Raw genomic sequence first — 72,089 nt, forward strand, 5'->3', positions numbered from 1 at the left:
TAAGAGCCCTGTTCTGGGGTAGGTGCTCCGCATGTGGCGGTTCCCTGTAAGGCTAACCCCGTGCGATCTATATCTTCCGCTAGTTCGTTCCCCTACTGGCAAACTGCGTCTTCCTTGGGCAGAGCCCCTCAGTCTCCATGTTGTAGTAACTCCTCCCCCATTGGGCAGGATCTACCTTGAAGGCTCTCCACATGGTTGGAAAGACCATGTGATGTATTCTTCCATTTAAATATCCCCCCTCTCTTGGGGCGAGGTGTGGTCTCCGCGGTGTCCTCCCCTTGGAAGGGACACCCCCCGACTAGACCTGGCGGCCCAGTCAGATAATCCCCCTTCTTTTTTAGGGAGTGGAAAAAGAGAAGGGGAAAGAGGCCACGACTGCGTTAAGCCTGTCTCTATCTCTGGGTAGTCGACTTGTCCCCAAAAAGGGCCGTTCGACACTCATAACTGTGTTGGGGGAGGTTACGTGTCGACCTGGTGCGCTGGCTATGAGGCACACAGCAAGTCTGCCCACCACACACCGCCAGTTCACATAACACAGTTCAGCCTTGTGGCGTTTTGTATAGGGACCCCTAGTGTCACTACATCGACACCAACGTCGAGTGAGTGACAGACAGGGAACGTCATGGTTGCTGGTGTAACCTCCGTTCCCTGATGGAGGGAACGAGACGTTGGTCCCTCCTGCCACAACGCTGAACTACCCACTGAAATGGCCGGACCTTATATCGGCTCCTCAGCGTAAAACCTGAATGAGTGGTTGCATACCAGCTCCTTTTATACCCGTATGTTCGGGGGAGTGGCATGCAAATACCACTCGCCAATTTTCATTGGCCTTTTATCAAAGACCAGAGGTGTCTCGGGCTCCCAAGAGTGACCCCTAGTGTCACTACATCGACACCAATGTCTCGTTCCCTCCATCAGGGAACGGAGGTTACACCAGTAACCATGACGTTATTAAAAAAACTAACTGAAATCAAATAAAAATTCTCAAAAATAAATTATCGTTTTCCTGCGGTGTGACTTCAGAGAAATTTCATCTATAAATATTTTCAGGTCCTACTGTGGCAAAGGCTGGCATACTGGGGTAACAGGTGCAATACTATGGCAAAGGCACTAGCGTGTTAGCATTAGCCCATTTAAACATTACAAATTACACATAATCTAATGCAAATATCTTAATTTCAGTCACCATCGAGTTGTTATAACAGCTTCTTTTACTGATTTCATGTGGATTCCATTCATAAAATCAAGCAGAAAGCATCATATTTCTAGAATTTGCAGCCTGAGTCCAGTGCCAGATCCTGAACTGTTCAATAAACCTATACAAATACCAGCAATTGTTTGGAAAATATTGACATACCATACATTTTCATTATCATCTATATATTCATGATACCTTTCATCAGACTAAACATAATTGTTTTGCTTTACACAGAGTTTATACGTATAGATCTGAATAATGTGGTCTCTGATGTGATGCACTTTTTTCTTCATGTCCATATTTGGATCATTTCTGCGCTACAGCGGCTTCTAGCTTCGTGGTTGAATGAATAACATACTATATTTAACAGACGACCATGGATTTCAAGATTATACAAGACACGCATCATATCGTATGCAGTAAATGTAAACATATAAATTATACATTTAACTTTTGTACTTTTTGGTTCTTTGAGACTTTGTTGAATCTCAAACCATTAGGTTATTGTTATTATGCACAAGTATGCTGAGTCTAAGTAAACTGTGCAAATATTCAACTGTTTCGTTTTGCTTTAAGTGTATTGTGTAAGTTTGCCAAACTTAATTTCAAATGTCTTGCTTTGGTCTACACTCTGGAAGTGTTCTGTTAACTCTCAAAACTATAATTACTAAAACTAAAACTAAAATATATTAAAAAGAAATAGAAATGTGTTTACAAAATAAAAACTAAACTAAAACTAATAAAATCATTTATGAAACTAACTGAAACTAAACTGAAATTTATAGCAAATTTGAAAACGATATAAAATAAAAACTGATTTGAAAACCACATTTACATGATAACTGAAATCATCAGAGGAGATCATCAGAAGCCGGTAAGAATGCCAGTAAAAGGTGTTTACATGCAACACGAAATCAGGTTAATGGGCAAAAATCGACAGTACCTGTAGCAATCGGCTTATGCTTAAACCGTTTATGGCCTTACTTTGATAAAAGGAATCAGTTAAATTAGTTTACATGACAACACAAGTTGACGGATTACTAAGCATAATCAGTGTAAAGGCCAAAGTACAATTTGGTATCCATTCCGGATCAGATCGCGCACAGTATGCATGACGCAAATTTAGTCATTAACACAGTCTGCACGGACCGTCTGCATGAGGCCCAGTTTTTCTCAACACGCAGAAAGTCCTCGTCTGTGCTCATCATCAGCACATATGCACCTGCAGCTGACCGTACTAAAAGAGTATTTCAAAGCAGTCATAGTGCGCATGCATCAAACTCGTTCGTATGCGCTCGTGGTCAAAAGGGTATAATTTGAAAGGCTGAGCGCTCAAATGTGTGCATCTCTGCAAGGTTATTATAGTTTTGCATTTTCCTTCATTGTTGGATTTTTTGAATAATCTGATTTGTGGTAGTAAATAGCAAATTGGTGTGCATGTAAATCACTTAGTCTGTGTCTATGTTTATATGCACAGTTATAATCGATCTAAAGTGGGTTTTTGCATAGTCGAGCTACAGTGTCATATGTATGTGCAAGTAAACATGGTACAATGCATGATTGAATATTTGAAGGGAGGACGTCAGCGGATGTTTTCTACTTTTGAAAAAGGTGTTCAACATGTCTAGTTCTGTCAGTCCCTTTTTTGCTAAAATTGGACTGTCTTCTGGAAAATATTATTTCAGTAGAAGTAAAGATTTTACATGACATTATAAAAAGAGAAATTATTGTTTCAGTCCTCCAGTGTAAATTAGTACAGTGCAATTAGGTACTGACTTTGAAAAATTATTTATTATATTTGCTTTGTTGTAAAATGTTTCAGAAGATGTAGCAGCTGAGGAAGATCAGTTTGAGGAGGACATTGCAGGTTGGTTCTTCAATTTTGTATGTTTATAGAAAAGATAGAGAAAATGGAGATCACTTTCATTAATGACAAGTCTGTGAAGAAATTAACTTTGTGTGAAATTGAGTATAGAACTTTTTATTGATCTGTTTGTCTATTTTTATTTCATTCTTTCTTAATTACTTGATTAACAGAGGAACAATTTGAAGAAGAGCCCACAGGTAATCAAAGTTTTGCACTGAAATTTCTTGTCATAATTGTGACTTAACTAACCAAAATCCTACAGCAGTTTAAGTGTATTCAGCATCTATAATTTTGTGTTACAGAAACATAAAACACTGGGCAGTGTGTCCACTGGGCAGGATACAGAGAGGATCAGCACCACATGGCATTCCACTGAAAGTGAGCAACTGCCAATTCCCACCATGGGTTTAAAAAAATGAGAACGCAACTTGTACCCTTTTATTTTTCCAAATTTTTCCTGTTTTTATTTTTGTTTTTTTGTTTACTGATCACACAGTCTTTTGGGTAGGAGTACAATTTTTGGAATGTTTTGTCAACTTTTGTTTGGTTGTTTGATTTTCCCCTTTTTTCTGTTTCCTCGTACATAGATGTGAAGTAGCCTTTTTTGAATGATCATGGATGATAGTTTGGTTCTAGTTTCCTATCATGTGTACACTTTCCTGTTGCTTTGTAGCTCTGAGAGCTTCATATTTTATTCAGCATGTAATTAATCAGTGTCTCTCTCTTTTTAAATCATTTGTCGGAATAATATAAAACATACTTTTTGCTTTAATGTGAAGGTACTATGCAAAGCTGCACTGATATTTCGCTATGATTTCACCCTTAAGTTTAGTACTACCAATATGTATTGAGTCTATATTTCCAATGATGCATATCAAGGACAAGTTTATGCTGGCAGGTTAACCAAGATAATTATGTGATCTGTATGTGGAGTGAATGGGTGTGCATGTGCATGTTTTTTGTGTGTTTGTCTTATTGCATGTTCATGTTTAACTTTATTGCGAAACAATCTTTTGTGCCACATTGTCATGTTATTTCCTCAATTGTGTGGCTTTTTTTTTTTTTTTTAGCTTACTTTCAACAATTTAGTACCTCTGTTAATGTTCTCAATACTGTAACTATTTGTTTTGCTTGGTGAGAGCAGAGAGCTTGTTTTTGCATTTTTTCATATACAGGAAAGGATTTTAAAATACAAAATCATAGGTTTACTCCCCTCCATTTAGTCTTTTTTTATTGACAGTTTTTCCTTTGTCAGTAAGTTGTGTTCTATCATGTGAACTTTTGAATGTGATTCTGCTCTTTGACTTAGAAATACAGCTAAGGTAAGCCAAGACAATAAACGTCAGCGCTTCGAAGGCTCATGATTTGACAAGCTCTCTGTTCCAGTAAGACACTCCAGCTGCTGTGCAGTATTGTATGATGCCTGTGTGGCAGGGAACCTGAGTTTAGTGAAATAGTGTTTGAGAAGTGTCATCTAATGTAATAACTGTTTAATAATGCTTACATAAATAGTGCTTCAAATATGAAGCAACCTATTTTACAAAATGTTTTATTTTTATATCAAGGGATAGACTTGTGCTTTTTGTGGGATATCATTAGTCAGTACATGCTAATTAATTTGTCTGATGTCATGCACTGCTATTGACACAAACAGAAAAGACACCCTTTTGTTGGCTGGATTCAAAAGGGAATATGACTAAGGGTATCTTGTCATTGTAATATCTTATCAAGACCAAATTAGTTTGTATTTACTATTAATGGTTCTGTCATCATTGTTGTCATGATTATTACAACACAATGTAGCTCTCACCCTTGATACAGAGTAAATGGCTATAAATTGAAAACAGGTTGGATCTTTTGAAGGAAACTCAATTCTGGCTCCTGAATTATTTCACTGTGGATTAATTTTTTTTTTTCCTCATTGTGGTGTTATATGTACACTGTGGTTTTGCGGGCCTGCCAGAATAAATTTTGTTTATGTGATAAGCTTTAGGAAATGCTGCACATCTCTTCAAAACAATGGTTTCTCAACCCACAAGTGGCTGCAATATAGTTTTTAGTGTTTCCTTTTCTACAACACTACAGGGTGTTTTTAACCCTTAACATTTTTGAAGTCAATGTGAATTTTTTTAGTGGTATTAATTTTACATAATTGTTTTTTTTTTTTTTTTTTTTTTTTGTTTTTTAAGGTTTTGACAGTTTATAGTCAAATTAAATTAATTTTACAAAAGTGTTAACCTCTCAAAGCCATACGTAAAGGTTGGATTTAGCAGCCTTAGTAAGGACCGGACTTCAAGGGACAGACACCTTACAACCAGCAATAAAACGATTTGTAAAGAGGTCATTTTTTATTGTAGTTCAAGTAAACAGAATTTTACTCAAGGCTTTTTATTCAGAGGTTTACATGAAATCCTGCTGTATAGGCTAACTTGTTTTTAAGTTATTGAAATATTGCAATTTTAGGGAGTTTTGGGTGACTTCACAAATCTGCAAACAACTGTAAATGTTCTGTTTGAGTGCTGCAATAAAGGTTGGGGACAACAAAACCACCTATTTTCTCCTTATTTTCTCTTTATTCTTCAAGCTGTCCCATTATCAGCCACATAATAAAATAAATATTTTAGGGTAACTACCTTTTTTCTTTGCTTGTGTTCCTATCTAAATTACAGGGACTTCCCTTTAATGCAGATTGAAGGCTCAGATATAAGCGTGATTTGATAGTTGTTTTAATGATCTGGCTTGGACCCTGAACCCAGGCAAAAACTTTACTACAGAGATCAAAGAGAAAGAGTGTAGAAGATGAGAACTTGCTGAAAATGTGTTTTAGGGCATCTACTACAAACACATGCTTTAGGACACCAATGACTCTGGATGTTGCCTTTCCTCAGCATTGCAGTCGGGTTGTATGTTCCACAGCATCAGAAACAAAATCAGAATATTCAAGAACAGATCCCTCTAAAAAGCAGCACAAATATTGAAAGATTAATCACACATTTACTGACAAGCATACAGTACTGCCAACCAACATCTGATTCCCCTACACGCACCACAGTATAATTTACTATCATCTTTGTACTATCATATCTGTCATGCTACTCTTGTATGCTTTCAATAGTAACAATAATCCCCAAAATTGGACAATTTCTGTACATGCTGTACGATTTCTTTAGTGTATCAATACAATATAATGTACAATGCACTATGCAATATGTTAGTCCTGTAATCTGCTCATATATTTCCAAAGGCATTGTAAATGATATGGTACAACATACTGTCAGTTTTTACAGTACAGTACATCATTATGTACAGTGTATTTTATTGTAAACCATATATATAGTACAGTAAGATCAAATGTCTGTAGGAATTCAGATGTAGCAAAAAAAAAGTGTTGAAACCAGTTGTCATAAAAAAATAAAATAATAATAATTACATTATCAGTGCCGTTGCTGTAACTCAGAAAGCAAATGCTGTAGAGTGACCTCGGTTTAATGAATAAATCTCACATTTCAATGGTGAATACACAGTCAGTTATGGCCAGTTCAAAGGGTTAGGCTGTCAGGGTCGTGATGCTTATACTGATGCGCATCAGTAACTTTAGAAAACAAACAAACACTGTATTTGAAGAATGTAGGCTAGGTGCTAAACCATAGAAGCGCATGTTATTATATGGCAAGCTGTTTTGACATTTATTCTCTAAAACTTACTAGTATATATTTTTATGTTACTAGTACTTATTTTTTAGTGACTAGTATCTATTCCATTAGATAAAAGTACTTATTCATTAGGAACTAGTACTTATTCAATAGATGCTAGTACTTATTCATTAGATACTAGTAGTTATTCTTTAGATACTAGTACTTATTCATTAGGCACTAGTACTTATTCATTAGGCACTAGTACGTATTCAACAGATACTAGTATGTATTCATTAGATACTAGTACTTATTCAATAGATACTAGTACTTATTTTGAATGTTACTAGTAAGATTTTTTATTTTAGTTGTACAATGTTTTATTCTACTCTACAGTCACCATTCTGACTAGTCATTGCATTTTACGTTTAAAAAAACAATTGTTACTAGTAAGATACAAAATTTTACTAGTAACAATAGGAAAAAACACTAGTGTCTAATAAACAGGCACTAGTATCTAATAAATAAGTCCTAGTATCTAAATAATAAGTGCTAGTACCTAGTGAATAAGTACTAGTATCTAAGAAATAATCACTAGTAACTAAACTCAGCAAAAAAAGAAACGTCCCTTTTTCAGGACACTGTATTTTAAAGATAATTTTGTAAAAATCCAAATAACTTTACAGATTTTTATTGTAAAGGGTTTAAACAATGTTTTCCATGCTTGTTCAATGAACCATAAACAATTAATGAACATGTACATGTGGAACGGTCGTTAAGACACTAACAGCTTACAGATGGTAGGCAATTAAGGTCACAGTTATAAAAACACTAAAGAGACCTTTCTACTGACTCCGAAAAACACCAAAAAAAAAAGATGCCCAGGGTCCCTGCTCATCTGCGTGGACGTGCCTTAGGCATGCTGCATGGAGGCATGAGGACTGCAGATGTGGCCAGGGCAATAAATTGCAATGTCCATATTGTGAGACACCTAAGACAACATTACAGGGAGACAGGAAGGACAGCTGATCGTCCTCGCAGTGGCAGACCACGTGTAAAAACACCTGCACAGGATCGGTACATCTGAATATCACACCTGCGGGACAGGTACAGGATGGCCACAACAACTGCCCGAGTTACACCAGGAATGCACAATCCCTCCATCAGTGCTCAGACTGTCTGCAATAAGCTGAGAAAGGCTGGACTGAGGGCTTGTAGGCCTGTTGTAAGGCAGGTGCTTTCCAGACATCACCGGCAACAATGTCATCTATGGGCACAAACCCACCTTTGCTGGACCAGACAGGACTGGTAAAAAGTTTTTGTCTCAGCGGGGTGATGGTCGGACTCGCGTTTATTGTCGAAGGAATGAGCATTACACCGAGGCCTGTACTCTGTCTGGAGTGGGATCGATTTGGAGGTGGAGTCTGTCATGGTCTGGGGCAGTGTGTCACAGCATCATCGGACTGAGCTTGTTGTCATTGCAGAAAATCTCAATGCTGTGCATTACAGGGAAGACATCCTCCTCCCTCATGTGGTACTCTTCCTGCAGGCTCATCCTGACATGACCCTCCAGCATTACAATGCCACCAGCCATACTGCTCGTTCTGTGTGTGATTTCCTGCAAGACAGGAATGTCAGTGTTCTGCCATGGCCAGCAAAGAGCCCAGATCTCAATCCCATTGAGCACATCTGGGACCTGTTGGATCGGAGGGTGAGGGCTAGGGTCATTCCCCCCAGAAATAACCGGGAACTTGCAAGTGCCAACAACATCTCCAACAACAAAAGGAACTAGTAAAAATGTGGATGGGGATATCTTCATTCAAACTGATCATTGCATAAACAAGAGAACCTTTCGCCCTTTTAGGCGCGAAGCTGTCTACTATAAAAGCGGGCACGCAAACACCATTCCTCCGAATTTTCTGACTGAGGGACAAAGAACGCATCGCTCGCAACTCAAAGAACTCGTGAGTCTTGTAGTTCAGCCAGCTTACACAATGTCTCAGGGAACCAAGTTTATGTACATAACCGAGACGTTCCCTTACGATTCAGTACACTTGACATTGCGTCACTAATCTGACACATATGGGTAACAGAGTACCATCATGCTGCACTACACGACATAACCTTCCAGAGAGGAAACCTGACGCCACGGTCCCGCGGGACGGCGACTGACATGAGTATGCCGCATGTGAATGACCCTCATGGTCAGCCAGGAGGGGAACACTCAGACTATATATATGAACTATGGTCATATAGTATGGATTAACCCCTTGATGAACCCAGTCAGAAAGGACATTTATTTATAATGAAGTGCCTGTAACTTTGGGAACACAATGGTCCGAATGCAGGCGGTTGTGTAAAGTGACAGGGAGCCCGTACTTAAAAAGAGGGGCATAAATATATATTTGGCCAATAAAATAGCAAGTACTCTAGACAGAAAGGACTTGTTTTGAGAGAGACATTATGTCTAGGTTGTAAAACCTTGCGAATGTATTTTAAGAAGACCATCCTGCTGTAAAACATATGTCTTGTAAGGACACACTGTTCGTCCATGCCCATGAAGTTGAGTGTATTTTAACACCAGTTGGGCAGTTCGCACCCTGTGACTCGTAAGCCAAGGTGACTGCATCAACGATCCAGTGAGAAAGTTTTTGCTTGGAGATGGACATTCCTTTTGTGCGTCCTCCATAGCACTCAAAGAGTTGGTCAGACAGTCTGAACTAGCGTGTGCGCTCATTGTATGTGTGTAGCACTCGCAAAGGCATAACAAGTGCAAGTACTGTTTCTCATCTGAATTAAATGAAGGAGGGAAAAAGTCTTGAAGGCGAACCACATGTGGTTACAACCTTAGGCACATAGCCTTTTCTGGGTTTGACATGGTTTTGAAAGACCCGGACCAAACTCCAGACATGAATTGCCAATTGACAGTGCTTGCAAATCACCAACCTGTATTACTGAGGTCAAAGCCAGCAGTGATGCGGTCTTAGGACATAGTCCAGAGGCTCGAAGGGAGGCCCCGCAAGCACTTTTAGGATGCAGTTAGGTCCGAAGTCAGGGCTGTAACCGGGCAAGGGGGATTTAGCTGCCCCGCCCCCTAGGAATTATGATTTAATCATGTTTTCCTATAGAGGTGCCGGTTTAAGGTGCGTGATACGCAGATACAATCGCCACATAAACTTTGAGCATAGACGGAGTGAGCCCACATGTGTAGGTTTTGCAGTTATAGCTGGGGATGCCAAACTGTGCCTTATGTTTGAGAGAGAAGTTCTTCAGTGATATTTCCCATGGAGGCCCATCCAGTATTTCTACCATCTCCAGAAACCAGGACTGATTGGGCCATTTCGGCGCAATTAACAGAACTGTTTCCATGTCCACTCGGACTTTGCTGATGACAGAATGAAGGAGGCGCACGGGGGGAAATGCATACTTGAGTTTCGCTGGCCATATGTGGGCTAGCACGTCATGGCAACATATATATGCCACTACAGTTGTGTTGTTCGAACGAATCAAAATGTGGTGATTCACAATATCAGAATGAAAAGCTCTCAAAGCTAGAAAGACAGCCAGTAGCTCTAGGCGGCTGACATGTCATGGCTGTTTCGCACCTGTCCTTGTGTCGAAAGTTGGACATCCATTACACCCCAACCTGTGTTGGATGAATTTGTGGTCAGCACTTTCCTTCTGAAAACTTGACCCAGCATAACACCCTGTTGGTAAAAGGCTGGCGCTGTCCATGGTGCTAGAGCATCCAGACAGTGGCGAGTCACCACAATGTGCATGAAGATGAAATGACTTCAGTGGTAAAGTTTTTTCAGTTTGAACTGAAACAGACACTGAAGAATGGTCTGTACGTGGTCGTTCATGAGGTGCGCACACTTGAACTCCTAAAAATGAGATTTACTGGCTGGGGAAAAGTGTGCTTTTGCCCAGTTGACATTAGACCAGATTTTACATATGGCAAAGCAGCAAGTCTCTATGTTGACTCAGTAGTGCCTCTGATTGGCTAGTAAAGACCAATTGCTGAGGTAATTCAATGGGGCGAGCGCTGCATCGATACATTTCGTGAATGTGTGGGGAGCCGGAGACAGACAGAAATTTAGGACTTTAAATTGATACGCAGTTCCCTCGAACACAAATCTAAAAAGCCGCCTGTAACGCGGTACGATTGGTACATGAAGTACGCGTCCATCAGATCTATCGACGTAAATCAGTCCAGAGGACACTGGGGGAAAGGGTGGCAGCATCATCCACTAACCACTCGCCAGATGCATTGAGAGACATAACATCATCATTCCCAGTGTCAGAACCGCCAAACGTGACAAGGTGGTGCGCTCCTACAGAGGGCCGAAGCTCATCATGCACATACTGTAGCAGCACGGAGATTGAGGGGCTTGCGGGGCGTGTTGGCATGAGGTCCACCTCAAATTCATCCTGCTTGACCTTTAATTTTTTTTTAATGTTTTGCTGTGTAAACCTTTTAAAAAAACAACACAAAACAAAGTACAAGGGAATACATTATTGTAATGCACTAACAGCCTTATACCACAAATTTTTCATGTCTGCATCACTTATCCATCAAATACAGACAGATATATCTTAAATCTTCAATACAAAGTTTTATTTATTTATTAATTTTTATTGAATTTAATGTATTTATTTATTTACAAAAGAAGAGATGTCTTGCCAGCTTTACTACTATTCTTTAGAGAAATCAAAGAATTATATAAAAAAGTTTCAAATCAATGTTTATTAAGCAGAAGTCCCGGGTTGGATTCCCCAATTTTCCCCATCCTGTTTCCTGTCTCTACTCTTTATATTTCCTTTAATACTATTATAATAATAAATAAAAATTAATATAAATGTTGATTGCCTCACAGTGATTTGGTCACGGTGAAGGTCGGGGAGTTGAGAGGAAGGTACCCGGGTAAAATTAACCATGATTTTCTAATAATATATGGTAGTAACAATGTTTTTTTGGTGGAAGCCATAGTTTTCATGCAATTAACCATGGTGTTACATACAGTAATATTATAGTAACCGTGTTTAATTTTGTGGTTACTCTGCTACAAAATACCATGGTAATATATGGTTACTGCAGTAAAACCATGGTTAATTTTTGTAAGGTTAAGGTTAGGTTTTGAGGTAGGGGATGATCTGGGACTCTAAATAAACACAATAAACATGCTGCAAAGATGCCCCTGCATGTTAGTATTTAACTGGGAGTGCAAATAATATCTAACACTATTCACACTTAGTGCAAAGAAAATGCTTTTTGTTGCTATTTACTGCAAATAGCATCTAGCCTATCTGTATTTGCACTTAGCTACCTTTGTATTATTATTATTACTTCATAAAGAAACACATTACTTTAGACTTTTATTCTTTATTTTGTATTGGAGCATGGCAAGAATAGGGAAACTAGAGCATGACATGACAATTAAATATGGTAAAAAAACATCTGTACAAGAATGCATCCATAAAGTGTAGAAAACCTGTCATGGCTATTATTCATGATACTGGCTCAACTTCATACCCCTGCAGACCTTTAACACAGATCTGACCAACACTTAAAAAACAATGCAGATGGAAAGCAAGAACATGTCCTGCGTGAACTTTTTTTTTCAATTAACATTTTTTATTGATTCAAAAATACACAACAGAGAAAAACACAACACATACACATCGAATCAACATTTAACATTTAACCCCCACTAATATCCCTCTCCAATCACCAACCCCACCCTGACCCCCAACGAACACCCCTGTGGTCACATATCATAATACACACACACACACATAATAAAATATAATAAACATACATAATTAAACTAAAGTTCTCTCTCCACACCCCCTCCCCGAGAGTCCCCCAAAAACACCAAATAACTGCCCCACTTCCTAACAAATAAGTCCCAAAACCCCAGCCTTCTACTTGCCACCTCCTCGAAAGCTGCCACCCTCCCCATCTCCGCACACCACCCTAGAAACCAGGGCACTTCATCCGACTTCCATCCCCTTAAAATAATTTGTCTGCCAATCATGATACTGGTCAGAACCCAATTTTTTATGTGTTTATCTTCCAAATTTATGACTGCCCCATCACCTAAAATACAGAGTCTGGGGCAAAGTAAAATCTGAGTACCCAAAATGTCACACAAACAACTCTGAACCTTCAACCAAAATTCTTGGATCTTAACACACCCCCAAAAAACATGGGTTGTGTCTCCATCTTCTGATTGGCATCGCCAGCAGGTGGGTGTGTCTTTAAGACCAAGCCTGTACAATCTAGAGGGGGTCCAATAGAATCTATGTAAAATCTTGAATTGCATAAGGCGCACCCTTGCATCTCTAGATGCAGACTTGATGTTTTTTAGAATCCTAGCCCACAGAGGTCACGTGACGCCATGCAAGAAGCAGATGTGTGAGCGACCAGCTCTGGGCACTTTGCTAAATTTTTAATTATTTTCATGTTATAATCTGGTGAAATTTGATACACCCAGTTATACATTTGCTCTTTGAGGCAAAACATGGCAAAGAAGTCAAAATCCTCGGGCTCTGGAGACATTAAAAGACACTTACGTGTTCAGGATGAAAGCCCCGACAGGCCTACAGACCAGGGAATCGATTTGGATGGCGCGGCGGGAGAGATGATCCAGCGTCAGTTGTCCAACATGTCGGTGATGTTGACGAAGGTTCTTGCTGACTTGGAAGATCTCACTGTTATACGTCGATCGATTATGGCGATGGAAATAAAATTAGTTACAAGAGTGACTGATGTTGAGAGACGAATCGATTGTCTGGAATCTTCGGAGAGGGAATTAACCGCTAATACGCCCGTGACCAAAGTTGATTTGGAACATCTCCTTGAAAAGCTTGAAGATCTTGAGAATATAAGCCGCAGGAATAACGTTCGAATTGTTGGAATTCCTGAGCATGAGGAGGGCAGAGATATGGTGAAATTCCTAGACAAGCTTTTCCCGAGTCTGCTCGACATAACAGGCCACAAGCTGGAAATCGAGCGAGCTCACAGAGTCCCAGCTCACAGATTTGCTGAGGGAGATAGGCCCTGATCGATTCTGGCCAGATTTTTGAGATCATCCGATAAAGATCTTGTGTTGTGCCAGGTGAGGAGCAAAGGGAAGCTTTCTTGGAAGAACCATAATATTTTCTTGTTCCCGGACTTTGCGAGTTCGACAAGAGTGAAACGCGATCGGTTCAAGGAATGTAAGAAACTCTTACATCAGCGAAAGATCACCTTTGCTCTGATGTTTCCAGCCAAACTGAGAATAGAAATGAAGGACGATCGCAAAGTCTTTTATTGAATCAATGGGTGAGTAAACCATTGGGTGTTTCTCATGTGAGTGGGTCGACTCGCTGAAATTACTCTGGCTTTTGAGGAAGCTGGGCGTCATTTTGGTTTCTTTTTGCTTTTTGCATTGGCTCCGCCAAGTGACTGGAGTTTGTTTTGTGAATAACACTTTTCCTTAAAGAAAGTGGTTTTTATTCCGGGCCATAGCTCTTCTGATAACATCAGGTGTCTCATCAATATCATGTGGTCAGTAGCGAATGACCAATCTCCAGTCGCTGCCATCTCACTTGACGCCGAAAAGGCGTTTGATATGGTAGAATGGGATTATCTTTTTAAGATTTTGGGAATGTATGGGTTCGGGAGTACATTTATTGGTTGGATTAAGTTACTTTATAGACACCCTGTAGCTGCGGTACAAACAAATGGATTGATTTCAGATTATTTTACTCTGGATAGGGGCACTCGGCAGGGCTGCCTTCTTTCCCCTTTATTGTTCTGTCTTGCCCTGGAACCATTAGCAGCCACGATAGGGGGGAGGATGATTTTCCAGGGGTGATGGCAGGAGGTGTGGCGCATAAGCTTCTGCTTTACGCAGATGATATTTTATTATTTGTCTCTGAACCTACTAGATCTATGCCTTGCCTCCACAGAGTTATTAATTCCTTTTACAAGTTTTCAGGATACAAAGTTAATTGGTCTAAATCCGAAGCTTTGGCTCTGACAGCATACTGTCCAGTAACGGCTTCCCAGCCGGGTGCCTTCCAATGGCCCAAACAGGGCATTAAGTATTTGGGGATTTTATTCCCAGCAAATTTGTCTGATTTAGTTAGTGTTAATTTTGACCCTTTAATAAAAAGATTTTCAGGCGATGTGGGCAGGTGGGCTTCATTACATTTATCGATGATTGGAAAGGTTAATGTTATTAAAATGATTTGTATTCCAAAATTTAACTACCTGCTACAATCTCTCCCTGTAGATGTCCCCCTCTCTTATTTCAAGCAATTTGATAGCATAGCGAAGTCCTTCATTTGGAATGGTAAACGTCCCAGATTGCATTTTAATAAGTTACATAGGCCGATTGACAAAGGAGGGCTAGGCCTCCCCAAGATTTTGTTGTATTACTATGTGTTCAGTCTCAGACATTTGGCTCATTGGTCACTTCCACCTGAGAGAGCCCCTCCCTGGTTTATTATTGAACAGGCAGTTCTTGCCCCTATTTCGCCATTACAAAGCATCTCTATCAAACTAATCGGAAAAGTTAAGTTACACCCTGTTATTTCGCATTTACACTCGGTATGGACTAAAGTGTCCAGATTGTTTAAATTGGACACTTATTTAAATGTTGCCTCGAGCATATGGCAGAACCCAAGATTATGTATTGGCAAGTCCCTTTTCTGCTGGCCAGAGTGGATTGTGAGGGGGGTTGTTACACTCGGTGACCTATATGTAAGTGGAGTGTTGAGATCGTTTGAAAACTTGAACCAACATTTTGGGGATCCCCAGACCTCAGTTTTATAGGTATTTACAATTGCGCCACCTGATTTGTACTATTTTTGGGAGTAGCACACACCCCCCTAAGGAGGCAGATGCTTTGGGAGAGGTGATTGCGCTTCGGATTTAGACCAATTGACTCTGTATCCTGGGAAATTAGAAAATGAATTAATAATTCTATGGAGGCAAGGCATAGATCTAATGGGGTCGGAGATGAATAATAAAATATAATCTGCATAAAGCAATAGCTTATGCACCACACCTCCCGCCACCACCACTCATCTTCCCTTATTATCCCAGCTGCTAATGGTTCCAGGGAAAGACAGAACAATAATGGGGAAAGAGGGCAACCCTGCCGGGTGCCCCTATCCAGAGTAAAATAATCTGAAATTAATCCATTTGTTTGTACCGCCACTACCGGGTGTCTATAAAGTAATTTAATTCATCCAGTAAAAGTATTCCCGAACCCGTATAGTTCCAAAATCTTAAAAAGATAATCCCATTCTACCATATAAAACGCCCTTTTGGCGTCAAGTGAGATGGCCGCGACCGGAGACTGATCATTCGCCAATGTTATCAGAAGAGATGTGGCCCCGAATAAAACCCACCTGATCTATGTCATACCTTTACTTAATCATTTTTTTGACAATATTTTTACGTCTAGCTGGATCAGGGAAATTGGACAGTAACTCTAACACTCACTTGGATCTTTGTCCTTTTTAAAAATCAGACTGATCCGGGCTTGAGTCATGGTTGGCGGAAGCTTTCCATTCTTTAATAATTCCTTATAAACTTCTAACAAAAGTGGAGCCAGTTCTGTAGCATAAGATCTAAAAAAACTCAGCGGCAAAGCCATCTGGCCCCAGATCCTTGCCTGTAGGCAAGGCATTAATTACCTCACCAAGCTCCTCCAAGATTATCTCAGAATCAAGAGAATTGTTTTGCTCAGTTGTCAGTTTAGGGAGTTCTAATGGTTCCACAAAGTTTCTAATGTCTTCATCAGTAGATGAAGACGTGGAACTATAGAGATCAAGATAGAATGCTTTAAAAGCATTATTAATATCAATGGCTGAGGTAAATATTTCATCACCAGCAGATTTCACTGGGGGAATGGTAGAAAAAGCCTCTCTCTGCTTTATATATATAGCCAAAGGCTTCCCTGCTTTGTCCCCCGACTCAAAATATGACTGTCTATATCTGTATTTCAGTTGGGTCAATTATCTGAGGCCATCAGACGACATTCGGCACTTCAACCCTACCTCGGCACTTTTAATATTCCCTTCCAAATCCATGAGTTCTCGTGCTTTGGATTTTTTGGTGAATGAGGGATACTGTATGATCCGACCCCTAAGAACCACCTTGAGTGCCTCCAAAGCCACGCCTACAGAGGATACTGAGGACCAGTTGGTCTCCATATAGACATTGATTTCAGCCTTTAGCATTTGTTAGAATTCAGGATTTTGCAAAAGGGATACATTAATCAAATCAAATCAAATCACTTTTATTGTCACACAACCATATACACAAGTGCAATAGTGTGTGAAATTCTTGGGTGCAGTCCCGAGCAACATAGTAGTTGTGACAGTGATGAGACATCTACCAATTTACAATAAATATCAGATTAACACAACACAATTTAAAATCTAATATACACATAATTAAACACAACACAATATACAGATAATAACATACAATGTACAGTATACAATACACACAATATAGAATACACATTATACAATAAAAAAGTATATATAGTATATATAAAATTAAAGCACCAACTATATGACTGTGGCAAAACCTCTAAACTCACCAGGTTGTGATCTGAGACTAAAATGTTTCCAATTGAACAATCAACAACAGTTGAAAAGAGGGACTAAAAAATCTATTCTAGAATAAATCTTATGGACTGATAAAAAAAATGTATAGTCCATACCAGATGGGCTCAAATGTCTCCAGATATATGTAAGACCAAGAATTTTACACATCCTGTGAAGCATCACTTTTGCTCTGGGGGCTTACCCACGTTTGCTTCACTATGATCAAGGACTGAGTCCATCAAAAGATTAAAGTCTCCACCCAATATTATATCATGAGGGGTGCCAGTGGCTTGCAACTTCCCTTCAAAATCTATAAAAAAGCCCTGATCATCAGTGTTAGGTGCGTAAATATTAGCCAAAATCAACCTATGCCCCTGAATTTCTGCTAAAACAATAATGACTCTTCCTAATTTATCTTTAATCTGTTTAAGATATTTGAATTGTAGATGCTTACTTAACAATGTTATGACTCCCCTGCTCTTACTTGAGTCAGCACTAAAGAAAACATGTCCACCCCATATCTTCCCAAATTTTTCAGCTTCCTGCGGGAAAGATGTGTTTCTTGAAGAAACACTATATCATATTTCTTACGTTTAAGAAAATAAATAACCTTCCTTCTTTTTATGGGGTGCCCCAACCCATTCACATTCCACGTGGAGAGAGACAATCCACTCATATTAACATTTGATATTTTGACATATTAGAAAAATTAGATTGTGTCAAAAATAAAATTATAATGACCACATTCCGACATTAGTACAACAGTCAAACCCCGAACTTCCCCCAAAACCAAACAAACAGAAAAAAGAAAAATGTGTGCATTAACCCTGCGCACGACAGCGCCAACCAGCGTCCATCCCAAACTCAAACAGTCCATGTACGCCTACGAGAGCCCCCGCAACAACTTTGCCATCGGATTGCTCAAATCTGGTGCTTCTATACAAAAATTGTGAAACAGAATTACACAACAGAATATAATCTTTAAAACAAATTCCAGCCAATAGGAGGCATAAGCATAAAGAATGTGCAGATTCATCCACATACAGTTGTGCTCAAAGGTTTGCATACCCTGGCAGAAACTGTGAAATTTTGGCCTTGATTTTTATTTAAGGATAATGATCATATGAAGCCATTTATTATCACATAGTAGTTTGGCTCCTTTTTAAATCATAATGATAACAGAAATCACCCAAATGGCCCTGATCAAAAGTTTACATACACTTGAATGTTTGGCCTTGTTACAGACACACAAGGTGTGACACACACAGGTTTAAATGGCAATTAAAGGTTAATTTCCCACACCTGTGGCTTTTAAAATTGCAATTAATGTCTGTGTATAAATAGTCAATGAGTTTGTTAGCTCTCACGTGGATGCACTGAGCCGGCTAGATACTGAGCCATGGTGAGCAGAAAAGAACTGTCAAAAGACCTGCGTAACAAGGTAATGGAACTTTATAAAGATGGAAAAGGATATAAAAAGACATCCAAATCCTTGAAAATGTCAGTTCGGGGATCTCTTGATACCAAGCCAAGGTCAGGTAGACCAAGAAAGATTTCAGCCACAACTGCCAGAAGAATTGTTCGGGATACAAAGAAAAACCCACAGGTAACCTCAGGAGAAATACAGGCTGCTCTGGAAAAAGACGGTGTGGTTGTTTCAAGGAGCACAATACGACGATACTTGAACAAAAATGAGCTGCATGGTCGAATTGCCAGAAAGAAGCCTTTACTGCGCCAATGCCACAAAAAAGCCCAGTTACAATATGCCCGACAACATCTTGACACGCCTCTCAGCTTCTGGCACACTGTAATTTGGAGTGACGAGACCAAAATAGAGATTTATGGTCACAACCATAAGCGCTATGTTTGGAGAGGGGTCAACAAGGCCTATAGTGAAAAGAATACCATCCCCACTGTGAAGCATGTTGGTGGCTCACTGATGTTTTGGGGTGTATGAGCTCTAAAGGCATGGAGAATCTTGTGAAAATTGATGGAAAGATGAATGCAGCATGTTATCAGAAAATACTTGCAGACAATTTGCATTCTTTTGCACGAAAGCTGGACATGGGACGCACTTGGACTTTCCAGCAAGACAATGACCCTAAGCCCAAGGCCAAGTTGACCCTCCAGTGGTTACAGCAGAAAAAGGTGAAGGTTCTGGAGTGGCCATCACAGTCACCTGACCTTAATATCGTCGAGCCACTCTGGGGAGATCTCAAATGTGCGGTTCATGCAAGACGACCAAAGACTTTGTATGACCTGGAGGCATTTTGCCAAGACGAATGGGCAGCTATACCACCCGCAAGAATTTGGGACCTCATAGACAACTATTACAAAAGACTGCATGCTGTCATTGATGCTAAAGGGGGCAATACACAGTATTAAGAACTAAGGGTATGCAGACTTTTGAACAGGGACATTTAATTTTTTTCTTTGTTGCCATGTTTTGTTTTATGATTGTGCCATTCTGTTATAACCTACAGTTGAATATGAATCCCATAAGAAATAAAAGAAATGTATTTTGCCTGCTCACTCATGTTTTCTTTAAAAATGGTACATAAATTACTAATTCTCCAAGGGTATGCAAACTTTTGAGCACAACTGTAACTGTTCCGAAGGTGTGTTCCTCCACAAAACAAACTCCAGCCGCTAGGCGGAACCAGCACTAAAAGAAACAAAAAAGGTGCCCAGTTTCCTCGGACAGACAAGTGAATGTTCAGTGAGTCAGGCTCACATGGCTGTTACATGAGTGGAACAGATGCCCTAATCACGCCAATGTTTTGAAATAAATATTCCACAAAACAAACTCCAATCAATAGGAGGCATAAGCACAAAGAACCTGCAGATTCATCCACCAACTGTCCCGAAGGAGTGTTATTCCACAAAACAAGCTCCAGCTGCTAGGTGGAACCAGCACAAAAAGAAACAAAGAAGGTGCTCAGTTTCCTCAGACAGTTAAGTGAATGTTCAGTGAGTCAGGCCCACTCGGCTGCATCGAGAGCATCGCACAATGACTTACCCATTGACTTTATGAAGGACATCGCTTGCTGTGGGCATGTAAATATTTTACTGCCATCTTTAGGATCTATTCTCAATTTGGCCAGGAACATCAGTGCAAAAGTGACCTTCTGTTGATGTAAGAGTTTCTTGCATTCCTTGAATTGATCACGTTTCTCTCTTGTCGAATTCGCAAAGTCTGGGAACAAGAAAATGTTGTGGTTCTTCCAAGAAAGCCTTCCTTTACTCCTCGCCTCGCGTAACATGAGATCTTTATCGGATGATGTAAGAAATTTGGCCAGAATTGATCGGGGCCTGTCTCCCTCAGCGGATCTCCGAGCCGTAACTCTGTGAGCTCGCTCGATTTCCAGCTTATGGCCTGTTATGTCGAGCAGACTCGGGAAGAGCCCGTCTAGGAATTTCACCATTACTCTGCCTTCCTCGTCCTCAGGAATTCCAACAATTCGGATGTTATTTCGCCGGTTACGATTCTCAAGATCTTCCAACTTTTCCCAAACACGCTCCAAACCTATCTTGGTCACTAGTGGATTAGCAGCTAATTTCCTCTCTGATGACTCCAGGTAATTGATCCATTTCTCAACATCCGACACTCTTGTAACCATCTCAGTGAATTTTGTCTCCATGGCAGTGATCAATTGATGTATTCACCACATGTTCAACAGTTGACGCTGAATCTCTTTCACTGCACTGTCCAAATTGTGTCCCTGGTCTGCGGCCTTGTCAGGGGTATCAGTTTGAGCACGTAAATGTCTTTTAATGTCTCCAGAGCCCAAGGATTTTGAATTCTTTGACATATTGTCTTCCTAGAACAGTCAAGAATCAGAGTGTATTGAATCTCACCGGTTTATGACATAAAAAGTATTAAAACTAGCAAAGTGCGCAGAGCTCGCTGTTCACACGTCCGACCCTCTCATGGCACCACGTGACTCCTGTCCTGCGTGAACTTTAATAAATTTGATGATATAAAATATTTTCTTATAATTCCATAAACATTTTTTCTTTAATTATCATCTTATTACTGCTTGCATTTACCTAATATGACATAATCTGCGCAAATGCAGATTTCCTTTAGACAGCTACACCTGGTGTTGGCTTTACATGATTCTGAGGTAAATTTGTTTCCCCTGCCAGGAGCAGAGAGAGGCGGAGAAGCAGAGAGGCAGAGAGGCAGAGAGAGAGAGCCTCTGCCATAACCTGAGAGAAAGAACTCTGAGCCACTAAACCAAACTTTTTCACTTAAATTTATACATTAGTTCATATATTATTTCATTATATATACTGTATATTACTGTGTATCAGTTACATGTGATTTAAAATATTTACATACAATGCATTTGTATATTTGTTTGTTAATTACTGTGTTCTAAATATCCATAGTTTATATCTGTTGATTAATGTTATACACATGTTTCTACTCTGTTTGATTTGATTATAACTTGTGCTTTGGCAAAATTGTAACATACAATCATGCCAATAAAGCAATTAAAATTGAGAGAGAGAGAGAGAGAGAGAGAGAGAGAGAGAGAGAGAGAGAGAGAGAGAGAGAGAGAGAGAGAGAGAGAAAATTAGGCAAATATCCACAAATTAAAAAAATACATAAACCGGCAATCAAATTCTGGAAACATCTAAAACTCAGTGACCCCCTCTCATGCCATTATAAAGCCCTACACCAATATTTACCAACCCTCATCACACTGAAGACCTGGACCAGAACAGTATTGTTAAACTAATTAGATACAGCCAAATTACAGCACAAATAAAACTACATTATATTACTTATTGGAAAACTCAATGCTATCTGGCCCTAAAAAGAGAATACACCATGGAAGAATATATGTACACAGTCACAGATAAAAAAAACCTGAGAGCCACCTTGACAAGGTTCAGACTCAGTGGACACAACCTCACTAAGTAAAAGAGCAGACAGGAAAACATGGCTACCACAGGAAGAAAGGTTGTGTCCACACTGTGATCAAAACATTTCCTAACAAATTGCACAAAATACACAGACAACCATTTAACAAGTGATGAAAAACTGCCCTTCTTATTAGGAGAACACAAGTACTGCTGTGTGATAGCTTCACAACATGTGTCCGTCTGCCATTGAATGAGAGACAGTGAGTGAACTGACTTGACTCTGTGTTTCAATTATATTTTACTATGGCTCTTTCTTATTGTTTTTTTTTTTTTTTAAGTAACATTTTCTTTTTCCTTTATGTGCAACTTCATATTTATTATTTAACATTATCCTTTTTACCTTATATGTCAAGTTTACATTGTATATCTTGTCTTTTTTTAATATATTTATTATGTACATTGTTTTGTCCTGTCTTTGTTTTGCACTGTTTTATTCATATGCTGCTCAGTTGTAAACGCTTTGGCAATACATATGTACAAATATTTGTCATACCAAGAAAGCACCTTAAAACTGAAACTGAGAGAGATAGATAGATAGATAGATAGATAGAGAGAGAGAGAGAGAGAGAGAGAGAGAGAGAGAGAGAGAGAGAGAGAGAGAGAGAGAGAACAGAGCCAAGATTACTGGTCATTAACGTTAAAGTATCTACCAATACAAAACTTAATTTATAATAATAAAACCAATATTTTTTTTTCTTGCAGTTGTATAGGCCTACTTCATTATGAACTGAGCTCAACAACAAGCGCTGACTGACTGCATATAAGTCAATGAGGTGCTGACGCATATAGGCAGTTTTTTTTTCCTCCTAGGATTGATCCAAGTTCAGACAGAGTGCAAATATTTATCGATTTATGAATGAAAAAAGAAAAGATTATGAACACAGAAAGAAACATTCTCCTCAGAAAAAGATGCTGGTTCTGTGCACAGTCATTGTAGTTTGCTGTAATTAGTTTGTTGCTGTAATAATCAGATAAAGTATAATTTACTGTAATTCATTGCACATAATCTTTAAAGAAAAGTGTCATCATGGATTAAAAAATAAGACAATCTACAATAGAAATATAAATTAACTGACTACAATAACCTCTTATAATTTAATTAGCCATGTATTGTAATACTAAAGTATGTATGGGATATACAGAAAAAACATGACAACCTTTTTCATTTAATTTATTTATTTCATCATGCTGCTCAGCAGTTCTGTTATGCCATTAATTGTCCATTCAGCAACATTGATGTTTCAGTTTTCTACCAATAGGTGTCAGTAGGCACTCTGCGTGTAAAGTGATCCTAGAGTGACGTTGCATTTATATTCAACATATTATTTACATAGTATGCAAATGTGCTATAGAAATAGTACTAGTACCTATTAAGTTTGGGATATCTGTGGGCTAAATAGTTACTAGTCATTAAAATTAAGTACAAGTTCTTATATTCTTTAGGACAGTAACATTTAAATAGATACTAGTCACTATTAGAATATGTACTAGTATCTGATGAAGAAGTACTAGTATCTAATGAATAAGTACTAGTACCTAAAGAATAAGTACTAGTACTTGTTGAATAAGTACTAGTAACTAATGAATAAGTACTAGTATCTAATGGAATAGTTACTAGTCACTAAAAAATTAGTACTAGTAACTTACAAGTAAATTACAAGTAAGTTTTAAGGAATAAATGTCAAAATGGCTTGCCATAGATATTAAAGTGTTCAAAATGCCTTGGTTGTTGTTTGAAAATAACCCGATAGTTAAAGGGATAGTTCATCAAAAAAAAAAAAAAAAAGAACATTCTCTCATCACTTACACACCCTCATGCCATCAGATTTTTTTCTTCTGCTGAACACAAACGAAGATTTTTAGAAGAATATTTCAGCACTGTATGTCCATACAATGCTTGTAACCAGGGACCACAACTTTGAAGCTAAAAAGCACATAAAGGCAGCATAAAAGTAATCCATATGACTCCAGTGGTTAAATCCATATCTTAAGAAGTGATATGATAGGTGTGGGTGAGAAACAGATCAATATTTAAGTCATTTTTTTTTTTTTTTTTTTTACATAAATGCTCCTCCCTGCCCAGTTGGTGTTTGTATGCATGGAGAATTCGAATTGCCAAAAACAAGGTAAGAAGAACATGGTTGTATTGGACCCCCTCTAGATTGTTCAGGCTTGGTCTTAAAGACACACCCACCTGCTGGCGATGCCAATCAGAAGATGGAAACACAACCCATGTTTTTTTTGGTGTGTTAAGATCCATGAATTTTGGTTGAAGGTTCAGAGTTTTATGTGTGTTGTATTGGGCACTCAGATTTCATTTTGCCCCAGACTCTGTATTTTAGGTGATGGGGCGGTCATCAATATAGGGAATAAACACATAAAAAATGGGTCCTAACCAGTGTTATGACTGGCAGACAAATTGTTTTAAGGGGAATGGAAGTCGGCCATTTCAGGAGGTGCTCCATTCTCAGAGATGGGGATGGTGGCGGCTTTCTAAGAAGGGTCATCTAGAAGACTGGGTAATTTGGATTCATTTGTTGGGAAATGGGGCAAATATTTGGCATTCGTGAAGGGCTCTCGGGGAGGGGCAGTGGAGAGAGAGGTATAGTTATTAATGTGCGTGATTTTATATATATATATATATATATATATATATATATATATATATATATACAGGTGCATCTCAATAAATTAGAATGTCGTGGAAAAGTTCATTTATTTCAGTAATTCAACTCAAATTGTGAAACTCGTGTATTAAACAAATTCAATGCACACAGACTGAAGTAGTTTAAGTCTTTGGTTCTTTTAATTGTGATGATTTTGGCTCACATTTAACAAAAACCCACCAATTCACTATCTCAAAAAATTAGAATATGGTGACATGCCAATCAGCTAATCAACTCAAAACACCTGCAAAGGTTTCCTGAGCCTTCAAAATGGTCTCTCAGTTTGGTTCACTAGGCTACACAATCATGGGGAAGACTGCTGATCTGACAGTTGTCCAGAAGACAATCATTGACACCCTTCACAAGGAGGGTAAGCCACAAACATTCATTGCCAAAGAAGCTGGCTGTTCACAGAGTGCTGTATCCAAGCAAGTTAACAGAAAGTTGAGTGGAAGGAAAAAGTGTGGAAGAAAAAGATGCACAACCAACCGAGAGAACCGCAGCCTTATGAGGATTGTCAAGCAAAATCGATTCAAGAATTTGGGTGAACTTCACAAGGAATGGACTGAGGCTGGGGTCAAGGCATCAAGAGCCACCACACACAGATGTGTCAAGGAATTTGGCTACAGTTGTCGTATTCCTCTTGTTAAGCCACTCCTGAACCACAGACAACGTCAGAGGCATCTTACCTGGGCTAAGGAGAAGAAGAACTGGACTGTTGCCCAGTGGTCCAAAGTCCTCTTTTCAGATGAGAGCAAGTTTTGTATTTCATTTGGAAACCAAGGTCCTAGAGTCTGGAGGAAGGGTGGAGAAGCTCATAGCCCAAGTTGCTTGAAGTCCAGTGTTAAGTTTCCACAGTCTGTGATGATTTGGGGTGCAATGTCATCTGCTGGTGTTGGTCCATTGTGCTTTTTGAAAACCAAAGTCACTGCACCCAGTTACCAAGAAATTTTGGAGCACTTCATGCTTCCTTCTGCTGACCAGCTTTTTAAAGATGCTGATTTCATTTTCCAGCAGGATTTGGCACCTGCCCACACTGCCAAAAGCACCAAAAGTTGGTTAAATGACCATGGTGTTGGTGTGCTTGACTGGCCAGCAAACTCGCCAGACCTGAACCCCATAGAGAATCTATGGGGTATTGTCAAGAGGAAAATGAGAAACAAGAGACCAAAAAAATGCAGATGAGCTGAAGGCCACTGTCAAAGAAACCTGGGCTTCCATACCACCTCAGCAGTGCCACAAACTGATCACCTCCATGCCACGCCGAATTGAGGCAGTAATTAAAGCAAAAGGAGCCCCTACCAAGTATTGAGTACATATACAGTAAATGAACATACTTTCCAGAAGGCCAACAATTCACTAAAAATGTTTTTTTTATTTTTTATTGGTCTTATGATGTATTCTAATTTGTTGAGATAGTGAATTGGTGGGTTTTTGTTAAATGTGAGCCAAAATCATCACAATTAAAAGAACCAAAGACTTCAGTCTGTGTGCATTGAATTTATTTAATACACGAGTTTCACAATTTGAGTTGAATTACTGAAATTAATGAACTTTTCCACGACATTCTAATTTATTGAGATGCACCTGTATGTATATATATACTCGTGTAACCACAGGAATGTTTGTTGAGGGTGGGGTTGGGGATTGGGAGGGGGGTAATAGTGGGGGTTAAATGTTGATTCTGTGTATATATGTTTTGCTTTTCTTTGTTTAGTATATTAATCAATAAAAAATCTTAATCACAAAAGAAGAAGAATCTATAGGACTAAAATAACTTAAAGGACTTAGAATAGGACTTAAATATTGATCTGTTTCTAACCCACACCTATCAAATCACTTCTGAATATATGGATTAAACTACTGGAGTTGTATGGATTACTTTTATGCTGCCTTTATGTGCTTTTGGAGCTTCAAAGTTTTGGTCACCATTCACTTGTATTGTACTGACCTACAGAGCTGAAATAATCTTCTAAAAATCTTAATTTTTGTTCAGCAGAAGAAACAAAGTTGTACACATCTGGGATGGCATGAGGGGGAGTAAATGATAAGAGAATTTTCATTTTTGGGCGAACTTACTCTTATATCTCACACCGGACTATTATAAATTATATTATTATTATTATATTATGTTCTCTCTTAACAACTGACCATCAACCGACAGCCTGAATGTCAATACAGTACAATACTGTACATTCTATATATATATATATATATATATATACTTTTTTTCTTATATATTTTAATTTTTAATTTTTATTGAATAATGTGTATCTATATAGTAAAAAAAAAAAAACAAACAAAAAAAAAAACAGCGTATTGTATACTGTACAGTGTATGTTATTATTTGTATATTGTTGAGTGTAATTATGTGTATAACAGATGTTTAAATTGTATTGTGTTAATTTGATGTTATTGTAAATTGGTATATGTCTCATCACTGTCACGACTGCTATGTTGATCGGAACTGCACCCAAGAATTTCACACACCATTGCACTTGTGTATATGGCTGTGTGACAATAAAGTGATTTGATTTAATTTATAGAACTGTTTAGCCATGACTTCAGTTTGTAGGCGAACCCAAAGTCTAATTCGCCATGGGTTCCCTCTTGATTTTCCTTTGGGTTTTTAGAATGAGATTTTTTAACTTATGTGTAAAATAAGGTCTGTGGTAAACATTACTTAAAGATATGTGGACGTTTTGTTCTAAAACATAACACAGTTTCATACCTCATACGTGGATTTGGAAGCCGCCCTGTGTGTGTGTGTGTGTGTGTGTGTGTGTGTAAGTATGCAATTCAATATGGCTTCAAAATTCACGTTTGAGGTGTGTAATTTATGTTGTAGAACAAAACGTCCAGAAATCTTCATGTTATGTTTACCACAGAGGTTATTTTATTCATAAGTTCAAAAACACCATTATAAATCCCATAGGAAAATCCCGAGGGAACCCATGACGAATCAGACCTCCGGGTTCGCCTACAAATTGACGTCAAAGTGAACAAATTACTACAAATTAACCTCCACGTTTTTACCATAGAAGAGAGCGTAACGGTCAACTAGCGCGTTACGACAGTAACCATACGAATGAATGGGGAGAGCCGTAAACTGAAACCTACCTGTCGCAAAATCATCCGTGAATTTTATCGTAGTAATCTCCACACATAGTTAACTCCAAAAGAATTGTTTAGTGTAAAACATGTTGAAGATTAGCGGACAGGCGGTCAATTCATTAAGTGATGAACTGTTTCTTTACAAAAGCAGTTTATACAGCATACTGAAGCATCTCCTCCATAGACGGCCATTTAAGAAGAACGGCTTCTTGTCTCCTTCACAGTTTACCGGCCATAGAATGTCAATGGGACAGCTGCGTTATGCTATTTTATGCTAACCTTGTAGGCTCTATTTCAGACGGGCTCTGGTTAAGCTCTTCTCAAGAACCCGGAAATAGTACTTGCCATTTAGGAGGACTGAAGCTGACAGTTTGTGTACATTTCGCCGGTCATTGGTAAGAATTTTGTGTTCTTATTATTTTTGTTTAGGTTGAACATATATATATATGTGTGTATATGTGTGTGTGTGCGCCTAGAGCATAATGCATTGTTTGCATTAATATTTATCATTAATCACACGGAACTATAACCGGTCAAATAATGAAAGTCAAGTATCTAATCTAAAGATGAGGTTGAACCCTGTTATCTGTCATGCATATTATTTTAAGTGGGAGAACTCCAACGTGTGATCACAATAGACATGGATTACATGCATATGTAATGTAGTGATTTAAGTAGATTATCAATGAAAAAAAAACTCCAGCCAAAAGTCACCGCTAAAATACCATGGTTACTACAGTTATTGTTACTTCTGCAAAATTTGTTAACTTGTATAAGCCACCTCTGTCAAAAACTATTTCAACTAAATGACAGATCCTGACAGTTTATTACACTGTTTGAAGGAGATATCATATACAGTGTATATATATATATATATATATATATATATATATATATATATATATATTATTATTATTATTATTATTATTATTATTTTTTTTTCGGTTTTACAGTAGTGACAATAATTATGCTATTTGGGTGGAAAGTATGGTTATCATGGTAAGTTTTTGTAAGGGTGAGGATTCTTTAAGGAAAGTCAGAGACCCAGTTGGACGCCTATTTATAGGAAGAACACTATATAAGGAATTTGTACAGGGATTAAGGTACCACCAGCCAAAGTGGTAAAAAAATAAAATAAAATCAGAACCATAAAGTACATCCTCAAATATTCCCTTGTAGGAATTGAAGACTTTCTCTGAATTGATGGTCTCAAAACCTAGTTGCATACCTAGACTGAAGTTATAGAAAGTTTCTGCCTATGAAGAGTAAATTGGTTATTTTCGTATTAAAATTATGTTTATATAGGCAGTACACAGTAAACTCACAAGGGTTTGAGACAATTTGGAGACCTGAATGGATTAACGGTAAAATAAAATGTTACATCATCCCTGTGACTGAAATCTGAAACTGACGAGAATGCATGTTTTTCTGTCAGATCAAAAAGGGGGTTGTTACATAAAGGCAACATGTCTGATCTTTGGCAAGATGCCATGGACCATGCCATCACTGTGGCCAAGAAGGCAGGAGAGGTGAGAATGCATCTCTCTCTCTCCCTTTTTTTTTTTTTTTGCTTGAGTAATATTTCCTAAATAATAAATTTTCACTGTTACTGAAAACTCTTATATCTCTGTTACCAACAGATTGTGAGAGATGCTTTGCAGAATGACCTGAAGATCATGTGTAAAAGCTCCTCTGTTGATCTGGTCACTAAAACAGACCAGAATGTGGAGCAACTCATTATTACGTCAGTGAAGGAGAAGTTTCCTACACACAGGTATTGTGCCCATGGGGAGATCTCTTAATCCTCTTATATATACTGTATAGGTTACAAAAGCATAGTATCTCATGTAAAGAGAATATTCTGGCTCTGCTCCTATTTGTTTCAGTTTCATTGGTGAAGAGTCCGTGGCTGCTGGAGAGCCTTGTGTTTTGACTGACAACCCAACATGGATTATTGACCCTGTGGATGGGACCACTAACTTTGTGCATGGGTAATGTATTAATATTGTTTTCATTGATGTGATGATGCATATGTACAGGATACCTTAACTGTGTGTATGATCAGGGACGTAGATTCCGGGGGGGGGGTAACCCTACCAATAATAAAAACAAGCAAGTACAACCCCCCCAATATTTATACCATAATCAATGGAAACATATAAATTCTTCACACTGTAACCCCCCCAATATTCAAGCCAAATCTACACCCTTGTGTATGATTATGAGAAACCCTTGATTAATTAAATGATTAATTGCAATTTTGGATTTTCATATTTTGAAACTATATGTTATGCATGAGGTATACAAAATAAATGTGCCTTCCTTTGTTCAGATATCCATTTGTTGCTATATGCGTTGGCTTTGCTGTCAACAAAACGGTAAGCAACATTTGTTTCAAATGTATTCTCTTTAATTTTAGAATAAAAAAATAACAGCACTGGCAATGGATTTTTGCAACTTTGAGGTGAGATATAAACTCGGAAACTGCAGCTTTACTTCCAGATTGTTTTCTTGCACCAATATAAGTTCTTTTGGTGCCTCAGTTATCGTGCCTTTGCAAGTTTGGAAATTAGTCCAAGGAGGAGAGCGGCTGCCCAAACAAATCATTCTTCTCTTACAGTTAGAATTTGGTGTGGTGTATAGCTGTGTAGAAGATAAGATGTACACAGCTCGAAAAGGGAAGGGTGCGTTTTGCAATGGACAACCTCTACAAGTATCAGACCAAAAAGGTATTTGTTCTATGCATGCTGATTCAGTTTCACTCTGTGTCTGTTGGTTGACAGTCATCTGAATTCTCCAATTGTTGCCAAATCTAATAACAGAGATCAACCAGTCAATCATCGCCACAGAATTTGGCTCTAACAGAGATTCTGATGTCGTCGACAAGATTTTCTGTAGTATGAGGAGGATCTTGTGTCTGCCAGTCCATGGGTATGTCCCAATTTTCTTCCATAAATAGCCTTACAAGAAGAAACAGTTTTGCTCTGCCATAATTCATGTCATAGTAAAGTCTTAATTACTGTTTAAAGACTCCATGCATTGGCTTAAAGGGATAGTTCACCCAAAAATGAAAACAATCTCATTATTTACTCACCCTCCTGCCATCCTAGATGTGTATGACTTTCTTCTCGAGCAGAACACAGACTGAGATATTTAGAAGAATATTTCAGCTCTGTAGGTCCATACAAAGCAAGTGTTTTTTTTTGTGTTTTTTTTACTATAAATGCTCCTCCCTGCCCAGTAGGTGATACTATGCACAAAGAATGCGAATTGCCAAAAACAAAGGAAAAATGTGAAAGTGAAAGTGGATATTTATAGTTAAAAAGGACTTAAATATTGATCTGTTTGTCACATTCACTTGCATTGTATAGACCTATAGAGCTGAAATATTCTTCTAAAAATCCTTGTTTGTGTTCAGCAGAATAAAGTAGTACACATCTGGGATGGCAAGTAAATTCTGAGAGAATTTTCATGTTTGGGTGAACTATTCCTTTAACAAGTGCACTGTTTTGGAAAGTCAGAGCAGGACATATCAAAGGGCTCGTCCTTTTAAAAAGAATAAAAATAAATAGCCAATACCCTTTAGTAAACGTCACAGCCGTGAACCATGTTTGGGACTTGTTATTGCTAGTCAGAGGCAAATGAGATTAGCGGGAAGGCCATTCTCATTTTAGACAGCATTTTATTGGGCAGTTTTTATATGCAATGGATGCAGGATGAGTTATCAGTATTTTTGGTCAGTTTCCCAGGAAAAGAAAGACATAAAATATACATTTTAAATGTACATATCTGCAAAAACAATAATAAATAAATAATAAAAAAATACAGTCATCTTTTAAAGTAAACTAGCATATAGATGGTCTCAAAGTTAACAGACAAACTGATAGCCTCAAAATTTCGATTTCATGGTATTAGATTTCTTATATTAATATTACTATTTAGTACGAACAATAATTTTTATTATTACTGTAATGTGCATCAGCTCTTTAAAATTTTAATTTCTTTTTCAGGATGCGAGGTGTAGGATCTGCTGCCATCAACATGTGCCTGGTGGCATCTGGTTGTGTAGAGGCCTATTATGAGATTGGCATCCACTGTTGGGATGTTGCAGCTGCAGCAGTCATAGTCTCAGAGGCAGGAGGAGTTCTCATGGATGTTGAAGGTAAAGAGTGCTCAAATGCTTGTTACATACTTTTGAATGTTTATACTAATTGTATGTAATTTCCTAAATCTTGGAATTGTTTGCATTTCAAAACATTTATCTTAGTGTGAAAATAATTGTGTATTACCATGATTTGTTGATGGTTTGTTCTTTTTGTCCTCAGGTGGACCAATGGACATGATGTCTAGAAGAGTTGTTGCAGCTAATAATAAAACAATTGCAGAGAGAATCATTACACAGATTGAGGCATTTACAGCTGTAAGAGATGACGCACCTGTAGACCCTTTAAAGTGAAGAAAAGCTCCAATGTTATTATAGTCTTGTTTTACTAGTACATTTTAAATTCAATTGCTTTTTCTGGCATCTTTTATATTTGTAAGTGATTATTGTTACACAGTGTTGGAAAAAAAAAATGTATTAAATTATACTGCAGCTATGTATAGAGGTCACGATTGATTATAAATTTTGTTCTGTGTTTACCTAACGAATATCGCATTCTTTCTGTTAATCCTCCATTAAAATGTAAAATAAAGCTATTTACTAGTCATATTACATTTACAGTCGAAGTCAGAAGTTTACATACACTTAGGCTGAAGTCATTAAAACAAATTTTTTAACCACTCAACATATTTAATATTAGCAAACTAAAGTTTTGGCAAATCATTTAGGACATCTACTTTGTGCATGACACAAGTCATTTTTCCAACAATTGTTTACAGACAGATTGTTTCACGTTTAATTGACTATATCACAATTCCAGTGGGTCAGAAGTTTACATACACCAAGTTAACTGTACCTTTAAGCAGCTTGGAAAATTCCAGAAAAAGATGTCAAGCCTTTAGACAATTAGCCAATTAGCTTCTAATAGGAGGTGTACAGAATTGGAAGTGTACCTGTGGATGTATTTTAAGGCCTACCTTCAAACTCAGTGCCTCTTTGCTTGACATCATTGCAAAATCAAAAGAAATCTGGACATCCACAACGCCTGAAGGTACCACGTTCATCTGTACAAATAATAGTACGCAAGTATAAACACCATGGGACCACGCAGCCATCATATCATTCAGGAAGGAGACGCATTCGGTCTCCTAGAGATAAATGTAGTTTGGTGTGAAAAGTGCAAATCAATCCCAGAACAACAGCAAAGGACCTTGTGAAGATGCTACAGGAAACATGTAGACAAGTATCTATATCCACAGTAAAATGAGTCCTATATCGACATAACCTGAAAAGCTGCTCAGCAAGGAAGAAGCCACTCCTCCAAAACCACCATAAAAAAGCCAGACTACAGTTTGCAAGTGCACATGGGGACAAATATCTTACTTTTTGGAGAAATGTTCTCTGGTCTAATGAAACAAAAATTGAACTGTTTGGCCATAATGACCATTGTTATGTTTGGAGGAAAAAGGGTGAGGCTTGCAAGCCGAAGAACACCATCCCATCAGTGAAGCATGGGGGTGGCAGCATCATGTTGTGGGGGTGCTTTGCTGCAGGAGGGACTGGTGCACTTCACCAAATATATGGCATCATGAGGAAGGAGAATTATGTAGATATATTGAAGCAAAATTTCAAGACATCACCCAGGAAGTTAAAGCTTGGTCGCAAATGGGTCTTACAAATGGACAATGACCCCAAGCATTCCTCCAAAGTTGTGACAAAACGGCTTAAGGACAACAAAGTCAAGGTATTGGAGTGGCCATCACAAAGCCCTGACCTCAATCTGATAGAACATTTGTGGGCAGAACTGAAAAAGCATGTGCGATCAAGGAGGCCTACAAAACTGACTCAGTTACACCAGTTCTGTCTGGAGGAATGGGCCAAATTTCCAGCAACTTATTGTGAGAAGCTTGTGGAAGGTTACCCAAAACGTTTTACCCAAGTTTAACAATTTAAAGGCAATGCTACCAAATACTAACAAAGTGTATGTAAACTTCTGACCCACTGGGAATGTGATGAAAGAAATAAAAGCCGAAATAAATAATTCAATCTGCTATTATTCTGTCATTTTACATTCTTAAAATCAAGTAGTGATCCTAACTGATTTAAGACAGGGAATGTTTTCTACGATTAAATGTCAGGAATTGTGAAAAACTGAGTTTAAATGTATTTGGTTAAGGTGTACTGTATGTAAACTTCTGTCTTCAAATGTATATGTATATGTTCTAGATGTTTCCTTACAAAAGCAACTATACACAGCACAAATGGTTTTGGCAAATACAAGCAGAAAAAGCTGAAAATATACATAATTAGGTCTTAAAGGAATAGTTCACCCAAAAAAGAAAATTCTCTCATCATTTACTGACCCTTATGCCATCACAGATGTGAATGACTTTCTTCTGCAGAACACAAACAAAGATTATTTTATTTCAGTGAATGGTGACCAGACCTGTGAAGATCCAACAATCACATAAAGGAAACATAAAAGTAATCCATAAGACTCCAGTGGTTAAATCCATATCTTAAGAAGCGATATGATAGGTGTGGGTAAGAAACAGATAAATATTTAAGTCCTTATTTACTATCAATCTCCACTTTCACTTTCACACTGTGAAAGTGAAAGTGGAGATTAATGGAGATTAATCTCTACCTATTGTTAAGGAATTCTTCATCTAACATGAATTAAAAGTATTCACACAAAAAAGTAGTTCTTTGCCATCTTTGTTAATCTGTGAATAGACTTGACATGAAAAGTTGCCTATGTGTCCAGGTCTGTGCTCTGATATGCTCTTCAATCAGTCAGTAACAGTAGTTGCTAGGAGTCCTCAGACACAGCTCGACTCAAGACTGAGTACCACGGAGCTCCAGCCGCAGGAGAAGATGGGGAGGGTGTGGGAAGAGCAGCTTTCTTCAATCCAGGGGCTGCACCGCTGGTCAAAACCACCCTCTCTTTTAAAATCTGAGAATAGTACAAACATACAGTATTATATATGACTTATTACAAATGAAATGAAAGTTTAACATAACTACACAGTGTACATAAATGATGCTTTACTCTTGATTGTAAGATATCCGACTAGTACGGACCTGCCGAAGTCTGTCCTTGTACTGCTGATCTGGCTCTAAAGGTTGTTTCTCTGGGACTGGCACTTTCCAGTGGTCCAGTTCTGCCCTCAACTCAGCACCATCTAACAGTACCACAGGGTCCAGTCCATTCTTGTTAATTAGCTCTATCAGACACTCTTTATAATGTAACCTAAAAGGGGGCATAACAGTTTGCAGTTTTTATGAAAGAGCATAATTTACTGAATGATAAAAGCAAAACCAATGAATTTCCACAACTTTTTCCAGATGCTTGTGATTAGGCATGTGACGTCTCAAATTTTCACATCATGATAATTGGTGAAGTTTTTATCAAGGTATACGGTATTATCACTGTATTGAATTACATTACAAAAAACCATTTTAGAGGGCGTTGGCTGCATTCCTACTTCAGCCATGCTTCTAGACCACATAGATTTTGTTTACATCAGAGTGCTCATGTGTCATTTATCAGAGTTCCCACACTTTTCAGGGCACAATTTTCCAGGACATTTCCAAGATTCCATTTTATTTGCCCAACTAGTGTTATATTTAAACAAAAATAGATGCGTCCATTTAAATCGAGCTTTTATTTTGTCGTTTCTGTGTGTTTTTGATGGTAGTATCTCACCTCCTTTCATTTCATAAATTGTGCATTCAAACATTTATTTTCGTCCAAATGGTCTGACCATCATTGTTGTCTAAAGTTTATATCTCAAATGTTTTAGGGGTTAAAATAGTTTTTTGAGCTATATCAATTTTGAAACTATTTCACAGGAGCAAAGCAGAGATGGCAGCAGATGAGCAGAGAAAATATGTGACAGGAATTCATTCATGACAGTCGTTGACATTTTTTCACAATGTGTAGCTGCTGGCAGTGATAAAATGAAACAATGAATGAAAGTTATATTTATATAGCACTTTTCTGACACTACACTCAAAGCACTTTACATACTGAACAGAGTACTCTCCTCGCCCACCATGAGGTTGGTGAGGAAAAACAAATTTGTGTATTTGACACCTACCCTGAGTCCTGATCATTGCCATGTTTTTTTTTTATACATGTAACAAAAACCTTGTTAGCAACACAGTCAAACAGTTATATTATACTAAAATATTTTCCAGGACAAATAATTATTTTCCAGAACATTTAGGTATTTTTCTAATTTTCCACAACTTTTCCATGACTTGAAAACAACATTGCAAAATTCCAGGTTTTCCAGGACGTGTGGGAACCCTATTCATGCCGCATACATACAGTGTTGTGAATCTTGATTCGTTAATGAAAAAAAATAAAAATAAATAAAATACTGTGCAATCGTAAACAATTTGGCTAAAAGATTATCTAGAATTACTGATGGTATTTTGAAGCACCCACGATAACATTATTGTCCATGTTAATTAATGTGATATTACAGAATATCTTCACATGCCTACTTGTGATTACTGGATAAAGATTTGTAATATTAAATTTATTAAGACTGCACTCACAAAGAGCAATTTCTAGCCAATGTAATATTTTAGAATAGAGCATGACTAGAAAAACTTAAATTTCCATGACTTTTTTAACATTATTAATTTTCATGGGTTTTTCAGGCCTGGAAATCATGATTTTAAGATTTTAAATTCACTGATATTTTCAGGTTTGATCAGAGCTTTGACACCAGGGACTTTACGAAAGTGTTTCTTACATGCAGTAATCACTGTATTCGGGGAAAGCTAGACATCTACATGGCTCCTCTTTCACAGCTCCTGTTTCTTGGAACTCCATTACACCACAAATGCTTATAACAGACACATTTAAACACTTAAAAATATCACATGATCTGCTCATACAAGCAAATAACATTCCCATTTAGTCATATTTTAAAGCAAAAGTTGAACCTTTTGAGTGTCTCCGAACTATACTTTTGGGGCAGAAAATTAGCATATGTGATGCTCCATAGTACTGCAAGGATAAATAAAGGTAATTTAACCATAACTGCAGGATATGATGGTGGTTTCCTGCCTGCGCCATCTCAACGTGCACATCATGAACATTATTTACCTATTTAATAATATCATAATCTCAGTAATTCAGTAATTTGCACATTGTATTATGTCTTAATATCCCAATTACTTTGCAAATTTTGTAGATCTGTAAACAATAAGTGTATTTTGTGTATATTTGTATTTTGTGCATTATGTGAATACTGTAAGTGTATATAGTTTATTCTGTACATTGTGTATATTATGTTCTGTATGCACAAAGGTTTTTAACTCATCATTACACTAGTATGTATGGTGGAGTGACAATACAGTGATTTGATTTAGCCAGATCATAGTAGATTTGACTCTCACCTGCAGCAGGTTTCGTAGTCTTGGGACACTCCAATCTCTCAAATGATATAGGCAGTCTCTGGGGTGATGAGCATGTAAGCCCTTAGCTCCACACCATTAATAATAACAGATACTCATTCTTAATAATTGATACACAGCTCTGTGGCAACTGGTAACCATAATATGACAACAGCTGAGAGAAAGAAACTTACAGAGCCCTGTTTGAATGGCTGACTGCAGCCTCCGCAGAATTCGTGTTGGCACTGAGTGCATTTAAAATGCAAACAGCCTCCTCTAGCCAGGAAGAAGCTACATTTGCATTTTGGACAGTCTGAAAGGGGCACGTAGAATGTTACAGAGGACTAACTGGGACACTTTGCAATAAGCCAGATTTTTATATATGTTTTGTCCAGGTTTTACCTATTATGTTCCTGCTGAGAAGCTGCTCCAGTCTTGAGTTTTGGTACTCAGGGCTGTTGAGTTGCTCCCACTCTTTGAACTTCTCACAGGAGATCCCTTGATGCTGTGGAGCCCACTAGAAAACAAGCATCCAGATGCAGAACATCCATCAATATGAGGTCACAAGTACTATCAAAGTGCTTGGTGAACGTGAGCGTTTCAGAATACTCCAGGGTTGCCACACCTTTTGACCAATAAATTTACATGATTTTTCCATGAATTTTCCAGTCGTTTGTGATAGCTGGATAAGTGTGATTCTCACACAACCTGTCAAGAAAATGTTGTGGTTTTGTACCCCCAAATCAAAGGAAATAATTAAGATATTATTTATTGCATAAGGATGATGAAACCTATTTTTAGGCCATTAAGATTTTATACATTGTGAAATTACACTCACCGACCACTTTATTAGGTACACCTGTACACCAATTTTTTCATGCGATTATCTAATCAGTCAATCGTATGGCAGCAGTGCAATGCACAAAATCATGCAGATATGGGTCAGGAGCTTCAATTACATGTTCACATCAACCATCAGAATGGGGAACAAATGTGATCTCAGTGATTTCGACTGTGGCATGATTTTTGTTGCCAGATGGACTGGTTTGAGTATTTCTGTAACTGTTGATCTCCTAGGATTTTCACACACATCAGTCTCTAGTTTACACAGAATGGTGCCAAAAACAAAAAACTTTGAACACGTCATATCTTGAGGCAGATGGGTTACAACAGCAGAAGACCACGTCGGGTTCCACTTCTGTCAACCAAGAACAGAAAGCTGAAGCTGCAATGGGCACAGGCTCACCAAAATTGAAGACTGGAAAAACATAGTCTGGTCTGATGAATCTCGATTTCTGCTGATGCTACACAGATAGTCCCATTGCAGCCTCAGCTTTCTGTTGTGCATTCTGAGATGCTATTCTGCTTACTACAATTGTACAGAGTGGTTACCTGAGTTACCGTAGCCTTTCTGTCTGCTTGAACCAGTCTGGCCATTCTCTGTTGACCTCTCTCATCATCAAGGCATTTCCATCTGCAGAACTGCTGCTCACTGGATGTCTTTTGTTTTTGGCACCATTCTGAGTAAACTCTTTAAAAAAAAAAAAAGATTTATCCCTTTTTCTCCCCAATTTGGCATGCCCAATTTCCAATGCAATTCCCTGTGATGGCGCAGTGACTCGCCTCGATCCGGGAGGCAGAGGATGAATCTCAGTTGCCCCTGCTTCTGAGTCAGCCCGTGCGTCTTATCACATGGCTTGCTGAGTGCGTTACCACGGAGGCCTAGCGCGTATGGAGGCTCACACTATTCAACCATAGATAATCCTACTATGCAAGTGACATCAAATAAAACAGTTAGGTCAGAGGTAATCCAAAAGTAATCTGATTAAATTACCTACAAATATAATCCAAGTGATTATGTTATTGATTGCAATTTTAGTCATATATTTTGTTATCAGTACCAGATTACAACTCAGAAGTAATCTACCCAGCCCTGGTAACAATATAATTATGCATGGTTAGGACAGCAAAATAAATAAGCTTATCAATTTTTAAAAGCATCCAACCGAACTCTATTGTAATTTGGCACAAATATGCCACTTAGTGGAAACTAGCCAAATTAGGTAGGTGCCAACATGGACAGGTTGCATGACATCCTCAAAAACCTGAACAAAACTATGCATGATTTTAAATCATAATGATAACAGAAATCACCCAAATGGCCCTGATCAAAATTTTACATACCCTTGAATGTTTGGCCTTGTTACAGACACACAAGGTGACACACACAGGTTTAAATGGCAATTAAAGGTTAATTTCCCACACCTGTGGCTTTTTAAATTGCAATTAGTGTCTGTGTATAAATGGTCAATGAGTTTGTTAGCTCTCATGTGGATGCACTGAGCAGGCTAGATACTGAGCCATGGGGAGCAGAAAAGAACTGTCAAAAGACCTGCGTAACAAGGTAATGGAACTTTATAAAGATGGAAAAGGATATAAAAAGATATCCAAAGCCTTGAAAATGCCAGTCAGTTCAATCACTTATTAAGAAGTGGAAAATTCGGGGATCTCTTGATACCAAGCCAAGGTCAGGTAGACCAAGAAAGATTTCAGCCACAACTGCCAGAAGAATTGTTTGGGATACAGAGAAAAACCCACAGGTAACCTCAGGAGAAATACAGACTGTTCTGGAAAAAGATGGTGTGGTTGTTTCAAGGAGCACAATACGACGATACTTGAACAAAAATGAGCAGCATGGTCGAGTTGCCAGAAAGAAGCCTTTACTGCACCAGTGCCACAAAAAAGCCCGGTTACAATATGCCTGACAACATCTTGACATGACTCACAGCTTCTGGCACACTGTAATTTGGAGTGACGAGACCAAAATAGAGCTTTATGGTGGTGGCTCACTGATATTTTGGGGGTGTGTGAGCTCTAAAGGTATGGGGAATCTTGTGAAAATTGATGGCAAGATGAATACAGCATGTTATCAGAAAATACTGGCAGACAATTTGCATTCTTCTGCACGAAAGCTGCGCATGGGACGCTCTTGGACTTTCCAGCATGACAATGACCCTAAGCACAAGGCCAAGTTGACCCTCCAGTGGTTACAGCAGAAAATGGTGAAGGTTCTGGAGTGGCCATCACAGTCTGCTGACCTTAATATCATCGAGCCACTCCGGGGAGATCTCAAATGTGCGGTTCATGCAAGATGACCAAAGACTTTGCATGACCTGGAGGCATTTAGCCAAGACGAATGGGCAGCTACACCACCTGCAGGAATTTGGGGCCTCATAGACAACTATTACAAAAGACTGCATGCTGTCATTGATGCTAAAGGGGGCAATACACAGTATTAAGAACTAAGGGTATGAAGACTTTTGAACAGGGGTCATTTAATTTTTTTCTTTGTTGCCATGTTTTGTTTTATGATTGTGCCATTCTGTTATAACCTACAGTTGAATATGAATCCCATAAGAAATAAAAGAAATGTGTTTTGCCTGCTCACTCATGTTTTCTTTAAAAATGGTACATATATTACCAATTCTCCAAGGGTATGCAAACTTTTGAGCACAACTGTATATATACAGCTGAAGTCAGAAGTTTACATTCGCCTTAGCCAAACACTTTTTTTCCACAATTCCTGACATTTAATCGTAGAAAACATTCCCTGTCTTAGGTCAGTTAGGATCACTTCTTTATTTTAAGTAGTTATTTTATTTGTGAAATGTCAGAATAATAGTAGAGAGAATGATTTATTTCAGCTTTTATTTCTTTCATCACATTCCCAATGGGTCAGAAGTTTACATACACTTTGTTAGTATTTGGTAGCATTGCCTTTAAATTGTTTAACTTGGGTCAAACATTTTAGGTAGCCTTCCACAAGCTTCTCACAATAAGTTGTTGGAATTTTGGCCCATTCCTCCAGACAGAACTGGTGTAACTGAGTCAGGTTTGTAGGCCTCCTTGCTCGCACACGCTTTTTCAGTTCTGCCCACAAATTTTCTATCGGATTGAGGTCAGGGCTTTGTGATGGCCACTCCAATACCTTGCCTTTGTTGTCAATAAGCCATTTTGCCACAAATCTGGAGGTATGCTTGGGGTCATTGTCCATTTGGAAAACCCATTTGCGACCAAGCTTTAACTTCATGGTTGATGTCTTGAGATGTTGTTTCAATATATCCACATAATTTTCCTTCCTCATGATGCCATTTATTTTGTGAAGTGCACCAGTCCCTCCTGCAGCAAAGCACCCCACAACATGATGCTGCCACCCCCATGCTTCACGGTTGGGATGGTGTTCTTCGGCTTGCAAGCCTCACCCTTTTTCCTCCAAACATAACGATGGTCATTGTGGCCAAACTGTTCAATATTTGTTTCATCAGACCAGAGAACATTTCTCCAAAACGTAAGATCTTTGTCCCCGCGTGCACTTGCAAACTGTAGTCTGGCTTTTTTATGGTGTTTTGGAGCAGTGGCTTCTTCCTTGCTGAGCAGCCTTTCAGGTTATGTCGATATATGACATGTTTTACTGTGGATGTAGATACTTGTCTACCTGTTTCCTCCAGCATCTTCACAAGATTGTTTGCTGTTGTTCTGTGATTGATTTGCACTTTTCGCACCAAACTACGTTCATCTCTAGGAGACAGAATGCGTCTCCTTGCTGAGTGGTATGATGGCTGCCTGGTCCCATGGTATTTATACTTGCGTACAATTGTTTGTACATGGTACCTTCAGGCGTTTGTAAATTGCTCCCAAGGATGAACCAGACTTATGGAGGTCCACAAATTTTTTCTAAGGTCTTGGCTGATCTTTTGATTTTCCCATGATGTCAAGCAAAGAGGCACTGAGTTTGAAGGTAGGCCTTAAAATACATCCACAGGTACACCTCCAATGGACTCCAATTAGCCTATCAGAAGCTAACTGCCTAAAGACTTGACATCATTTTCTGGAATTTTCCAAGCTGCTTAAAGGCACATTTAACTCAGTGTATGTAAACTTCTGACCCACTGGAATTGTGATATAGTCAATTAAAAGTGAAACAATCTGTCTGTAAACAATTGTTAGAAAAATTACTTGTGTTATGTACAAAGTAGATGTCCTAAACGTCTTGTCAAATCTATAGTTTGCTAATATGAAATCTGGGGAGTAGTTAAAAAATTAGTTTTAATGACTTCAACCAAAGTGTATGTAAACTTCTAACTTCAACTGTGTGTATATATATAAAAATCAACTTAGGCAACATTTAATATAGATTCACTTGTAGTAAGGACTGGGTCTGTGCAGTTCATAGTAATATTTATAAATTTTAATATTTGATTTGGAGAAAATTGTTGTTTACATTAGTGCAATAATGTTGGTACTGCGTTGTGTCCAGTGTAATAACTGGTTCCTAAAGCAAAACCAGTTGAGAACCACTGTTTTAAAAATGCGGTTGGAGTCGGCACCTTGGCCTAATACTGATCACAAAAGCTGTGACACATTGAGCAGTGGTACTTAAGTGAGCAATGAAAGTATAAATCTGGCATTCAACACTTCCTACCCCCCCTCCCCCACCCCCACCTCCCATTCCATCACTTTTTGCTCTCTCTCCATCTCAAATAGCAAAAGGCCGAAAAATGTGGTTTCACACCTGTGTCTCGAGCAGACTGAAGTATTCCACTGACTCCTCCCTATGGCCCCCTCGTAAATCAGGGAGATTACAGATAGGACACACTGCATGCACTATACACTTCTCCTTGATGACAGAGGAGAAGTATTTCTTAAAACAGCTCTCACAGAATGTGCAAGAGCAGTGTGTCATGGTGATCATCTAAAGAGAAAGAAACAGGTTTAAGACTAGATTTTATAATTAATATGAATATCTAATATCAAGCTCCATACGTTTAGGTCAAGTACAAAATTCCTTTATTCTCACCCTATTGAAGGACACTTGCTCCTGGCATATGGGGCAGTCATGGGAGAGATATTTCAGAGCAGAGTCAAGGTCCCAGCAAGACCGCACTGCTTCCAGCACATCTGTGGGGCTGAAACGGCACCGCTCCAGACTCAAGATGCTCTGAAACATTTCCACCTTTTCAACTTGGATACCACCTGGGATCTGACAGTAAGTTCTTTGTACATTGCAATCCTGTAAAAAGTAAGTAAAAAGGATATTCTGATTTTGGCCTCCCCTTAGCTCTATGTCCTCACATTTCTTCAGCTGAATAAGAAATTGCTGCTCATTCATTGTAATCACCCTGGCAGGCAGTTTCAGAGCCTGCTCTGCATCTGGAAAAGAGAAAATTCACGTAAGTCAATTTGAAAACAAAAGTGTCCAATAATAGGGCGGATACAAAGATTATTGGTGTTAGGCTGGTCATGTCATTTAAACATGTCGGCCCACATGAGGCGACCAGCTCCATGTAAAATAAAACAGTTTTTAACAGATTCTTATTGCATCTTTTTTCCATACAATGAAAGTGAATGGTGACTGAGGCTATCATTCTGCCTAACCTCCTTTTTTGTGTTCCATGGCGGAAAGGAAGTCATACGAGTCTGGAACGATGTGCATTTGAACACTGAGGGTGAGCAAATGATGACAGAATTTTTTATTTATGGGTAATTTTATTCTTGTGTGCTATAGTACCTCTGTACTCTCTGAAGAGGACCCAGGCCTGGTCTGGCTAGGCTGCAGGATATTTGACATCCATAACCTCTCACCCTGCACTGTGCTTCCTCTGAAAGTAGATGGTTCATCAGCAATCAACACTGAGGCCATAAGTTGGCTGCGGCAGGTACCAGTCAACACAGCCCTTGATGACCCTCCTACCTTTGAAGAACAGCAAAAGGCGATCCATCTTCTGTCCAGTAGAAAAGCACCTGGTTTGGACGCCATTCCAGCTGAGGTCTACAAGGAAAGTGGCACTGCCCTGACTGAGAAACTTCATCAGTTCTTCCAGGTCATGTGGCAGCAAATGAAGATCCCCCAGGATTTCAAGGACGCTTCCATCATCCACCTGTACAAGCGCAAAGGCAACCACAATGTCTGTGATAACCATCGGGGCATTTCCCTACTGTCCATCGCAGGCAAGATCCTCACCAGACTGCTTCTCAACCGCCTCACAAAACACTTTGACCAAGGACTGCTCCCAGAGAGTCAGTGTGGATTCTGAAAAGAGCGAGGTACTATTGATATGTTGTTTGCTGCCAGACAGCTGCAGGAAAAATGCCAGGAACAGAACACCAACCTGTTCTTCATCTACGTACACCTAACCAAGGCCTTTGACACCGTCAGCAGAGATGGCTTCTGGAAGATCATGGCGAAGCATGGGTGTCCTGCAAAGTTCATTTCCATGGTGCGACAATTCCACAATGGTATGCAAGCCAGAGTTCAGGACAATAGTGAGACGTCTGAGCCATTCCCTGTCACAAATGGCATCAAGTCCTTGCACCGGCACTTTTTAGCCTTATGTTTTCCACCATGCTGATTGATGCCTTCAGGGACGGCATCATAGGAATCGGCTTCAAGTACTGCACAGACGGGAAAGTGTTCAACCTGAGGAGGCTGCAAGCAAAAACCAAGACTATGACAGACATCATCAGAGACTTCCACTTTGCTGATGACTGTGCGCTCAACGCTGCCTCAGAAGCTGAAGCTGGCATTTCAACGTGCCCTCAACGCTGCCTCAGATGCTGACATTTAACATAGCATGGACAAGTTTTCTGAAGCCTGCACTAACTTCGGTCTTACCATCAATACAACAAAGACCGAAGTGATGCACCAGCCAGCCCCTGGAAAGCAGTACGTGGAACATCGACAGCATCACTGTCAATGGCCAAAGACTGAGAGCAGTGGACAAGTTCACCTATCTTGGCAGCAGTTTGTCCCGCAGTGTCGTCATAGATGATGAAATCAGTGTGATGATAGCAAAGGCCATTGCAACCTTCGGGAGACTGCGTGATAACATATGGACGAGAAGGGGCATCAGTCTTCAGACAAAGCTGAAGGTGTACCGGGCAATCGTCCTACCCACGCTGCTGTACGCCTGTGAGACATGGACAGTCTACCAGTCTACCAGCACCATGCCAAAAAGCTCAACCACTTCCACACCACCTGCCTCAGAAGACTCTTGGACATCAGGTGGCAAGACAAGATCCCTGACACAGAGGTTCTTGCACGTGCAGGCCTGCCTAGCATCCACACAATCTTGATGCAGACCCAGTTGAGATGGGCAGGCCATGTCATTCACATGTCAGACCACAAGCTGCCAAAGCGTCTCTTCTACGGAGAGTTACTGCAGGGCCGACGATCCCAGGGAGGTCAAAAGAAGCGCTTCAAGGATTCGCTGAAGTCCTCCCTGACTGCGTTCAGCATTGACCCAGACAGCTGGTAACAGGTCATCCATGTCGTTTATATCAGAGGAACTACTGGCTGAACCTGAAGCAGAGATAATCTCTGATTCATTTAAAAGATTTACAAAGAGCTGAACATTCTTAAATTGTACTGATTATACCTGAGGCAGAAGAGATGAATGGGTTTGTTTGGTGGTTAATCTCCAAAGCTTGTGCTCCAAATGTGATCCCGAAATCCAGCAACACTTGTGTATATGATCTCCTTTCCCCACTCATCTCAGTGCCAGTGGCCAGGGACAGACAGCTCTGGGACTTTGTACTCTTGGGTAGAGCTAATGGAGAAAACCTCATGGTTAGTAAGGAATAGAAAGTGAGAAGTTGGCAATTAATTTATATCACCAAACCAATATACGTGAGTGTAATGGACAAACATCCTGCTTGTTTTCTGCTTCAAAGTGCAGTAAGGTTGTGGGAGATTTCAGCTTTGCCTACCAACACACTAAATATCACAGATGCCAATACACTGCGGTAAAGGCACAAAGGGATATGCGAAGACACTTAGATGTGATTCTTGCCTTTGATGTGTAAATAAGTACACCATGCAAAACATGACTATATTCACTTTTATTAACCTCTATAAAAACAATTCTGGAAGAAGTTTAATGCAACTTTTATAACATTTAGTCTGGGTCTTCTAATTTGATTGGACAAACGGTGTTCCAAAGGTTTTGATATTTTGTATAACAGCACTAGGGACAGGTCACTGTTTGTATCAGTATGCTTGTCTGTGCTCACAAGCTGATTTTTAAAATACTTTCAAATTAACATTCCGGGTTCAACACAAGTTAAGCTCAATTGCCAGCATTTGTGGTATAATCTTGATTACCACAAAAAATATATTTTGATATTTGAGGCACTTACAATGGAAGTGAATGAGGGCCAATCCATAAACATTAAAATGTTAACCGTTTCAAAAGTATAGCCACAAGACATAAACAATACACGATACATGATTTTAATGTGATAAAATTGCTTACTAACCTTTTCTGTGTAAAGTTATATTCAATTTTACAACTTTGTTGCCATGATTATGTAATGTCAACAAACCCTAAACTGACTGTAAAAATGACAACTTGAACAACTTAACGGCTCAAATGATACATGAGTTTTAACAGAAGAATTATTGTAAGTGCTTTTATTAAATTATAAGCTTCACATTTCTTCCTTGAAACCCTACAAAAATTGGCCCCATTCACTTGCATTGTAAGTGTCTCACTGTAACCCAGATGTTTGCTTTTTTTTTAAAGGAAAAGAGGGAGGGAGTCAAAATGATTTTTTGTGGCAATCAACATTATGCCACTAATGCTGTCGATTGAGCTTAACTTGTATTGAACCTGGAAAATTCCTTTAAAAGTCTTATGAGAAAGATGAACATTTGGAGTAGTGAACAGTTCATTTTGCACAAGTATTGCGCATTGAATCAATGTTTACTGTTGTTGGCATGCTGATTCACTGTTGAGATGGACACTCCATGCTGAGCTGCCGATGATTTCTGCGTGGAACTGCTGCCTGCATGCGGCCAGCTGCAGAGCAAACAAAAAAGAAGGTTAAAATACTACATCAGTAATCTGATCATTAAAAAGTAGCAAATGGAGACTGTTAAATGTATTTTACGAATGTCTGAACTGACAATGAATAACCTAACCTGCCACAGGATGAAAAAGGACTTGGCTGAAGCTTTGCTTGTGAAGGTAGTGACGGGGTTCTGGTCGGATAGGTGACAAAAAGGGGAGTTTCACGCTGAAAGGCAGCAACCATCTCCTCCAGAACTATTGACAGGTTTGACCACCCCTGGGAATCAAACACCAGAGTGAAACACAAATGATTACAATTTTCAACAGAATAAATAATATGAGTAAAAGCTATATTACAGACTTACAATTTTCCAGTTGCTGAGACAGTTGAGCAGAACACGGCCATGTGCATCAACATCGCTGCTTTTAGTATTGATCACCATAGAGGGTGAGAGGCAGACGTTACACCTCGGTGGGTTTTTGGGATGGGTCTCATGGATCTAGATGCGAACTGGAATGTTGTAGTTGTTGCCTTTGTAAGAACATGATACAGACATTATGAGTTTAAACTAGAAACACTAGTTGGATTTATACCATAAAGCTGTTGAAACCAGTTACCTTCATACGTTACAGATACAGTGCCATCCAAATTAACCAATTTCCTATAATCATTGTTGGGGAAGTCTATTTGTTGAAAGAAAACATGCTTAAGGAAGCGCACAAAATAAGCTAGTCAAAAAGTCTGCATAGCTAATCATTAAATGTCGGTTATTGGTTAAATACATTTCTGATGTTTTTATTTATTTCAGTGAAGTGAACTGACATTCACACTCATAAATCTGGCAAGTACCCAACACTGTTGTAACATTTAAACATTGTCCAAAAGCATCATTTGTAGATCATTGTAGATATGCTTTCAATAAAAACTTACGATAAAAGAGGTTTTAGCAATAAATGCGTTGAGTTGATATGCATTATTAATAAAAATTTTACTTATGTAAACATTTTGGATGGTTTATACATATTTTTTATTATTTATTTTATTACAATTATTTTAAAATTGTATTTGTTAATTTTTCCTTCACCTGTACTTGTCTTTATGATTGTATTCATACATTGTTTGATCTTATTCAACATTTATATAGAAAAAAACTCAATTCAGCACAAAACTCAGCACAATGTGTGGACTTTTCAGACGGCCCCTTACAGTAGGCAAATTTTCCAACTTACATCAATGCTAGATTGGCGATCTGGAACGATTTCACCGTGACGCCATCTGACCAGCTTAAATACGGGACGATCCCGTATTTTACGGGACGGGTGGCAAACCTAGTCGTAACTGACATTTGAAACTATGGTTACCATGGTAATTTTTGTAAGACACTACTAAGACAGCTTAGTGGCATTTACAGCACTTCTGAGCATGCAATGCGTTTTGACCTTAATGCTGTATTATTGTCAATTAGCGTGTTATCTCATTAACCATTACAACCTGGTAAACATTAGCTGCCTCGCTACTGCTGACAGTAAAACGTACCTCGACAAGTGTTTTATACTGAAGATCAGCTGTAACACGTGACACGTTCACCCTTTGCACCAGCGCCAGTCATACATTCAGCGTCAAGTAACGTTATATGAAGAGTGGAAAATAATATCTGTCGCTTCTTTTATCGTTTAAGTTTACAAGCCAGTCGGACAGTTTTGGTTTTATTTTGCCGACAAACGTCACTACGTCGAAAGTTAAAATCTGGCTGTAGTAGTCTGCCATTTTGAGTGTGTCATGTTGAGTGTACGTTATGTGTTTTTATATTATTTATGTACTTATATTATAACCGCTGGTTCAGGTTAAGTGAATCTGTGTTTAAAAACAATATTCCTGATTGTTCAGTAAACAGTTGATACTCCGGATACGGCGGTAAACAGTAGAAAGTGGAGTCAATTCCTTAAAGAACCGATTCTTAGATTCGGAGGCGCTGTAATTGAGAGTCGATTCCAAAGCTCGGACATTTATTTTTCGAAATTATTTTATTTACGTTTCCATTGTAGGAAATAAACCAGACGAGCACAAGAACCTGAAGGTTTATTTTGTTTTTATAAAATCATCAAACTAAACTGTAATGTTTGGAATATGTTTTTTATATAAATATTATTTTTTAAAGAAGAACAACTAATTAGGGGTAGCATATGCAGTTCCATTGTGTAGGCGAAATGGTGCTTTTTAATTTTATTTGCGATAGTGCTTCGGAATACAGGGCAGGGACATCTGCTCAGCCAAACTAAAGCGTTGCACGTTGGTGCAACTGTAGACCCATAATAATTATTACAATATACATCACTACACAAAATGTCAATTTATTTTGTCATTCATAAAATAAATAATAAAGTATGCTTAGTTTGTATTATTATATTGTTTATTGTAAGATTATACTTTGCCTGCCGTTTTATCTCAAGTAAATTATTCTGGAACGAACTCTTGGAATCGATTCCGAAAATCTGGAATCAGAGTCGATTCAAAAATTTCTGGAATCGAACAGCACAAACAGCTTCCAGTGTTGCCCCAACTCTTATTCAACACTAGATGTCGGTGTAATACAGGTATAATACAAAAACTCTCTCTCACATCACTGAAGTTGCAACCTAAATCACATGGAGCAAGCAAATGTGAACTTTGAAGTAGCCTATAGCTTTACTGAGCAGTTCAGAGTATGTCTGTGGAGGTATCATATATCTTGATCATTGTGTTAAATGTACTCGTAAGCAACTGGACTTTTTCTATTTCTAGATAGTCAACACTTTTTCCATTCAAACATACAAAACTGTAAAATTCTAGTAAAAAAAAATATTTTTAAATACATTTTTAATAAAAAGAAAAGGAAAGTCCAGTTGCTTGTGAAATCATTTTACCATGCATATTTACTTGGCATTGGCAGCTAATAAATACCCTCCTGGGGTATTTTTTGTAGTACATTCTACATAATATATGACAAAATCGTGCTTTAAAGCATCTGACTATATTTCTAAACATAAGACTGATTCTACATCATAAAAAAGCTGTTCAGATATTATGAGAAAAACAAAGGTAGACTTACAGGCATCTACGCCCCTGCCTGTAAGTCTACCTTTGTTTTTCTCATAATATCTGAACAGCTTTTTTTATGATGTAGAAACCAACACCTCACCCCCCAACCCAACCCAACCCAACCCAACCCAGTGTTCAAGCCAAATCTACACCCTTGCTCAATAATAATAAGTTTCTTTATCACACATATACAGTGAAATTCTTCTTTTTCACATATCCCAGCTAGGCTGGGGTCAGAGTGCAGGGTCAGCCATGACACAGCACCCCTGGAGGGGGTTGGGTCAAGGGCCTTGCTCAAGGGCCCAACAGTGGCATCTTGGTAGTGCTGGGGCTTGAACCCCTGACCTTCTGATCAGTAACCCAGAGCCTTAACCACTGAGCCACCATGGGGTATGTTGCCCCATGACCAATGCATGGTCTGAAAGTGACTGACAGCATCCAGAATTTAAGTTCAGTGTAGTTGGGCAATACAGTCTTGCACTAGCCTAGCAAGATAACACAGACTCATTTTCAGACTTATTTTCCACCCCCAAGTTAATTTTTTCTACACCTATGAGATGACCAGGACACAGGACTGAGTGAGTGGACGGGCAGGGCCCAGAAAGAAAAGTGATTTATGATGGCGAGGTACAGATAAGAGAAGCAGTGTAACGAATGCAGTTGTCACTCAGTTGTGATGGCACGACCCTGTTTCTGCTGATGACAATATCTACCTGCCACGTGTGATTATGCCATAGTGTGAAGGTGACCCCTGACAGTATGAGTACTCTTGCCGAAACAGGGACAATGCATCATGGAAATTCACGTTAAAGATTTATCTTATCTTCATCTTTTAATTTTCAGGATCATTTTAGTTTAAGCTTCCTATTCTTCTTGTTATTTCACCAGATATTTTGATTAAAAATGTCTAATGTGACCAAATGTTCATTGTATGTTTTATTTAGCCCTGAACTTGATATCTGATTTGGTTTTTATGGTTCATTCTGGCTATTTCTATAGAGCTAAAGGTGTGATCCAGAGCACCGGAATTGATTTTGAAAATGGGACTCCTTAGACAGTGCACTTACTAGTGAGCTATGGAGCTGATTGAGACACACTATGCTTCTATATTTTAGCACATCTAAAATATCAGCGAGCTTACTAACAAGACGACTTTTGCGAGGTGCTCCTTGACACTGTAATAGTTTTCCAGAAAGCACTCTTGTGTGAATCACCTGGCTGTAGCATAACAGCTTTTGCCAGCAGAGGTGAGATGGTCTCCTAGGTCCAGGCCTCATTGTGCCACTGCCCTACTTCCAGACAATGGAAGCACACTTCATTGCACAGGCTCTTCATGCGTATCACTTTGGTGAGGGAAAAGCAACAGCAGGCCTTCTTCCCTATATTGCCCCTGGAGTGAATTTCCCCAGCTGTGCATTAAGCCTTGCAAGTCCCCCTTACTCGTCACATACACACACACAACCACAAAGTGCACACACAAGGCTTGACAGTCTTTATTGATTCTGGGTTAGGCTGTACACAGCTGCTGCGCACACTTGAAGTCAGACTCAAACAGACCAATGCTGTCTGAGGGCCCATTTGAAAACTTCTCTGAGGTTCAATAATGCCGACATTACTAGCAGCTAAGTCTCTTTGTCACATGCAGTGTTTTCCACATGAAAGTGGGCATGGATTGCATACTCCTGCCTGGAAGGATATAAAAGTCCCACAGGCAACAAAGCCCTTTAAATTAGTAGACGTGCTTGACTTTGAGGGTAGAGCGAAGTAAAGCTATTGGTTCCACCCAAATGCTTGTAATTAAAACCTGATGCAGGGTGCAAGGCTTTTGACTGTCAGGGTGGGACTGCGAAGTCAAAGCAATCCAGATGGAAAAGTGGAAAAGACTCCAACTTCTCTTACTGTAATAAGGCTTTCTCAGATCTATAACCACATGACTTTAAAGTGAAAAGATAGATAGAAATACTCCAAAAATGTTCGGTCAGGTAACCTAAAAATCTAAATTAACTGGTTTTATTCAGTTCAAAAATGTTATTTAATCGGACTAAATGTACTTAACAAATTAGGCAGCACCAAAGAAATAAATGTTTCTTGGTTAAATCAGGTAGAAATAAATCCTTGAGGTAACAATAGCAGGTTACCACTTATTTCAGTACAGATAGGTCATTGTTATTATTTTTTTAATTTATTACTTTTTGCATGTTTCAGAATTCACCCTAACGATTTCACCATTTGTCTTGCCAACTTTCATAGAAATGGCATTTAAATAGCTAGTGCCAAAAAAGGGACTAAAATTATGAATTTTAAATTTTTAAAAGTAATTATAAAATGACTTGAGTGGTTAATGTGTATGTGCATGTCTGTATGTGCAAGGCTATATACATTCTTTTTGTGAGAGTCTCTAAATGTATGTATCCAGATGTTCAGTTTCTGTATGTGTATATTTACAAAACAGTATTTCATGTATTTTTGTGCATTTGAACTGGTTGAGGGCTAAAGAGGACATGTCAGATCCACTCCAGCCCAGAGAGGGGGCTCTCTAATGGGGTTTGTCATCTGCTAATGATAGCTCACAGCCGTGAACCGCCAGAGGTTTAGAAGAGTTTTGCAGAAAGGGAAGGGATCCATAATGATTTGGCATCTCTTAATGAGAGCCAGTGGGCATCTCTGACCAGAGCTTGGCTTGCTTTACTACAGGGAAAAGGCAAGAGAGTAACCCCCCACTGGAAAAGAGCAGTCGTCCGTTAACCCCTCAGCCTGCCACAGCACATTTAACATCAGCACATCTCTAAAGCTATCCATGCCTGCATTAACCCTTCAACCATCGGCAAGTGCAAATTTATCTGCAAGTGCACATTTAACACAAGCTACGCTATAAGGCCTAAGAAACATGACATTTCAGCCTTAAAGCCCTGATATACTTCAAGCAAAATCGAAGAATTAATGGGTGTGATGTCATTTCGAACAAAATCTGGCCAAAATGAAGGTGTTTTTGTGTATGTTTCGGTGATTTGAAACAGCTCATCAGCATGAAATCTCAGGAAAACTTTGTACCAGCTGCTAAACACCTTACTGCCAATGGTCCACATCATCGATGGGTGTGACCTGAAGCTCCGCCTACTTTGACATCGACAACTAATTCAGGTTACGTTCTTCAGTCAGTGAAGATACACTATATTGCCAAAAGTATTTGCTCATCTGCCTTTAGACACATATGAACTTAAGTGACATCCCATTCTTAATCCATAGGGTTTAATATGACGTCGGCCCACCCTTTGCAGCTATAACAGCTTCAACTCTTCTGGGAAGGCTTTCCACAAGGTTTAGGAGTGTGTTTATGGGAATTTTTGACCATTCTTCCAGAAGCGCATTTGTGAGGTCAGACACTGATGTTGGACGAGAAGGCCTGGCTCGCAGTCTTCGCTCTAATTCATCCCAAAGGTGCTCTGTCGGGTTGAGGTCAGGACTCTGTGCAGGCCAGTCAAGTTCTTCCACACCAAACTCGCTCATCCATGTCTTTATGGACCTTGCTTTGTGCACTGGTGCGCAGTCATGTTGGAACAGGAAGAGGCCATCCCCAAACTGTTCCCACAATGTTGGGAGCATGGAATTGTCCAAAATCTCTTGGTATGCTGAAGCATTCAGAGTTCCTTTCACTGGAACTAAGGGGCCAAGCCCAGCTCCTGAAAAACAACCCCACACCATAATCCCCCTCCACCAAACTTCACAGTTAGCACAATGCAGTCAGACAAGTACCGTTCTCCTGGCAACTGCCAAACCCAGACTCGTCCATCAGATTGCCAGATGGAGAAGCATGATTCGTCACTCCAGAGAACGCGTCTCCACTGCTCTAGAGTCCAGTGGCGGCGTGCTTTACACCACTGCATCCGACGCTTTGCATTGCACTTGGATGCATGGCTTGGATGCAGCTGCTCGGCCATGGAAACCCATTCCATGCAGCTCTCTACACACTGTTCTTGAGCTAATCTGAAGGCCACATGAACTTTGGAGGTCTGTAGCGATTGACTCTGCAGAAAGTTGGCGACCTCTGCGCACTATGCGCCTCAGCATACTCTGTCATTTTACGTGGCCTACCACTTTGTGGCTGAGTTGCTGTCATTCCCAATCGCTTCCACTTTGTTATATTACCACTGACAGTTGACTGTGGAATATTTAGTAGCGAGGAAATTTCACGACTGGACATGTTGCACAGGTGGCATCCTATCACAGTACCACGCTGGAATTCACTGAGCTCCTGAGAGCGGCCCATTCTTTCACAAATGTTTGTAGAAGCAGTCTGCATGCCTAGGTGCTTCATTTTATACACCTGTGGCCATGGAAGTGATTGGAACACCTGAATTCAATTATTTGGATGGGTGAGCGAATACTTTTGGCAATATAGTGTAAGTCAACATGGACACACTGGCATGCAGAGTGTCACGGTCCAGCCACCTTGTCAGGTTTAGGTTCTACATGACGGGACCGTGGCAGTATCGGCCTGCCTTTGTTTTTTGTGTTCACTCTTTGTGTGAGCACACGGGTCCGGTTGTTTGGACCGCCGTGCGTGCATCACCGCCGTGCGCTCTCCGGCGATGTCATGGTTCTGTCAACTGTGGCATCATCGTTCCCTTGTCTGTTTCTTTCAAAGCGTGTTTACGTTTTGCCCTTATCAAGTCAAGTCATTTTTATTTGTATAGTGCTTTTCACAACACACATCGTTTCAAAGCAGCTTTACAGAAGATCATGAATTAACAGAAAATGAAACTGTAATATCTATAATGTGTGTTTCAGGGGTCGCTGGCATGCTGATTCAGTGTTTCCATGGGAATACTGATTATTACAACCTTCAACTGCGAGTGACATCTGCCCCTTGTATGTTTCTCTTATTTAAACCCCTGCATGTGTCACGTCCGATGTCGGATCATTGTCTACTGCCGTTGTGACTATTACTGTTTGCTGTGCCTTGACGTTGTTCTCCTGTTTAGTATGAAGTTCTGTTGGTTGCTGTGTCTCCAGTGGTGTTTGCTCATCAGATCACCATTGCCTGGTGATCGCGCTCGAGGAGGATTCCTTCGTTTCAGCCTGCGTGTTGGGAGACTGTTTCTAGGCTCTGCTTTGCACCACACCACTCTTCAACGGATTGTTCCGGATCTCCACAGCACACACACTGATGAACACACTATCCTCGCCCCAGTGGCTTCCTTACTGAGCTCGACCGAGCTGGCGCTGTAGCGCTTTTGTATTGAACATAAATAGACTCTTAGGGGCCGTTTACACGACAACATTTTCAACTAAAAACAGAAAACTTTTTATGCGTTTTGGCTGTTCGTTTACACAACAGTGATGTTTTGGGGCCTGAAAACGCAACCTTTTGAAAACCGGTTTCAAAGTGCACGTTTTTGAAAACGATGCCGTTATCGTCTCCATGTAAACATTCAAAAACGCGAATTTGTGAAAACGATGATGTCACGTGCACGTATTATGTGTTCAGTCTATAGGCATGTGCGAGACATTCAAAACTACAATGGCAGACTACAGGACTGTGTTTGTGCTGCTCAAGATTTTGAGTTTATTGATGCTTCTCCAGCAAAATAATTGTAGTAATAAAGCAACCTCATCGTCCGTCCAGACAAAATTGCTCGATGCTTTCGCCATCTTCATTGTTTGTATTCACCGCTCTGTGGAAGAATGCTTATGTACGCAGGCGCGTAGTGTTTCTTTACAAAGTGACATCGCCAACTACTGGCCTGGCATGCATAATAGTCGTTTTCGCGGATCTGTGTGTACGGGGATCGTTTTGACAACGTTGTCCTCTGTACGCGGAACTTTTCAAAAACGCAAAGGAAAACTTTTCTGTTTTTAGTACATCGTTGTCGTGTAAACGTACCCTTAAACTGTTTCCCCAGCATCGTGACAGCAGAGTTGCCGAGCTGGTACAAACTTACCTATATCCAGGGTTGGGAGGGTTACTTTTGAAATGTATTCCAGAACAGATTACAGAATACATGCTGTAAAATGTAATTTTTAATGTATTTCGTTAGATTACTCAAGGTCAGTAACGTATTATAAATACTTTGAATTACTTCTTCAGCACTGGTAGATTTTTTCACTTGTTTTGACTATAAAAACTCTGCCAGTACAGTAAGACAAAATACACACGTTAAAAATACATTCTCTGAAAAACCTAAATATTGTAACGAGTGGCTGCTGGCAGTGAAGATGTCGATGACGTGAAGAACCCAAGTGCAATTTTATTGACTAACGTGATATCCAAAAAAAAAAAAAAACTAATTACAAACGTGAACCATAAACATAAACTTGACTTGAAACTTGACTACGTTACATTCACAATACCTAACCAACAACAATGGACAATTGGCTTAAATACATGGACATGGGAGTACAGAAACCAATGAACAAACAGAACTCTAAACAAGATAATCAAACAATGAACTAATGAAAACAAGACACATGAACATGGAGGGAAAACAGGACATCACATGACTAGGGAACGCATGACATGAAACAGGAACTAGAATACAAAATAAAAGACATGATATACATGAACACACAAATTAAACATTACAAATATCTTATGCAGTGTTGTTTCTAAAACCAGATTAATCAAATTTGTTTTGGATTTTTAGATATTTTTACAGGAAAACAATACAAAAATTATTATCAAGAATAAGATTTTTGCCCTAATATCAAAGGTCTTACTAGAAAAAAAGAAATTATGATCTAACGTGAGTTTTCTTGATAAAAAAATATGATCGTGCATGGTAACGTGCATGTAAAATGGCTAGAAGTATAGCGTAAAGCTGACAATTTACACAAGGTTTATTTACATTTCTTCTGCACCAAACTTACTTCAAACTTACTTCTCTGTCTACTCATATTAATGTAACACATCATAAGAAAGTGTCTCACCGCTGTTTCATCATTTATATGGATAAATGTTTTCCATCTGAAAGGACTAAATATTAAATGACAATAAAATGCAAAGTAATCTCTTCAGTAATCAAAATACTTTTTGAATGTAACTATTCTAATTACAAATTATTTAAATTGTAACTATAGTGGAATACAGTTACTTATATTTTGTATTTTAAATACGTATTCCCATTACATGTATTCCGTTACTCCCCAACCCTGCCTACATCTGAACGATTGTTCGTATAGAGACATTTTCAAAGAACATGTCATGTGATTTTTTTAAATTAGGGTTAGTATACAAAAGGAACCAAATCTACTCAAATACTCCTTAAGTGCCCAATCACTCTGTTGCATGCTATTTTGCTTCATTATGTGCCGTCTGCAGCCAAAAGCCATTCACACATTTTCACAAACTGAGATATGCCTCTCATCATTATTCTTTTTTTCTGTATTCTGCCCATTAACACTCTTTTATACACCAATCTTTGCAGTAGAATCAGCGTCATCATAAATTACAATACCCGTGCATATTATGGCTATGTTAGCGCATTAGCACCATGAATGCAGAATGTAAACATGACAAATCATATATAACACATTTTAATGTCACATTAGTTCATGTTTTACAGGTAGTCTTGTGTGTCCTCATATTCAAATGCTCTTCCAATTGCCTTGCACAGTGGAGTAGCTGGTGTCTAAATGTTCACAAACGGTATACCATTGCTCGACTGTTACGAACTTTTTCTACCCCTGAGAGAAGAGCTTTGCCATGAGTGTTCAGGGGCATTTCAAACTCCAGAGTACAGTTACATTACTAAAAAGCTAAAAATCATGAAAATGTGATTAGCAGAATTCTTTTAATCAATTTAGTACTGACCTGATAACTAGTTGCTACTCTAGATCTATATCTGTAGCCCTATGCTTAAAATTTCCATACAAACAGCAGAATTAAAATGAAACCATTTTGAATTCTACAACCACATACAACACTGACAATGAAGAGTTCTCTTTATAAACCTTTACAAACTAAATGTTGTTCCTTTTTACAAACTTATGATATCATCCCATGTATTTGAAGTATCCATGACCATATTTTTCAATAAAATCACTTGTTGAAGCACTAGAACACTCAAGAAGGTGAATCTGTCAGAGCGAGAGCGAGACAAAGGAACCCAAATGCAGAAGAACTGTTCAAAGGATTTATTTACAACAATGAAGGTTTACTGTGCTGGCGAAGACTGGCGATCCCAGCATTGGCTGCAGCTATGAGGAACCCTCCGTCGAAGCTTTGTGAGCGCAGAGAACAGCGTACAGCAGATAGGAAGGCAATCACTTTCCCAACACTTGGGCAGAGGCGAGGAATCCTCCGTTAGCGATCCATGAGTGCAGAGAACAAGTGTACAGCAAGTTGGAAGGTAACCACACTCCCGACTCGTGGGCAGAGACAGGCAACCAAACAGATACACGGGACAGGTCCAACTAGGCAAAGAGAGCGAGGTTAGTTGCTTGACATAAAACACATTCAGCATTAGCTAGACTACATTCAACATTAAACCACATTAAACAATCCAGCCCCAGACATGACGCACGAGGGGATTAATATAGGCATGAACAAACAAGGGGCAGGTACCGTTCACAGCTGAAAGTTGGCATGAACAGTGTTCCCATGGAAACAATCAGGGTTCCCATGGAAATGTTGATTCCACGTGCCAGCGGCACCTGAAGCACATGGGGGCAAAAACATTGACACGCTTGGAGCAAAACAAACATGGAACGATGTTGCCACAGTCTTCAGACAAAAACTCAACCTAACAAGGTGACAGGACTGTAACAGTACCCCCCCAAAGGGACGCTTCCTGGTGTCCCAAAGGGAACATCAAAAAAACAAAAAAACAAACAAAACGAACACTTAACAAAGTACAGGAAACACAACAGAAATGGAGGGAAGGGATGGAAACCAGGGAGGGAGTTTAAATAAAGGGGCATGGTCCGGAGGCCTGTGAGGAGGCCTCAGGGCAGAGGCAGGGTCTGGCAGCCTGGGAGGAGACCTCAGGGCAGAGGAAACACAAGACTGGGCAGTGGCCGCTGGACAGGGGGTAGTGAACTGGGCGGCAGCTGCTGGACAGGGTTCAGGAGGGAGCAGCTCAGGGGGCGGAGTCATGGACGGCTCAGGCGTGGGTGCTGATTGTGGCAGGGGAACGGCCTTCATGGCCGTGGGCACTGACAGAGACTGGGGAATGGCCTCCATGGCCGTGAGCACAGGCAGTGACCGGGGAATGTCCTCTGTGGCTGTGAGTACAGACAGTGACTGGGGTACAGCTTCCAAGGCTGTGAGCACAGGCAGTGATAGGGAAATGATCTCCGTGGTCATGAGGGGGGCAGGGAAGGGGAAATGGCCTCCATGACCGTGGGCACAGACAGTGACAAGGGAACAACCTCCGTGGTCGTGGGCACTGGCAGTGACAGAGAAATGACCCCCATGGTTGTGAGCACTGGCAAGGACAGGCAAATGACCTCCGTGGTCATGGGCACCAACAGGGACAGGGAAACAACCTCCATGGTCATAAGCACAGGCAGGGAAGGGGGAACGGCCTCTGTGACTGGGTGAAGAGGCACTGGGATGGCCGAGGCTTCAGGCGCTGGAACTGGGACAGACGAGGCTTCAGGCGCTGGCTCTGGGATGGACGAGGCTTTGGGCCCTGGCTCTGGGACGGATGAGGCTTCAGGCACTAGCTCTGGGACAGACTGGCTCGTTGACCATGGCAGGCATGGGTGCTGGCTCGTTGACTGTAGCAGGCGTGGGTGCTTCTGCAGGGAAACGGCCCCCATGGCCGTGGATGCTGTCAGCGACTGAGGAGCAGGTGCCTGGCTCCTCCTCCGCCTCCTCTGGGTGGTGATCGGTTCATCACACTGCAGCAAGGCTGGATTGAACACTCGGCAGAGCTCCGTGGTGAATGCTAAGCACGACACGCAACAAGGATGTTCATTGTCCCACATGGCGGTTCCCCAATCAGCGTCCCTTTTGGTGAGGAGCAGGATGATGTAAGTCACCTTCATTCTCTGCTAAGGGAAACCAGAGGGCTGTGACGTGAAGAACAAGGAACATTGTGCAAGGAATGCGCTACAGGATTCAGCCTCACCTGAATATGGGGCTGGAAGGGGAATACGGGCTTCAGAGCATCCCGAAACAGGGAATCACCGGAGCTGGTGAAGATGCTTCCTGAGATGGGCCAGCATCAGGAGATAGGCGGACCTGCTGAACAAAGGAGATGACCTCGGCGACCTGTGAAGCCATCATTTCCAAAGCACAGTTCGAGGCAACAATTTGATCCTGCTGACGTTCCAGCAAAACTCCCTGCTGAGAGAGATTGACACCTCAATACAGACAACTCTCCCACACTGGGCATTCCATTGTCCCAGCCTTAGACTGCTAAATCCCCAACTGTCCCCTGACCTGTACGTGGATGGATTGTTCTGTCAGAGCGAGAGTGAGACAAAGAAACCCAAACGCAGAGGAACAGTTCAAAGGATTTATTTACAATAATGAAGGTTTATTGTACTGGCAAAGACTGGTGATCCCAGCACCAGCTGCAGTTATGAGGAATCCTCCATCGAAGCTTCATGAGCACAGAGAACAGCATACAGCAGATAGGAAGGCGATCACTTTGCCGACACTCGGGCAGAGACAAGGAATCCTCCGTTGAAGGTAATAACTCTCCCGACACGCGGGCAGAGATGAGGAATCCTCTGTTGGAGATCTGTGAGCACAGAGAACAAGCGTACAGCAACCACACACCCGACACATGGACAGAGACGGGCAACCAAACAGATACATGAGACAGGACCAACTAGGCAGAGAGAGTGAGGTAAGTTACTTCCACTCAGGTGCCACTCGCCAGCTGAAAGTTGGCATGATCAGCATTCCCATTGAAACAATCAAGGTTCTCATGGAAATTCTGATTCCACGTGCCAGTGGCACCTGACACACATGAGGGAGAAACGTAAACACGCTTTGACCAACACAAACATAAACTTGGAGCATGAGTGTCAGGATCCCAACACAGATCTAAACCAAACCATACAGGAAGTCAGGATCCAGACACCATGCTCCGGACATGACACAAGACCAACTGAAGAGCGCACGGTGGTAACTCACAACCGGACACGTGCGCTCACACAAAGAACGTACACGAAACACAAGACATGGGATGATGATGTCACAATCCCGTCAGATAAAAACCCAACCTGACAGAATGACAGGACCGTGACATCACCGAAGAGCGCATGGCAGTAACCCACACCTGGACCAGTGCGCTCAACACAAAGACAGGACACTAAACACAAGACAGAACATGGGGCAATGATGTCACGGTCATGTCAGACAAAAACCCAAGCTGACAGGACCGTGACATTACCCCCCCACCAAAGGGACACCTCCTGGCATCCCAAAGGGGAACATCAAACAAAAAACAAGACAAACAAAATGAGCACTAACAGAGGACAGAAAACACAACCGAAAGAGAGGGAAGGAAATCAGGGAGGGAGTTTTAAGGAAAGGGGCATGGTCTGGAGGCAGAGCTGTGGACGACTCAGGCGTGTGCGCTGACCGTGGCAGGGGAACGGCCTTTGTGGCCGTGGATGCGACAGGGGAATGGCCTCCGCAGCCGTGAGCACTGGCAGCTGCAACTGGGGAGCGGCCTCCATGGCCGTGGGCACCGACAGAGACTGGGGAACGGCCTCTGTGGCTGTGAGGACTGACATGATCGTGGATGCTGGCAGCAGCAGGGAAATGGCCCTCGTGGCCGTGGATGCTGGTAGTGGCAGGGAAAAGGCCTCCATGGCCATGGCAGCAGCAGGGGAATAGCCTCCGTGGCTGTGGACGTTGTCAGCGGCAGGGGAATGGCCTTCATGGCCATGGACACTGGCAGTGGCAGGGGAATGGCCTCCGTGGTGGAGAGCGGAGTTGGACAATCTGGGCCGATTGCTGGCTGCAGGTGTCCTTGGGAGAGGGAGGGAGTAAAATAAAAATGCCCATAATGGCCTCTGCTGGGTCCTTACTTTGCTGGATCATTCTGTTAGAGAAGCAAGAGCGAGACAAAGGAACCCAATAGCAGAGGAACAGTCAAAAGGATTTATTAACAACAAATGATAAGATACTGAGCTAAGACTAGTGATCCGGGCACCGGCTGCAGTAGAGGGAAGTAGTCTGTTGAACCAGTGAGGTGCAGAGAATAGTGCCCAGGCGATGTGGAGGTAATCATATTCCCGACACACGGGCAGAGACGAGGAATCATCCGTTGACAAACTGTGAGCACAGAGAACAAGCGTACAGCAAGCTGGAAGGTAACCACACTCCCGACATGCAGGCAGAGATGGATCACATTCCCGACACGCAGGCAGAGATGAGGAATCCTCCGTTGACAATCCGTGAGTGCAGAGAACAAGCATACAGCAAGCTGGAGGGTAACCACATACCTGACATGCGGGTAGAGACGGGCAACCAAACAGATACATGAGTGAGTTAAGTTACTTCACATAAAACGCACTTCAAAACTAAATACATTCACTAAACTACATTCAACGATCCATCGAAAAACATGACACACAAGGGGATTTAAATAAGCAGGAACAAACAAGGGACAGGTGCTGCTCGCCAGCTGAAAGTTGGCATGATCAGCATTCTCATGGAAACAATCAGGGTTCCCATGGAAACAATCTGACAAAGTGACAGGACTGTGACACCCACACACAAACAACTACCAATGAATAAGTCCTAAATTCATTCATAAATGTGGGCACATCTAGCCATCAATTTGGGAAAACTTCACAAATGCGTGTTATTAGCCTTAAACAAATGTCTTTTTACTTGTGTCTGTGTAATTTATTATTAAATGAATGTGCAGCTATTTGTACAAATAGAGACATATTTGTGAATATAAATGTTCAAAAGCAGATCATAACACACATCCGTCAGAACGACTGGTTTGTCTCAATAGATCTGAAAGATGCCTATTTTCATATCCCGATCATTCCTCATCACAGACGCTTCTTGAGGTTCGCATTCGAGGAGACAGCATATCAATTCACAGTCCTGCCGTTCCGCCTTTCCCTCGCTCCGCGCACATTCACGTAATGTTTTAGCCCTTCTGAAAGTGGAAGGGCTGCGCATACTCAATTACATAGACAACTGGCTAATTTTAGCACAGTCAGAGACTGTGGCGCACTCGCACAAGGACAGGCTGCTCGTGCATTTGAATACACTTGGCCTATGGGCAATGTGAGGAAGAGCTCATTAATTCCCAGTCAGGAAAAATCCTTCCTGGGGTTACTTTTGAATTCTGTAACAATGCGCGCTTCACTCTCGGCTGAGAGAATGACACTCGATATGCAGCACAACAGCGAGTTTCAAATTGGGCAGGGCTCTGCCTCTGAAATGCTTTCAGAAACTCCTCGGGCTTATGGCAGCTGCTGCGGCGGTCACACCCTTGGTCTATTGCACATGAGACCTCTGCAATGCTGGCTCAACCACCAAGTTCCTCAACGGGCATGGCGCTACGTGCACCAACCACTGTCTATCTGCGATAGCACCATGGACAGCTCCGGGGTTTTACCGGCCTGGGGTCACCTTAGGTCAGGTTTCCAGATGCAAAGTAGTTACTACAGATGCGTCCAGCATGGGCTGGGGCGCATTATGCGATGGCCGCCCGGCATTCGGGGAATGGACGAATGTGAAACGGACCTGGCACATCAACCGATTGGAGATGTTGGTGGTTATTTTAGCCCTAAAAGCATTCGAGTCAGAGGTGACAGGGCATCATATTCTGATTTGCACCAACAACAAGTCGGTAGTGGCATACATCAATCACCAGGGTGGTGTGCGATCTCCAGCAATGATGACACTCACGCGGCAGCTCTTCAAATGGAGCGGAGAGCGTCTCCTGTTGTTACGGGCAACCCATGTGCCCGGAGCCCTGAATTTTGGAACGACATGCTCTCTGACAGGGAGTGATCCCAGGGGAGTGGAAACTCCACCCCCTGATGGTCACAGAGATCTGGAATAGGATTGGGAGGGCAACGATAGATCTATTCGCCTCCCAGGAGACCTCTCATTGTTCCCTGTGGTATTCCATGACAGGACAGGCCCCGTTGGGGGTGGATGCGTTAGCTCACAAATGGCCAGTGGGTCGAAAGTATGCATTCCCCCCGCTGCGTCTCATTCCTCCACTCCTCTCCAAAATCAGGAAGGAAATGTAAACAGTACTACTGATCACGCCGAGGTGGTCGCGTCGGATGACGAAGACCTCTCACAGGTGATAAAGAATACAATTTTGCATGCTAGAGCCCCATCTATGAGATGGCTTTATGCCTACAAATGGAATGTGTTTGTGAAATGGTGCTAAACACAAAGTGATGATCCCGTTAATTGTCTATTTCTGTCATTTTGGAATTTTTACAGGAGCGCTTAGATACAGATCTTACTCCATCTACGCTAAAAGTATATGTAGCCGCTATTTCGGCAAATCATGCAGCTGTAGGGGGCATGCCAGTAGGTAGACACTGTTTTGTGGTCAGCTTTCTAAGAGGCGCAAGGCGATTGAATCCTCCCTGCCAAGCTACAATCCCTACATGGGACCTGGCCTTGGTGCTGAACGTGCTGACTAAAGCCCCCTTTAAACTGATCAAGACTATCGATCTGCGTTCTCTTTCCTTTGAAACAGCTCTCTTACTCGCCCTGGCATCTGTTAAGAGGGTGAGTGATCTTCAGGCATTCTCAACGCACAGCTCCTGTCTGGAATTCGGTCCGAGCGAACCTAGAGCCACGCTGAGACCAAAAAAAGGTTATATTCCCAAAGTGCTCCCTACCCCCTTTTAGGCGCAGGTAGTCACTTTACAAGCCTTTTACCTTCCTTCCTTCCAGTCGGAAGAACAACGCTCCCTTCATACGCTCTGTCCAGTCAGAGCGCTACACATCTATGTGTCCCGCACAAGCCAATTCAGACAAACGGACCAGCTTCTTGTCTGTTTCGGAGGTTTCTTGAAAGGCATGCCAGTCTCAAAGCAGAGACTGTCACATTGGATTGTCGACACTATAACACTGGCGTACAAATCTCCGGGAACCCAATGCCGTATTAGCATTAAGGCCCAATCAACGAGAGGTATGGCCTCCTCTTGGGGCATGGGAAAATTGTGTGTCCATACAAGAAATCTGCCTTGCGGCAGGTTGGGCTTCTCCCAGCACCTTTGCACGATTTTACAACCTTGACGTGCATTTGGTGGCTTCACAGATATTGTCTGTGCAGCAGCGTTAATTCATTGTGTTCTAAGGTCCGCTTTGAGAACTCAATGAATTCACTTAGCTTCCGAACCACATGCACCTGTGCTCTCCTAGGACCGCTTAGCATTTTCTATTCAACAATGCAATACTCGGCCCTTCATGTTAAGTGCTGTCATACTTCATTTATACTGCCTAATTACACTACATGCAATATCTCTTATGTCTCGGCTGTGCTTTAGACATTCGAATGTTAAATGGTGCCACACTCGGGCCATACCACTTGAATATATATTTACTGTGTTTCCCACACAAATACATTAATATACTTGTGTCTTGATCATGCCTTAGACACTCATTCTCTGGTTAAAAGATAGATATGCGCTGTGTTTCCCTTAGTGGAACTCAGTTAACTGTTTCATTACCGGACTGTGCACCTGGCTGTGCTCTACTAGGTCCACTTGGAGCCCTCTTAAAGGCAAAGCATCCCGCTACTGAGCGATGCCGATGTGATTGTTACCTCGCCCCCTCAGAACTGTCAGGGTGAGGTTGATTTCTTATACGCTTTCTATAAGTTAAGCGTTGTATCTGTACGACACAAATTCATGTCCTGCCCCTTCTATACACTCGGGGTAGTTACAACGAGATTCACTCTTGAGTGTTATGTGTTACGTGTCCTTTGTCCAGTAACGTGGTGTGATCATACACGTTCCCATAAGCTTCAGTGACGTGATGTAAGTGACTGAAATCAAAAGGGAACATCTCCGGTTATGTATATAACCTCGGTTCCCTGAGATGTAGGGAACGAGACAAGGCACTATCTGGTCTCGCGCCCCAATATATCAGTGACCTTCTACACCCTTACTCCCCCACCAGAGCACTCAGATCTTCTGATCAACTTTTATTCAGGGTTTCTTGTTGCCGCTATAGATCTAAGGGTGACCGTGCCTTTTCTGTGATAGGTCCTAATCTATGGAATTGTCTCCCTTTCCATGTAAGGTCAGTGTAAGGGGGTTCAGTGGAAAGGAGGAGGCAAGAACCGGCTTGACAATATAAATAATAATTTAATAAACAATTTAAACAAAACACACAACCAAAAACACACAGTACAGCTGCCTGCAATTCTCTCTCTCTCTTGAACTGTCGTCCCCGGCCGCCTTTATCCCTCGTGCGCCCCATCAGGCTGATTGGGGACCGGGTGTGTCTCATTCCAGCCCGGCCCCGCCCTCCTCGGCTCTACAGTCAGCTTCATCATTAGACATTTTTAAGTCTTCATTAAAAACATATTTTTTATTCTGTAGCTTTTGAAAAGATCATTGAATAGTTTGAAATGGATAAATACATGATGTTGTATTTAAATGTTTTTATTTATTTTATTATGTTTTATATTTAACTTTAAATCAATCTGTTTTTATATCACTCTGTCATTTTGTTTGTTTGATCTGTAAAGCACTTTGGGTCAACTTCTGTTGTTTTTAAATGTGCTCTATAAATAAAGGTTGACTTGACTTGACATTTTGATGGAATTGATTCAAAAATGTATAAAAAATAATAAGTTCCTTTTTTTAATTTAAAATGATGCCCAATGTTGCCTAATGGAAGAACTGTCATGTCTATTACAATGAAAAACTTCAGTAAATAAATATTAACAATAATATTTGATCCGTTTTATCTACTCTGCATCACTTTTCAATACAAGCATAAATAGGCTTTTCTATTTGAATATAAGCATTTTCTTTGATTCTGAAGCAAAGCCCTCAATCACTGTTAGATACTCTTCCATTAGATACTGGAAACCATTTTAGTAACTAGTTTAGTTTAGCTTGATATAAATGCATTGTTAACAAAAGTGATATTTATTAATTCCTAATGTAATTGCGATCGATTCTCTCTCCGTACTTGCGGGAAAAAGGTGGGTAGGAAAGCTTGAAGGTGTCAATGGAAACTAACAGCAGCTGAGGTGTGCACTGTGTACATGCGTGTCATAAACAGAGCTCTCATCCAATAATGTGAGACCGCACCTTTTAATGCTAAACTATATTCCTCCTTCTGCATTTCGGATTCGTCCTGCATTCTGTTTGTTCATCTATCTCCATGTTTGTTTGTTCGTCTCTCTCAATATCAATCACACTTTCAGCCAAGTTGAGCATTGCATGCACAGATATTTGCATACCACGATATAGAAAAATTTCTACTGATTGACACTTAATTCCATTGCCACGATATATATCGCCATTCCGCCCAGCCCTATTGGATACTACAACATTAAGAATTATACTCATGCTTTGACTACACAAACAGATATTTCCCATTGTGTAGACAGGAATTTCAGTCTAGAAACTTAGTTAAGCTGACTCTAACACTGACCTGGAACAATGACCCGGTTGGCCAGGTGTTGGAATCCTATTAGCTAGAAAGCTTCTTTTAATTATTATTATTATTATTATTATTTTATCCCCTTTTCTCCCAAGTTGGAATGCCCAATTCCGACTACTTAGTAGGTCCTCGTGGTGGTGTGGTTACTCACCTCAATCCGGGTGGCGAAGGACAAGTCTCAGTTGCCTCCGCTTCTGAGACAATCCATGTATCTTATCACGTGGCTCGCTGTGCATGACACCACGGAGACTCACAGCATGTGGAGGCTCATGCTACTCTCCATGATCCACGCACAACTTACCACGCACCCCACTGAGAGCGAGAACCCCTAATCGTGACCATGAGGAGGTTACGCCATGTGATTCTACCCTCCCTAGTAATCGGGCCAATTTAGTTGCTTAGGAGACCTGGCTGGAGTCACTCAGCACACCTTGGATTCGAACTCGCGACTCCAGGGGTGGTATTCAGCATCAACACTCGCTGAGCTACCCAGGTCCCCCGTAGCTAGAAAGCTTCTGACATGTAACACAAACATATTGTCACCAGGACTTACACTCTAAAATGGTCTTTTTTCGCCTTGTACAATGTGACAGGATATTATCCTTGGTTAAATATGAGAAAAATTCAGACAAACCTTTGATTCTTTCTGCTGATCTCAGACGCTGTTTGTTTTAAGTGGTGCTTGTAAACTATGCATGCTGAATGACCTTGTGAATAAACCACGCCCTGCCTGATGGTACATCTGTAAAATGAGACCGCCATCTAGTGGTAGCTGCTTTTATTACACAAAGTTACGTGTGGATTGTGCAAGGCAAAACCAGCGGAAAGGAAGTCTCAAAACTGAAATGAATGAAATAGACAACACACTAAAAGACGTCAATGAATGCTCACGTGTCCCTTGATCCACAAATGCACATTCAATCAAGACCAATTTGTGTTTCATTTTGAACATCTTCATTTGGTTACATCCACAAACTGTGATTTATCTGTACAAAAGGGAACATTTATATGCACAAATATGTCTCTATTAGTACAAATACATGCACATTCATTTAATAATAAATTACACAGACACAAAAAGACCTTTGTTTAAGGCTAATAACATGCATTAGTGAAGCTTTCCCAAATTGATGGCTAGATGTGCCAACATTTATTAATGAATTTAGGACTTATCCATGGTAAAAACAGCTAAACAAAAGTCTCAAAATTCAAATAAATAATACAGAATAGACACAAAAACATGTCAATTAATGTACGTCACTTGATCCAAAAATGCACGTTCAATGCTTTACAAGGCCATTTTGTGTTTAATTTCGAATGTCTTCCTTTGGTTACACATGCAAATTGTGTTACATTTTTACAAAAGGAAACATTTGTATTCACAAATATGTCTCTTTATACAAATCGCTGCACATTCTATTAATTCAGAATTTCACAGACACAAGTTGAAAGGCATTTGTGTGTGGATAGTAACATGCATGTATGACATTTATCGAATTGATGGATAAGTGTTTACACATTTGTGAATAATTTTGATACTATATTCATCCCAGAGTAAATTGTCCATTACTAACATACGTTGACTAGTCACATAATATGAAAATTTTTGCCTTTGCGGGTCTTTCTGTCTTCTTGTTTCAGACCTTTTTTGCTTCTTTGGCAGTACAGCTACCGAATCTCCTGTTGTCTCTGCTTTTAAAGCATGATAATAAATATGTTCCATTGTGTTCTTTTCACTTTTTGCATCACCAAACAACACTGCGCTAACCATAGCCAAGCACATCTACATCTTCTTGGCTTGTTCCCTCACTTGTGAGGATCAAGAGAGGAGGAGGATAGTCTGTCTATCTTCTACAGGCTCGAAAGTGGCTATGGAGCACAATCTGTGTGGCACAGACCTTTCCGCACTTGTGACAAGGGAAGCCCTTGGCTGGTGGTGTCTGAAGGGCAGCCTGCTCCTTCCATTCAGGCGCGGTTACTCACCTTAATCCAAGTGGCGGAGGACAAGTTTCAGTTGCCTCCGCTTCTGAGACAGTCAATCTGCGAATCTTATCATGTGGCTCACTGTGCATGCCACCACGGATATTCGCAGCATGTGGAGGCTCATGCTGTTCTCCGTGATCCACGCACAACTTACCACGTGCCCCACTGAGAGCGAGAACCACTTAATCATGACCATTAGGAGGTTACCCCATGTGACTCTACCCTCCCTAGCAACTGGGCCAATTTTGTTGCTTAGGAGACCTGGCTGGAGTCACTCAGCACACCCTGGATTTGAACTCGTGACTCCAGGATTGGTAGTCAGCGACAATACTCAGCGAGCTACCCAGGCCCCCCTGCAGTGTCTTCTTAAGCTGCTCCCATTGTTGGACAGGGTCTGCGACAGACTCTGTCTCTTCGCCCAGCTTCTCCCTGATCTTGGCCTGGAGATCCTGTTTCACTTCAGGGCTCAGCATTCGCTGAACCTGGAGCTTTTTGGTCTGGGGACCTTTTCTCTTGGGAGGGGGTTTGAAGGTGAAAGCAATGGAACAGTCTGTGGTTGGTGTAGCAGTCGGCACTTGGCGTCACTCTGGTGTGTATTACATCTTTGATATCCCGCTGGCATACCAGGGTGTACTCCAGGAAGTGCCAGTGCTTGGAACGGGAGTGTCTCCAGGTGGCCTTGAATCTGTCCTTCTTCTGGAACAGGGTGTTTCTAATAGACAGCCCATGTTCTGCACAGAACTCCAGTAAGAGCTGGCCATTATCATTGCACTTGCCAATGCTGTTTCCCTAGGACTCCCCTCCACAGCACAGAGTCGTGTCCTACCCTGGCATTGAAGTCCCCCAATACGAGGAGTTTGTCCTTAGTGTCCACTTGCCGCAGGAAGTTGTGCAGGTCACGATAGAAGGCCTCCTTAATGCCGATGTCGGCTTGGAAGGTGGGGGCGTAGACACTGACGATGGTGGCGAACTTGTTGTCCTCAACTGGGGGTCGCAGCGACATGAGGTGGTCTGAGTGGCCAATAGTAGAGTCTTCTGACAATCGCTGGCTTGATCATGAAGCCCACGCCTGAAAGCCATCGCTCCTCTCTTGCTTTACTTGACCAGAACAGCGTGTAGCCGGTGCCTTGCTCTCAGAGTGAGCCTTGCTCTGCAAAGCATACTTCGCTAACAGCAGCTATGTCGATCTGCAGTCTGGTGAGTTCCCTTGCGACTAGTGCTGTGCGTCTTTCAGGTCAGTTGCTTCCGTCTGCATCCATCATTGTGCATACATTCCTGCATGCAAGTCTTAGGTGTTGCTTTTTCTTCTGCATCTAGAGATGCCCGTTGGTCGTGGCTAACCAACAGGGTCTGGGTGAGGCAAGCTTGGTTTAGGCCACCTTTTCTAGGCCCTCCTCCATGTGGAGAAGTGGTGTAACAAAAAACAGGGTCAGGGTCCTGAACAAAAAACAACAACTATTTTCTCTAATTACTAAATCATTAACATTTTAACTTAATGCCTGCACTATTACGCTACATATATGAACATAAAGTGCATTTCAAACTAAACTCAACATATCTATTAACAATTCAGAAGCTGTACATCACTATTGAAGGAATAACCTTGCTATTAAAATGGATATGAGAAGGTATGTTGTGATAATGTGGCTTGAGTATTTTAATCGTACGTGGAAATCCCACATGAACACCCCAAGCGCTTTAGTTATTGTTTCATGTCTGTCCAAATTGGCACTGAGTGCCTGCTTAAAAATGGAAGGGAGTGTGTGCAGTTTCGGCTCATCTGCGGTTCTGTGCGCGCTGCGCAATATATTTCCCTGGGTGATGTCGGCGTAAATGGTTAATTATCGATGTATTACTGTAATGGCATTTTAATGGCATTAATCAAAGTGCATTATTGATGCTTACACACGCGATAGATTACAGCCCCGCGAGGAAACTGGAAGAACTCACTAGCCTTTTTTAAACCCTTGCAGGGGGCTTCTCTATCTGCGGCTCGTTTTCTCCACTTGCCGTTTTCAACTACACACAACGTGTGCAGAACTGTGATGTCATCAA

General features: G+C 40.4%; 3 protein-coding genes across 17 annotated transcripts in view; 2 read left to right on the top strand and 1 right to left on the bottom strand.

Moving 5' to 3' along the window:
• The window catches only part of LOC127442364 (probable serine/threonine-protein kinase kinX), a 37,328-nt gene extending 31,714 nt beyond the window's left edge, over positions 1 to 5,614 (top strand). For 3 of the 4 annotated variants that reach the window (XM_051700331.1, XM_051700329.1, XM_051700333.1), the window contains 3 exons: positions 3,021 to 3,065; positions 3,236 to 3,262; positions 3,368 to 5,614. In XM_051700331.1, the coding sequence (XP_051556291.1) occupies positions 3,021 to 3,065; positions 3,236 to 3,262; positions 3,368 to 3,375 (80 nt within the window). In that variant the 3' untranslated portion in view covers positions 3,376 to 5,614. The remainder of the gene's footprint in view (positions 1 to 3,020; positions 3,066 to 3,235; positions 3,263 to 3,367) is intronic. The other variant, XM_051700330.1, reaches the window with a different exon arrangement.
• A 16,760-nt stretch (positions 5,615 to 22,374) lies between these two features.
• On the top strand, positions 22,375 to 32,672 carry LOC127442376 (inositol monophosphatase 1-like). 2 transcript variants are annotated; one of them, XM_051700361.1, is made up of 10 exons: positions 22,375 to 22,446; positions 28,325 to 28,421; positions 29,462 to 29,555; positions 29,667 to 29,800; positions 29,913 to 30,017; positions 30,359 to 30,404; positions 30,647 to 30,755; positions 30,849 to 30,957; positions 32,037 to 32,188; positions 32,352 to 32,672. In XM_051700361.1, the coding sequence occupies exons 3-10, from the start codon at positions 29,493 to 29,495 to the stop codon at positions 32,480 to 32,482; spliced, it is 849 nt and encodes a 282-aa protein (XP_051556321.1). In that variant the 5' UTR covers positions 22,375 to 22,446; positions 28,325 to 28,421; positions 29,462 to 29,492; the 3' UTR covers positions 32,483 to 32,672. The 2 variants fall into 2 exon arrangements, with proteins under 2 accessions (XP_051556321.1, XP_051556322.1); XM_051700362.1 differs by lacking the exon at positions 22,375 to 22,446 and adding an exon at positions 23,002 to 23,019.
• Positions 32,673 to 32,816: 144 nt separating this feature from the next.
• Positions 32,817 to 49,114, bottom strand: LOC127442368 (E3 ubiquitin-protein ligase RNF31-like). Of its 11 annotated transcripts, none has more exons than XM_051700349.1 (14): positions 48,929 to 49,114; positions 47,757 to 47,923; positions 47,523 to 47,668; positions 47,309 to 47,400; positions 45,979 to 46,149; positions 43,722 to 43,753; positions 43,401 to 43,613; positions 43,116 to 43,295; positions 37,946 to 38,060; positions 37,738 to 37,856; positions 37,547 to 37,627; positions 36,898 to 36,990; positions 35,213 to 35,381; positions 32,817 to 35,084 (listed from the first exon to the last, which is right to left on the bottom strand). In XM_051700349.1, the coding sequence occupies exons 2-12, from the start codon at positions 47,832 to 47,834 to the stop codon at positions 36,934 to 36,936; spliced, it is 1,284 nt and encodes a 427-aa protein (XP_051556309.1). In that variant the 5' UTR covers positions 47,835 to 47,923; positions 48,929 to 49,114; the 3' UTR covers positions 32,817 to 35,084; positions 35,213 to 35,381; positions 36,898 to 36,933. The 11 variants fall into 11 exon arrangements, with proteins under 11 accessions (XP_051556309.1, XP_051556301.1, XP_051556302.1 ...); XM_051700341.1 differs by adding an exon at positions 48,010 to 48,075 and having other exon boundaries at positions 43,401 to 43,753; XM_051700342.1 differs by adding an exon at positions 48,622 to 48,730 and having other exon boundaries at positions 43,401 to 43,753.
• Positions 49,115 to 72,089: the final 22,975 nt, after the last annotated feature.

The sequence above is a fragment of the Myxocyprinus asiaticus genome, chromosome 6, assembly GCF_019703515.2.
Source record: "Myxocyprinus asiaticus isolate MX2 ecotype Aquarium Trade chromosome 6, UBuf_Myxa_2, whole genome shotgun sequence".
Classification (NCBI taxonomy): domain Eukaryota; kingdom Metazoa; phylum Chordata; class Actinopteri; order Cypriniformes; family Catostomidae; genus Myxocyprinus; species Myxocyprinus asiaticus.

Bases quoted from the DNA above. Each gene is read 5' to 3' on its own strand.
- LOC127442368 (XM_051700340.1), bottom strand. From the start codon at position 47,834: ATGGTGATCAATACTAAAAGCAGCGATGTTGATGCACATGGCCGTGTT. The intron at 43,296-43,400 runs GTGAGAATAAAG...CTTTCTCTTTAG, and splicing joins AGCAAGTGTCCTTCAATAGG to ATGATCACCATGACACACTG. The intron at 37,628-37,737 runs GTAAGTTTCTTT...TGTGGAGCTAAG, and splicing joins AGCCATTCAAACAGGGCTCT to GGCTTACATGCTCATCACCC.
- LOC127442376 (XM_051700361.1), top strand. From the start codon at position 29,493: ATGTCTGATCTTTGGCAAGATGCCATGGACCATGCCATCACTGTGGCC. The intron at 29,556-29,666 runs GTGAGAATGCAT...TGTTACCAACAG, and splicing joins TGGCCAAGAAGGCAGGAGAG to ATTGTGAGAGATGCTTTGCA. The intron at 32,189-32,351 runs GTAAAGAGTGCT...TTTTGTCCTCAG, and splicing joins AGTTCTCATGGATGTTGAAG to GTGGACCAATGGACATGATG.